A 72,089-nucleotide genomic window follows, 5' to 3' on the forward strand; every position below is an offset into this window, starting at 1 on the left:
CTATGGAGTCTTCCATAGAATAAGAAGAAAATTACTCTTCCTAAAGATCAAGCAATTTAACAAAGTATTATAATCACGTGGGAGCACAGTCTTAGAAAATGTCACTTCTCGTAAATTTAAAAGATTGGGGAAGATTGTCAATTGGTTTTCTTGGCTTCCTTCTCTCATTAAAAATAGCAGCAAAAATCTTCATATTTTATTTATCTATTTAATATTCAGAGTCTATATAAACTCTTTATAGGAATCATCAAACTAGTCTTCTCATTTATGCAGACAGCTGAGAAATCTAAATATGTATTTAAATGTAGTGAAAATTATTAATTTTTCCCTAAGTAAGCCTTCTATTATTCTTCTGGAATTTCTCTTATCCTTGTAATGGCTCTTTTGTTGGTAAGACTTTCCTGAGTTATTCATTGACAGCTGCAGAACTGCTTTGCCAAGTTAAAAATAAAATCTGTATTTTGAAAGATATTTGTTAAACATGGGTTGATTTATTTAGCTGCCTGTTTATAACAGTTCTCCAGAGATGTAACTTTAGGAATATATTTTTATCCAAAATCACTATTAAGAGTTTATTATACTTCTCAATGTTTAGGATTTTGGTCTTTCATTTTTGTAATACCCTCTGCAACTAAACACTGACAAAATAACTTTTTACTTTTATTTTCTCTGTATCCTGTATTATCAATGTCTTTCATAATTCTCCACTGTCATGTAGATGATCAAATGAAAATTATCTTTGACACCAATTATAACTCAAAACAGCAGTTATAGCCTTCAATCTAGTATTCACTTAGCTCTGTAGCACTGCTGTGTCTTTCCTGACTCACCCCATTTCTTATTTCTTCTGAAAACAAGTCATCTTACTATAGTATTCCTATTACCTGCTTGGGACTTAACTTATCATAGGGAGAACAAACAGAAATTTAGAAGTAGTCATTTAATATAGGTTTATTGTGAATGATCAAGTGAATGAAGGAAATGCTCAAAGGTTGGCCTCATTGCTTTATGCAGAGGAATTTGTCTCTTGAAAAGGCCTTTTGGTTGGTTTAAGCTACTTCCAAGATTTCTTACTGATTCTTACTTGCTCTCTTATCCTTCAGGTTAGCTTGATTTTTTTTTTTTTACAAAGTATAATATATGCAAATGAGCATGTTTAAGTTACTATTAAAATATTACCTTATTTTGTTCATTTTCTATATTTAAAAATTTTCAGATATAACACAATGAATATAACAGTGACATTTTTGAGAGGGCATCATATACTTGATATAAAAACAGATCAGAAAATATCTAAGATTTGGTCCAGTACCTGCTTCTGTGTCAGACTCAGAGGTCTATACAACCCTAAATAGTGTATAAAAATCTCAAAAGTAGTTAAAACTTCCTTATTATCTCTTATTGTCAAAATTTAGAGCAGTTTTTGTAAAATACATTTGTATTTGTTGAGAAAATACATTCCTAGAAGAACCATATCAAACTGAAATGTAGGGAGAGTTTGGCCCTGAACTAGAATCTGTGAGCAATCCCAGCCTTCCCTCGGCTCTACTTACAAGGGCAGCCAATATGGTATAGCAAATGGTTTCCTGGATGCTACTGAGGAAGACAGTAGGGGCATAAGGGTCAGCAGGTCCAAGATGGTGGTATAATTGTTTTATCTGTTTTGTGTCACTGATCTTAATTAGTCAGATCTGGGGTGATCAGTGACTCTACACTGTATAACCTGTACATTAAGATAAGTTGAGCTAGTTGGTCTTCTGAAACATTCTAAATATCTAGGCCATCATTGTAACCACAAAGACTAACTCTGTGAGGCATCGGTAGTCTCAGATTGTTTGTGTATCCTTGCTAACCTGTGTGTCTATACACAGAGTATGACTGGATTTGTTTGTCTATCTGTAATAGTTATTAGCCTGGACAGTCTTTCTGGATTGATTGGAGTATTGACATACCAAAATTTCCCTTCTTCTCAAAACCTGGCTGAAATCCTGCTCTTCTTGTCAGAATGAAACTTTAAGATAAACAAGACTTAGGTAGACGTAGAGGTTTTTATTAATTATGTATAAGAAATCCAGGCAGGTTTCATGTTGTGATCATGTACCTGGGCTCTTGGTCTACCCTCCTACAGAGACACTTGGCCTTTTCAATTAGCCCTTCCAGCAATGCAGTAGGGGTAAATTAGATGTTCATCCATCTCATTCCTTAAGGTTGGGGACAGGAAACAGGCCAAGTCAAAGGTGAAACCAGAGCATGTCTCAGGTTAACCGTATGACAGTGTCACTGAAAAAAATCCCATTAACAATTCCCAGACCATAAAAGTGAAATTTGGGTAATAAAGTGTAACCTTAGAAAAAATTGCACTTAGTCTAGTTTCATTTGTTCATTGGGTATTCTATGTAGAGGCCTTGCATCTGACACTTTAGACCAAAGTTTCTAGGGCAAGGTGGCTGCACCCAACATTTCAGGATGACAGGCCATATGCAGAGACACAGGACACAACCCCTCAATTCCAGGCTGTGTGCAGTTGCTGTGCCCTGCACTGATCTGGAGCTCTGAGCAGCATAGTTGTGCCTGACCTTCAAGAACTTCACCTGCTTCCCTGTTGATAAAAACCATATAAAGTAGTTCCACCAATGGCTTGTTACAAGAGTATGTACTCTAGAGTGCAAGCTTGTACCTCTTCATTCTTTGGTCAAAAATTAAACTTTCCTTTGCTTCTGAACTGAATGTACTCTTGTTCTGTTGGCTTGAATGACACCAGGAAGGGGGACCCTTGCTGGGCCCAACAAATTTCAGTGACCCAGATGATATAGACCATGCACTTCTTCACTAGGCTTTAAGATTGCCCAGCTCCAGTGAGAGAGTGGTGGAGGCTTTGGGAGGTTTGATGAAAATAACTGTAATCTTTGCGCTCACTCTGTTTGGGTGGATTCTGGGAGTTGGTGATGGACAGGGAGGCCTGGCGTGCTGTGGTTCATGGGGTTGCAAAGAGTTGGACATGACTGAGTGACTGAACTAAACTGAACTGAACTGATGGAGAGAATGACAGCAGCCTTCAACAGAATTCAGAGCAACTCTGCCCAGGAACTGAATACTGTGGGATTTGGTTCACACACAGCATAACCCCCAGAGTAATATGTACTGAACCCCTGTGAGGGGATTATACTACAACATTATTGGGAATCAGAAACTAAAACTCATATAGAATGTCTGCCCACTGCTTCTGGCTGGCCCGCCTGTGGTACCAACTGCCACAGGACAACGGGGGCCTGTGGATGAGAAGGAGCCATAGCAGTCTTGCTCTCTGTCTGGCTAGTAGTGCTGTCCTCCTGATCCCTGTAAAGGTCATAGGGGCTGTACCAGGACTTTTTATTCTCCTAGCTGACCCCACAGGGGTCAACAAGATTATTCTCCACAGTCACTTTTGGTTTGCTAAAGGAAAGTGGCTAGCCTTGTGAGCCAAGAGGCAAGGCCAGTATAGGGTCCAATAAATGAGGACTGCCTGACAAAATAGGATGATAATACTATATCTAAGCTCAGAAAAAAGCACAGGGGATGGCTGAGTCCAAAAGGGTCCCAAGATAAGTACATGATTGCTTATCTAACTTCTTCAGGTTGGCTCTAATTTCTCTGAAGTGGATCAAGAAACCCTGTGAGCCATTCTCAAGACCAGGAATCCCATTATTAGGAAACGCTGTAAACTGCAAGTGATAATAGAAAATATCACCACCCAACTCCTCCTTCCTTTGCTTTTGAGGGGGACCTTAATGGAGGTTCCACAGTATCTCTTCCTCTATCAACAGAGAGTAGCAGCTGCCCCAGTGATCTAGTGAGTACCCCATGGGAACTCTCTTGGTTTTAGCAGCAGAAATCTGAAAAATCCTCCCTTTCAGCCAAAAGGAGGAAGAGGAAACCCCAGCCTCAGACAGCTGTTCAGTTCAGTTCAGTCGCTCAGTCATGTCAATTCTTTGCGACCCCATGAATTGCAGCACACCAGGCCTCCCTGTCCATCACCAACTCCTGGAGTTCACCCAAACTCATGTCCATCGAGTCAGTGATGCCATCCAGCCATCTTATCCTCTGTCATCCCCTTCTCCTCCTGCCCCCAATTCCTCCCAGCGTCAGGGTCTTTTCCAATGAGTCAACTCTTCACATAAGGTGGCCAAAGTATTGGAGTTTCAGCTTTAGCATCAGTCCTTCCAATGAACACCCAGGACTGATCTCCTTTAGAAAGGACTGGTTGGATCTCCTTGCAGTCCAAGGAACTCTCAAGAGTCTTCTCCAACACCACAGTTCAAAAGCATCAATTCTTTGGCGCTCGGCTTTCTTCACAGTCCAACTCTCACATCCATACATGACCACTGGAAGAAACATAGCCTTGACTAGACAGACCTTTGTTGGCAAAGTAATGTCTCTGCTTTTCAATATGCTATCTAGGTTGGTCATAACTTTCCTTCCAAGAAGTAAGCATCTTTTAATTTCATGGCTGCAGTCACCATGATTAGAATTAATAATAAAAAGGTCTTACCAGATCCACTCCCACAACAAACCTCTTAAGATAACAAGATTAGTCAGAAGGTTCTTGTTAAGGAGAAACATGTTCTTGAGCAAGATACATTGTTATACTAAGGCAAAGCAATATAGAAAAAAAAAATGTCCTTATTGTCCCTTTGAGAACCACAGACCCCTTTCTCCTACTTGGAGACCCTGGACTCCTGGACTTCTTATCAACCTACCTAGGAATTGACTCTTTCAATTCCATGGACAGAGGAGCCTGGTGACCATAGTTAATGGGATTGCAAAAGAGTCAGACACAACTTGGTGACTAAATAACAACAGGAATCCTGGTAAAAGGAAGGAACTCTGCAGTTGGAACAAGATATCAATCAGGAGCCAATGGAAAACTCTCTAGCATTCCTTAAGTGCTTCAGTGCCTTGAATATTTCCAAATCTATCTTATCAATGACCCCCAGTAATTGGAAGGAAGTGCAATCCTGGTGAAAATTTTTTTTCCCAAAGTGCCCCTGACATTAAGTGTAAACTTTGGACTGACAGAATGCGGTCCACTGGAGAAAGTGAAAGTGAAAGAAAGTGAAAGTGAAGTCGCTCAGTCATGTCTGACTCTATGCGACCCCATGGACTGTAGCCTACCAGGCTCCTCTGTCCATGGGATTTTCCAAGCAATAGTACTGGAGTGGATTGCCTTTTCCCTCTCCAGGGGATCTTCCCAACCCAGGGACTGAACCCGGGTCTCCCACATTGTAGACAGATGGTTTACCATCTGAGCCACCAGGGAAGTCCCACTGGAGAAGGGAATGGCAAACCACTTCAGTATTCTTGCCTTGAGAACTCCATGAACAGTATGAAAAGGCAAAATGATAGGATACTGAAAGAGGAACACCCCAGGTCATAAGTGCCCAATATGCTACAGGAGGTCAGTGGAGAAATAACTCCAGAAAGAATGAAAGGATAGAGCCAAAGCAAAAACAATACCCAGTTGTGGATGGGACTGGTGATAGAAGCAAGATATGATGCTGTAAAGAGTGATATTACATAGGAACCTGGAATGTTAAGTCCATGAATCAAAGCAAATTGGAAGTGGTCAAACAGGAGATGGCAAGAGTGAAGGTAGACATTCTAGGAATCAGCGAACTAAAATGTACTGAAATGGGTGAATTTAACTCAGATGACCATTATATCTACTATTGTGGCCAGGAATCCCTTAGAAGAAATGGAGTAGCCATCATGGTCAACACAAGAGTCTGAAATGCAGTACTTGGATGCAATCTCAAAAACGACAAAATAATCTCTGTTCATTTCCAAGGTAAACCATTCAATATCATGCTAATCCAATCCTATGCCCCAACCAGTAACACTGAAGAGGCTGAAGTTGAATGGTTCTATGAAAACCTACAAGACCTTTTAGAACTAACACCCAAAAAAGATGTCCTTTTCATTATAGGGGACTGGAATGCAAAAGTAGGAGGTCAAGAAACACCTGGAGTAACAGGAAAATTTGGCCTTGGAATATGGAATGAAGCAGGGCAAAGGCTTATAGAGTTTTGCCAAGAGAATGCACTGGTCATATCAAACACCCTCTTCCAACAATAGAAGAGAAGATTCTACACATGGACATCACCAGATGGTCCACACTGAAATCAGACTGATGATATTCTTTGCAGCAAAAGATCGAGAAGCTCTTTACAGTCAGCAAAAACAAGACTGGGAGCTGACTGTGGCTCAGATCATGAATTCCTTATTGCCAAATTCAGACTTAAATTTAAGAAAGTAGGGGAAACCACTAGACCATTCAGGTATGACCTAAATCAAATCGCTTATGATTATACAGTGGAAGTGAGAAATAGATTTAAGGGCCTAGATCTGATAGATAGAGTGCCTGATGAACTATGGATGAAGGTTTGTGACACTATACAGGAGACAGAGATCAAGAGCATCCCCATGGAAAAGAAATGCAAAGAAGCAAAAATTGTTGTCTGAGGACGCCTTACAAATAGTTGTGAAAAGAAGAGAAGTGAAAAGTAAAGGAGAAAAGGAAAGATATTCCATCTGAATGCAGAGTTCCAAAGAATAGCAAGGAGAGAGAAGAAAGCCTTCCTAGGCAATCGATGCAAAGAAATAGAGGAAAACAACAGAATGGGAAAGACTAGAGATCTCTTCAAGAAAATTAGACACGAAGGGAACATTACATGCAAAGATGGGCTCGATAAAGGACAGAAATGGTGTGGACCTAACAGAAGCAGAAGATATTAAGAAAAGGTGGCAAGAATATGCAGAAGATCTGTACAAAAAAGATCTTCACAACCCAGATAATCACAATGGTGTGATCACTCACCTAGAGCCAGACATCCTGGAATGTGAAGTCAAATGGGCCTTAGAAAGCATCTCTATGAACAAAGCTAGTGGAGGTGATGGAATTTCAGTTGAGCTATTTCAAATCCTGAAGGATGATGCTGTGAAAGTTCTGCACTCAATATGCCAGCAAATTTGGAAAACTCAGCAGTGGCCACAGGACTGGAAAAGTCAGTTTTCATTCCATCCCTAAAAAAGGCAACGCCAAACAATGTTCAAACTACCACACAATTGCAGTCATCTCACAAGCTAGTAAAATAATTCTCAAAATTCTCCAAGCCAGGCTTCAGCAATACATGAACCATGAACTTCCAGATGTTCAAGCTGGTTTTAGAAAAGGCAGAGGAATCACAGATCAAATTGCCAACATCTGCTGTATCATGGAAAAAGCAAGAGAGTTCCAGAAATCATCTATTTCTGCTTTATTGACTATGCCAAAGCCTTTGACTCTGTGGATCACAACAAACTGTGGAAAATTCTGAGATAGATGGGAATACCAGACCACCTGATCTGCCTCTTGAGAACTTTGTATGCAGGTCAGGAAACAACAGTTAGAACTGGACATGGAACAACAGACTGCTTCCAAATAGGAAAAGGAGTACGTCAAGGCTGTATATTGTAACCCTGCTTTTTTAACTTATATGCAGAGTACATCATGAGAAACGTGGGGCTGGAAGGAGCACAAGCTGGAATCAAGATTGCCGGGAGAAATATCAATAACCTCAGATATGCAGATGACACCACCCTTAAGGCAGAAAGTGAAGAGGAACTAAAAAGCCTCTTGATGAAAGTGAAAGAGGTGAGTGAAAAAGTTGGCTTAAAGCTCAACATTCAGAAAACTAAGATCATGGCATCTGGTCCCATCACTTCATGGCAAATAGACAGGGAAACAGTGGAAACAGAGTTAGCCTTTATTGTTTTGGGCTCCAAAATCACTGCAGATGGTGATTGCAGCCTTGAAATTAAAGGATGCTTACTCCTTGGAAGGAAGGTTATGACCAACCTAGATAGCATATTCAAAAGCAGAGACATTACTTTGCCAACAAATATCTGTCTAGTCAAGGCTATGGTTTTTCTTGTGGTCATGAATGGATGTAAGAGTTGGACTGTGAAGAAAGCTGAGCACTGAAGAATTGATGCTTTTGAAGTGTGGTGTTGGAGAAGACTCCTGAGAGTCCCTTGGACTGCAAGGAGATCCAACCAGTCCATCCTAAAGGAAGTCAGTCCTGGGTGTTCATTGGAAGGACTGATGCTGAAGCTGAAACTCCAATACTTTGCCACCTCATGCGAAGAGTTGACTCATTGGAAAAGACCCTGATGCTGGGAGGGATTGGGGGCAGGAGGTGAAGGGGATGACAGAAGTTGAAATGGCTGGATGGCATCATTGACTCAATGGACATGAGTTTGGGTGAACTCTGGGAGTTGGTGATGGTCAGGGAGGCCTGGCGTGCTGTGATTCATATGGTCACAAAGAGTCCGACACGACTGAGTGACTGAACCAAACTGAATGGAAAACTCTCCAGCATTTCTTGAGTGCTTCAGTGCCTTGAATGTCTTGAAGTCTATCTTATCAATAACCCCAAGTAATTGGAAGGGAGTTCAATTGTGGTGAGAATTTCATTTCCCAATATCCCTGACATTAGGTGTAAACTTTGGAAACTATAAATAGATCCAGATACCACTACCTCTCGAATCTGGTGGAGGTTGCCTACTGGATTTTTAATAACCCAAATATAGAGGAGGAAAAATCAGAGGATGACAGGACCTGGTGCATGCCAACCTATTGGCTATGGCCTCCCAACATCAACTGATTAGCATGAAAATATGGACTATGTGTCCACAAGACTCTCTATTCTGATGGGACCCTCATTCCCCACTAAGGGATAGTAAGCTAGGGAAATAAGAACCCAATCACTGTGCCATGTATAAAAATGAGGGACACTAGAAAAGAGAATGCTATTGTCACCCCTGAAGGGCAACTAGGATGACAGAGCCTGGCCTTAACCCTTGAAGGAATATGGTCCAAACAGATGAAGAATGATAGGGCCAGCGGTGTCCTAAGCTGGCATTCCAATTGACCCACAAGGAACCCCAGCTGACATTGGACATAGGGGAAAAGCGTGTTAAATTCTTAGTTGACACTGATGCCATTGGTGTCACTTACTAATCTCTGAACACCAGGTCACAAGAATTATAAAATTATGGAATATGAGGGAAAGTTCAAGAATTGACATTCACAAAGCCATTAGAATGAACATTGGATGAATATGCATTCACCCATCCCTTCCTATATGTCCCCCAAAGACCTATAATATGCTAGAAAGAGATATATAAATTGGTGCCTATTGTCCCCCTAAAGGGAGAAAAACTATAGAGCAATGTACTCTTAGACAAAGGGCACAAAATCATGATGTTCATGCTAGAGGACAAGCATCTTCAGATAGAGTAAATTAATCTCCCTAGAGTAAATCCTGAGGTCTAAGCCCAGGCATGTGATGGGGAGGAAGAGCTGTAGGAGCCAGTCCCTTGATAATTCATCTAAATAAAACCCAGACATTTATGGTTCAATAGAATATAGTACCCTGTCTATCCAGAGGCTTTATTGGGCAGCCTTGCTGGGCACTGCCCCATTATACAGGGCCTAATTGTGAGAGTTGGACCATAAAGAAGGCTAAGCACTAAAGAACTGATGCTTTTGAACTGTAGTACTGGAAAAGACTCCTGAGAGTCCCTTGGACAGCAAGAAGATCAAACCAGTCAATCCTAAAGGAAATCAACCCTGAATATTAATTGGAAGAACTGATGCTGAAGCTGAAGCTCCAATCCTTTGGCCACCTGGTGCAAAGAGCTGACTCATTAGAGAAGACCCTGATGATGGGAAATATTGAAGGCAGGAGGAGAAGAGAGCAGGAGAGGATGAGATGGCTAGACAGCATCACTGACTCAACGGACATAAGTTTGATCAAACTCCAGGAGATAGAGAAGGACAGAGGAGCCTTGGCTTCCCTGATAGCTCAGTTGGTAAAGAATCCACCTGAAATGCAGGAGACCCCAGTTTTATTCCTGTGTTGGGAAGATCTGCTGGAGAAGGGAAAAGCTACCCACTCCAGTGTTCTGGCCTGGAGAATTCCATGGACGTATAGTCCACAGGGTCGCAAAGAGTCAGACATGACTGAGTGACTTTCACTTTCACTTTCAAAGGAGCCTGGCATGCTGCAGTCTATAGGATCTCATGGGGTCTCAAAGACTTGGATACAACTTAGGGACTGAACAAAAACCATTGAAAAGGACCTTGTTAGATCACACCAATCAGTCTGTAATACCCCCATTCTCTCTAGAAAGAAACCCAAGGAGGAATACTGGGTGGTACAGGGTCTCATAGCAGTCCATGAAGGCACCTAGGATATAAGTGTCCCTAATCCCTACATCCTGCTGGCCACAGAATCTAGTATTCTGTATTAAATTTAAAAGATGTCTTCCAGGGACTTCTCTGGAGGTCCTGTCTATAAGACTCTGTGCTTCCCCTGCAGTGGGGCACAGGTTTGATCCCTGGTTTGGGAACAAAGATCCTACATGCTACACAGTGTGGCCAAATTTTTTTAAATAAATAAAACCTCTTTACTATATTAGCCCAGAGTCACAAGAAAGTCTTGCTCTTAAGTGGCAGAACCCAAATATGCAACAAAAGCAACAATACTGCTGTACAGTACTGGCCCAAGTGTTCAAAAATTCCACCACCATCTTTGGGGAAACTAGCAAAAGATCTAAAAAATCCACATCTGAAGAAGAGACAACAGTCTGATCACCAAGCATAACTAAGGAGACCTCTGACTAAAATACTGTAACCACCGTGAAATACCTAATTTATAAAAGGATATATGATGTCTAGAAAAGGCTCAAATATCACAAAATAGGGTGACTTATCCGGGCTACATTCTCACAGAGGGTCAGAGAAGACTATCCCAGGAAAAGAAAAGAGCCATTTGCAAACTTTCCCCTCCTAAAACTAGAAGACAGCTTGGGGGTTTCCTGGGGATGGCTGGTTTTGCTGGATCTAGATCCCTCACTCTGATCCATTAGGTAGACCTCTATATGAAAAGTCCAAAGGAAAGGACGATGAGCCTTTGAGGTGGCACAGTGGTAAAGAATCCACCTGCCAAAAGAGACAGCAGATTTGATTCCTGGGTCAGGAAGATTTCCTGGAGCAGGAAATGGCAACCCACTCCAGTATTCTTGTCTGTAAAACTCCATGGACAGAGGAGCCTGGTGGGCTACAGTCCTGGCCTTGGACTGGCCCTTGCCCTGGCCCTGGCCCTCCCAGATTTAGCCAAACTCTTTGACCTTTACATTCCTGGCCCTTGCCCTGGCCCTCCCAGATTTAGCCAAACTCTTTGACCTTTACATTCCTGAAAGAAGAGGAATTGCCCCTAGGGTATTAGCTCAAGTGCTGAGACCTCTTTTCAGGTGGATGCTTATTTCTCTAAACTATAAGATCAAACCACTAAGAGATAGTCTCCTTGCAGTTTTAAGAACCCAGTCTGAAAAGTCAGTCAGTCAGGATATGGTCTAGGCTTTAGTAAGTTCTCAGGGAACACAATTGTTATCCCCCAGGAAGTCAATTAAAATTCAGGTTGTGCTTTTAGACAACCCAGTGGTCACCATAAAAACCTGTCATACATGAGAGGAACAAGATGGCAGAGGAGTAGATGTACATGGAATACATCTCTCTCCACAAATACATCAGAAATACACCTTCGGACTCAGGAGTGCATGCAGAACACCAGCTGAGAGTGGACAGGAGTAGCTGACCAGCAGAAAAGAATATATAGATCCACGCAAAACTCAGTAGGATGAAGGAACTAGGGGGGGAAATGGGAGTATTAACAGGACTGGACCTGCCCTCGGCGGGTTGGGAAACGGGAGCAGGGGTCCAATCTCCACATCAGTGCATCTAAGTCAGAGGAAAAACAGTTAAGGCTGCAAGGGAAACAGCTGATCTGTTGCAGCCTAAATGGAATGAGAATCCGACAGTCCTTGCCACAGCCATACATATCCTAGATGGTGCAGTGGCTAGGAGCTGGAATTTAGGGATTGTGGAGCAATTCCAGGGTGAGGGCTGCTGTTGACTGCAGAGAAATGGATGGAGGGGATGTGAGGGAGGAGATTGTGGTGGGAAATGTCTGTGGAGGAAAGTCGGGCAGCCATGGAAGCAAGGCGATACTGCTGAGTCGTGGGTAGGGGGTGTAGCCATCACTATAGCCTCTCTCCCTGCACAAGCCAACATTGGCAGCTGAACAATAGAGAGGCTGGCCCATCAAACTCCTGATGCACTGAACTACAGAGTAGGACCCCACCCAGGGTATGCCTCTAAGTACCTGACTTGCCAATCTACAGAGTAGGACCCCAGGCAGGGGGCCCCTTTATGTTCCTGATGAGCCGAACAACAGAGAAGGACCCCAGGTAAGGAAGCTCTCTAAGTGCCTGAATGGGTGGAGCTTTGGAGAAATACTGGCCGGCAAGGCCTTCTGATCACCAGCTACAAGAGGCTCAGAAAAAGTCTCTGAGAGGGCCATAACTCCTGTGGCAGAGGCAGTCCGTGTCCCTGCACACTTGGTGCCACCAGGGTCCCTGCAAGGCAAGCAGCTACCTTCACTCTCAACTGTCCCTGGGGCAGAGTTGCCACAGGCAAAAAACGCCTTGCACCTATGCATGCAGGGTCGCTGTTGTAGTGTCCGACTCTTTGTGACCCTGTGGACGGTGGACTGCCAGGCTTTTCTGTCTGGGAGGGGGTTCTCCAGGCAAGAATACTGGAGTATATTGGCCAATACTGGTTGCCATACCCTTCTAGAGCACTATATTTCCTGCTGTCCTAGCTGCCAACTCCTCTGAGTACCTGGTGCTGCCAGAACCCCTGTGACTCAAGCAGCTGTACCACCTCCACACCTGGCCCTCACAGGGGCAAACCCAAGTCCTCCAGGGCAGCCTCAGGAGCAAACCCCAGTGGACGACCCATATCCAGAGGTGGATATAAAACCACAGTTGAAACCCAGGGGCAGTGTGACTATTGAAGAAGACCCCAAAACCCTCCCACCTGCTGTACAAGCTGCAGATTAAATCTACACGGTCAACAGGCAGACTCTATGTCTGTAGAATATATAAAAGGTCATTGAGAGCTCCCTCAAAAGAAAACGCACTAGTTCTGATAGCAGTGGACATCGGAGGCAAGAACACAGAAGAGTAGGATCAGATTAGAATCTGAGCTGCCCTCACAGCAGATCCAGAGATCAGCACAGTGTTAGAGGCCATCCTGGGCTTCCCTTGTGGCTCAGCTGGTAAAAAATCCACCTGCAATGCAGGAGACCTGGGTTCGATCCCTGGATTGGGAAGATCCCCTGGAGAAGGGAAATGCTACCCATTCCAGTATTCCAGCCTGAAGAATTCCATGGACTCTATATACAGTCCATGGGGTCGCAAAGAGTCAGAAACAATGGAAAGACTTTCACTTTCACTAGGAAGGTGAAGTAGACTGTGACTCCCAGTGAGGGAAAGGACTCTGACAGCAGTGACCCAAGGAAAAAAAAAAATATTATTCTTATGTTTTGATTTGTTCTGTAGATTTTTTTTTTCTCTTTTATTCCCTCCCCACCATCAGTTGTAGTTGTCGATTTTATTGGCACTATGAAATCTAACTAAGCTTTTGGGCTTTTTTTTTTCCTTTCTTTTCTCAGTCACTTTTTTATTGTTATTATAAACCTTTGCCTCTATATTGGGCTTTTGCAGTTCTGGGGAGTTGGGTTTTTTTTTTTTTTCCTTTTTTTTTTAATTTTAATTTTTTTAAACCTATTATTACTTTTTCTACATTTATTCCTTTGTTTGCTTTCCCTACTGTTCTTTCCCCCTTGCAGTTAATCTTTAATATATATAAATCTTCTTTATCTACCTCTATTTGACTTTGCATATCTATTCTTTCTTTACCTTAGTCTCAACATATTTGTTAGTTCTATTTTCATTGCTTTATACTGCAATTGGCACCTTGCTTTAGTTTTCTTTTCCAGTTTGTGTTGTAGTTAGTTTTGTTCTGGTAGACATAATTTTTGGTTCCCTTTGTTCACCAGGTAAATCTATTGTACCTTACTTTTGTTGGACTGTTTTGATTTTGCTTTGGGGGTATATGTATATGTGTATATTCATCACACATTTTATTGTTGTTATAAACCTCTGTATCTACATTGGACTTTTGCAATTCTGTGGAGTTTTCTGGTTTTTCTTCCTTTTTTTCTTTCTTCTTTCTCGCCCTTCCCCCCCCTTTTTAAAAATCTTTTCTTTTTTTATAATTTTAACTTTTAATTTTTTTAAACCTATTATATTTTTTTCTACATTTATTCCTTTGTTTGCCTTTCCAATTGTTCTTTTCTCCTTGCAATTAATCTTTAATGTCTATAAATCTTCTTCATCTACTCTATTTAACTTTGCATATGTATTCTTTCTTTCCTTTCCTCTCAACATATTTGTTAGTTTTGTTTTCATTACTTTATTCCCCATTTGGCACCTTGCTTTAGTTTTGTTTTCCAGTTTGTGCTTTAGTTTCATTCTTAACTGGTAAATATAATTTCTAATTTCCTTTGTTTGCTGGGTCAATCTATTGCACATTATTTTCATTGGACTGTTTTGACTTTGCTCATGGGTGTTTAGGTATATGTGTATATTCCATTATCTTAATTATTATTTGCCTGATTTCGTAACTGCCATTTGTCTGGGGTTCAGCTTTGATATCTCATTTTTAGATATTTGTTTTAATCTCACTTAATGCCATAACAAACCACTTGTGGAATCTTTGTTCTTGATCAGAGATCAAGCCTTGAGCCTTTAGAGTGGGAGCACTGACTCCAAGACCCTAGACTACCAGAGAACCAACCCTAGGGGCTATCAAATAGTGAGAACTCACACAAAGGAAACCACTATAATGCAAGACCTGGGATCACCCAACCACCAATAGCACCCTATGCAGGATGCCTCATCAAAACAACAACAAAACAAAAATACAAACCCAATCATCAGCAGACATGATTACCACCTCACTCAGCCTTGCCCATCAGAGGAAAAACAAACAAACAAAAACTCAGCATAAATCTCACCCTATACAAAGCTTACACAAACCACTGGACCAACCTTAGACAGCAGAAACCAAAAGGAAGAAAGTATTCAAACTTGAAGCCTGGGAAAATGAGACATCAAACACAATAAGTTAAAAAAAAAAATAATGAAAAGGCAGAGAAATACTACACAAATGAAAGAACAAACTAGAAACACAGAAGTCCAAATAAATGAAGAGGAAATAGGCAAACTACCTGAAAAAGAATTCAGAATAATGATAGTAAAGATGATCAAAAACCTTGAAAGCAAAATGGAGAAAATGCAAGAATCAATTAACAAAGACCTAGAAGAATTAAAGAATAAACATGCAGAGACAAACAGCACAACTACTGAAATTCAAAATACTATAGAAGGAATCAATAGCAGAATATCTGAAGCAGAAGAATGAATCAGTGAGCTGGAAGATAAAATGGTAGAAATAACTTCTGAAGAGCAGAATAAAGTTAAAAGAATGAAAAGAACTGAGGATAGTCTCAGAGACCTCTGGGACAATATCAAATACACCAACATTCAAATAATAGGGGTCCCAGAAGAACAAGAGAAAAAGAAAGGGTATGAGAAAATTTTTGAAGACATTATAGTTGAAAATTCCCCCAACATGGAAAAAGAAATAGTCAGTCAAGTCCGAGAGGCACAAAGAGTCCCATACAAAATAAGCCCAAGGAAGAACACACCAACACACATACTAACCAAACTAGCAAATACTAAACACAAAGAAAGAATATTAAAAGCATCAAAGGAAAAGCAACAAGTAACATACAAGTGAAACCCCATACACTTCACAGATGATCTTTCAGTAGAAACTCTACAGGTCAGAAGGGAATGGCAGGATATATTTAAAGCAATGAAAGGGAAAAATCTACAACCAAGATTACCCAGCAAGGTAATCTTATACGTTGTACCTTGTATCCAGCAAGGATCTCATTCAAAATTGATTGAGAAATAAAAAAGCTTTTCAGACAAGCAAAAGCTAAGAGACTACAGTACCACCAAACTGGCTTTGCAACAAATGTTAAACTGATTTATATAGTCAAGAAATACAAGAGAAGAAAAAAGATATACAAAATCAATCCCAAACAATTAAGAAAATGGCAATAGGAACATATATATCAATAATTACTTTACATGTAAATGGATTAACTGCTTCAACCAAAAGACACAGACTGGCCAAATGGATACAAAAACTAGACCCATATATATGCTGTCTACAAGAATTCCACTTCAGACCTCAAGACACATATAGATTGAAAGTGAGAGGATGGAAACATATATTCCATGTAAATGGGAAGCAAAAGAATGTTGGAGTAGCAATCCTCATAACAGACAAAATAGACCTTAAAATAAAGTTACTAGAGATAAGGAAGGACACTATATAATGACCTAGGGAGGAAGAGGAAGACAATCCAAGAGAAAGACAACAATTGTAAATATCTATGTATCCAACATAAGAGCACCTCAATACATATGACAAACACTAACAGACATAAAAGGAGAAATTGACAGTAACACAATAATAGTAGGAGACTTTAATACCCCACTCACACCAATGGACAGATCACCAAAACAGAAAATTAATAAGGAAACACAAGTCTTAAATGATACATTAGATGAGATGGATCTCATTGATATCTTCAGGACATTCCATCCAAAGGCAGAAGAATACACCTTCTTCTCAAGTACACATGGAACATTCTCCAAGATAGACCACATCTTGGGTCACAAATCAAACCTCAGTAAATTTAAGAAAACTGAAATTATATCAAGCATCTTCTCTGACCACAAGCTATGAGACTAGATATCAATTACAAGAAAAAAACTGTAAGAAACACAAACACAAACACATGGAGAATAAACAACACATTTCTAAATAACCAACAGGTTATTGAAGAAATCAAAAGGGAAATAAAAAAATTTCTAGAAACAAATGACAATGAAAATACAAATACTCAAAACCTATGGGATGCGGCAAAAGCAGTCCTAAGAGTGAGGTGCATAGCAATACAATCCTACATCAAGAAACAAGAAAAACATTGGATAACAACCTAACTTTACACCTACAACAATTGGAAAAAGAATAATGAAAAGAAAAAACCCAAAATTAGTAGAAGGAAAGATATTATAAGAACTGAGCAGAAATAAATGAAAAAGAAATGAAAGAAACAATAGTAAAGATAATAAAACTAAAAACTGGTTCTTTGAGAAGATAAACAAAATTGACAAATCTTTAGCCAGACTCATCAATAAAAAAAGAGAAGAATCAAATCAACAAAATTAGAAATGAAAAAGGAGAGGTTACAACAGACAACGCAGAAATAGAAATGATTATAAGAGATGATTATGAACAACTATATTGCAATAAAATGTATAACCTGGAAGAAATGAACAAATTCTTAGAAAAGTTCAATCTTCCAAGACTGAACCAGTAAGAAATCGAAATTATGAATAACCTGATTACAAGCACTGACATTGAAGTTGTGATTAAAAAAAAAAAAAATCTCCCCAAAAACAAAAGCCCAGGAGCAGATGGCTTCACAAGAGTATTCTATCAAACATTTAGAGAAGAGATAATGCCTATCCTTCTAAAACTCTTTCAAAAAATTGCATAGGAAGGAACACTTCCAAACTCATTCTACAAGGCCACCATCATGCTGATACCAAAACCAAAGACAACACACACACACACACACAAACTACAGGCCAATATCACTGATGAACATAGATGCAAAAATCCTCAACAAAATTTTAGCAAACAGAATTCAGCAACACATTAAAAAGCTCATACACCATGATCAAGTTGGGTTTATTCCGGGAATGCAAGGATTCTTCAATATATGCAAATCAATCAATGTGATACACTATATTAACAAACTTAAAGATAAAAACCATAGGATCATTTCAAGGGATGCAGAAAAAGCCTTTGACAAAATTCAGCACCCATTTATGATTAAAACTCTTCAAAAAATGGGCATAAAGGAACCTACCTCAACATCATAAAGGACATAAATGATAAGCCTACAGCAAACATTATTCTTAATGATGGGAAACTGAAAGCAGTCCCCCTAAGATCAGGAACAAGACAAGACTGTCCATTTTCACAACTATTATTCAACATAGTTCTGCAAGTCCTAGCTACAGTAACCAGAGAAGAAAAAGAAATAAAAGGAATACAGATTGGAAAAGAAGAAAAGCTCTCACTGTTTACACATGACATGATACTGTACATAGAAAACCCTAAAGATAGTACCAGAAAATTACTAGAGCTGATCAGTGAATTTAGCAAAGTTGCGGGATACAAAATCAATACACAGAAATCACTTGCATTTCTATATACTAACAATGGAAAATAAGAAAGAGAAATTAAGGAATCAATCCCAATCACTATTGCAACAAAAAGAGTTAAATATCTAGGAATAAACTTACCTAAGGAGACAAGAGAACTGTACACAGAAATTATGACACTGATGAAAGAAATCAAAGATGACATAAACAGACATGGAGAGAGATTCCTTATTCTTGGGTAGGAAGAATCAATATTGTGAAAATGACTATACTACCAAATGCAGTCTTTAGATTCAATGTGATCCCTATCAAATTATCAACTGCATTTTTTCAGAGAACTAGAACAAAAAATTTCACAATTCATATGGAAACACAAAAGACCCTGAATAGCCAAATCAGTCTTGAGAAGAATTGAGCTGGAAGAATCAACCTTCCTGATTTCAGATTATACTACAAAGCTACAGTCATCAAGACAGTATTGTACTGGCAGAAAAACAGAAATATAGAACAACAGAACAAGATAGAAAGCCAAGAAATAAACCCATGCACCTATGGGTACCTTATTTTTGACAAAGGAGCCAAGAATATACAATGGGGCAAAGACAGCCTCTTCAATAAATGGTGCTGGGAAAACTAGACAGCTCCATGTAAAAGAATGAAATTAGAACACTTCCTAACACCATACACAAAGATAAACTCAAAATGGATTAAAGACCTGAATGTAAGACCAGGAACTATAAAACTCTTAGAGGAAAACATAGAACACTCGATGACATAAATCAAAGCAAGATCCTCTATGACCCACCTCCTAGAGTAACGGAAATAAGAACAAAAGTAAACAAGTGGGACCTGATTAAACTTAAAACTTTTGCACAGCAAAGGAAGCTATAAACAAGGTAAAAAGACAACCTTCAGAATGGGAGAAAATAATATCAAGTGAAACAACTGACAAAGGATTAATTTCCAAAATATACAAGCAGCTCATACAACTCAATACCAGGAAAACAAATGACCCCATCAAAAAGTGGGGAAAAGACCTAAACAGACATTTCTCCAAAGAAGACATACAGATGGCTAACAAACACATGAAAAGATGCTCAACATCACTCATTATCAGAGAAAAGTAAATTAAAACCACAGTGAGATATCACTTCACATCAGGGAGAATGGTCATCATCAAAAAGTCTACAAACAATAAATGCTGGAGAGGGTGTGGAGAAAAGGGAACTCTTGAACTTTCGGTGGAAAGGTGAATTGATATAGCCACTATGGAAGACAGTATGGAGATTCCTTAAAAAACTAGGAATAAAGCCACCATATGACCCAGCAATCCCACTCCTAGGCATATACCCTGAGGAAACCAAAATTGAAAAAGACACATGTATCCCATTGTTCACCAAAGCACTATTTACAATAGCTAGAACACGGAAGCAACCTAGATGCCCACTGACAGATAAATGGATAAAGAATTTGTGGTAAATATACACAATGGAATATTACTCAGCCATAAGAAGGACTACATTTGAGTCAGTTCTGATGAGGTGGATAAACCTAGAACCTATTATACACAGTAAAGTGAGTCAGAAAGAAAAAGATAAATATTGCATTCTAACAAATATATACAAAATCTAGAAAAATGGTTCTGAAGAATTTATTTACAGGGCAACAATGGAGAAAGAGACATGGAGAATAGAGTTATGGATGTGGAGAGACAGGGGAGGAGAGGGTGAGATTTATGGAAAGCATAACATGGAAACTTACATTACCATACGTAAAATAGATAGCCAATGGGAATTTGCTGTATGGCTCAGGAAACTCAAAGAGGGGCTCTGTATCAACCTAGAGGGATGAGATGGGGAGGGAGATGGGAGGGAGGTTCAAAAGGGAAGGGATATATGTATACCTATGGATGATTCATGTTGAGGTTTGACAGAAAACAACAAAATTCTGTAAAACAATTATCCTTCAATAAAAAAAAATAAAAACAAAACAAAATAAAAAACCTGTCACACATGAAATCCTGCCACCCACAGAAATGGGGCCTCTGAAGCATTATTATACAGAAACCATAGACACGATCTATTTCAGTTGCCCCAGCCTAGGAACAAGCCTCCTCCAAAGGCAGAAGAGGAATTGTTCACAGATGGTGTAGGGAAATAGTAATTAGCCAAGATGGTGGTGTTCAGGCTCTCTTGCCCCATGCTGTCTCACTCATACCCCATGTTCTGTAAACAATGACTCTGCATGGTTATGTAACAGGTGAGATCATTTATAGCACTGCACACACGCATCACAATGTACTCATATCTGCTGAACCGGTGCTGTACCAGCCAAGAGAGAATAAACATGTCTGCAGTTCCTCAGTTCAGTTCAGTCACTCAGTTGTGTCTGACTCCTTATGACCCCATGGACAGTAGCAAGCCAGGCTTCCCTGTCCATCACCAACTCATGGAGCTTGCTCAAACTCAAGTCCATGGAGTCGGTGATGCCATCCAACTGTCTCATCCTCTCTCATCCCCTGCTCTTGACTTGACTGCAGTTCCTCCAGCTCCTTGAGAGTTTCATCCAGCTTCCCTGCTCATGCCTTGTCCTAACCTGGGCCCAGTGAATAACAAGACAGATAGGCACAGTTATATGAGAGAAGGGAAAAAAGCCAACTGGATACACAGTGGGCTCTCAGATCTAAGTCATAAAATCACAAAGCTGACTTTTACCCCAAAGGCAGAACTGATAGCCCTCACCTGAGCCTTAGATCTTGGCTCAGGGAAGATACTAAATATTTGCACAGATTCTTGATGTGCATACACCATTCTACAAGCACATAGGGTTACTTGGAAGGAAACTGGTATGCTTACTGCAGAGAATAAACAGGTGAAACATAGCTTCCAAGCATATTGAAGCTCTTGGAAACAATACAGCTTCCAAAGAGGTGGCAGTGATTCACTGTAGGGTCACCAAAGAGGGACAGAGAGGTAATAAAGGGGAATAATGAGATGGAAGCAAATGCTGAAAGGGCAGCCCTAGAACCAGTAACTTGGCAACTATCCCTCATACCTCCAAGGGTAGATCTATCCAATACTCCCTAGCCTGTTCAAAGGAAGAATTAGACAAAGCTGAAAAAAAAGGGGGCTCTGGTAGAGGCCTAGGAGGCCACGTGTGGTTAGTTGGTGATCATGGACAATACTTACTTCCCCAACTGCAGTTTGTCAAGCCATCTGGGAGGCTCATCAAGGAACTCAGTCCAGGTGGGAATCCCTATATAATTGGTTACTTGCGATCATGGTAACTTCTGGCAAGAAAAGTTTAATCAATGGGATAGCTGAGACCTGCACCATCTGTACAATGAACAACCCCAAAACCAGCCTCCCCAAAGGCCCCCAGATAAGGCCCATTGAAAGCAGAGAGCTATATCCTGACCAAAATTTGAAGATTGGTTTCTCTGCCTGTCGGGACTACTGGGAAATTTCAGGTAGCCCTTGGTCCTAGTACACACATTTTCTAGATGGATAGAAGCATTTTCTGCTAGAACAGAAACAGCAGCTGAAGTGGCTAAGGTATTACTAAAAATAATAATCTTCAGGTTTGGGTTCCCAGGATCCCTGCAAAGTAATGATGATCCAGCATTTGTGTCTCGAGTGAAAGTAGAGAGATGCAATCAGACCTTGAAACGAGTGTTAACCAAGCTATGCCAGGACACTCAAGAAAACGATTAAGTTGCTTCTATTGCCCTGCTCCATGGGTGGTTAGCTCCAAGGAGTAAGTTAAAGTTAAGCCCATTTGAATTCCCATAAGGTAGACCCATTCCCCACAACCAAGAGAAGGGTAAACCAATCCCATATCTCCCCTTGAAATGGAACAACTCAAGTATGCCCTCCAGGTAGGAGAAATCTTTAAACCTCTCACAGAATATGGTAACCAGGTGCTGCTTGCATCCACTGTTCGGACCCTCCACCCCTCCCAGCCAGGAGGCTGGGTAAAGCTGAAAACCTGAAGAAACAGTAGCCCTCAAGATCAGCTCACTGCTAAGTGAAATAGACCTCACTTGGTGGTTCTAACCATCCGCTATGTCTGAAGTTACATGAGATCACTCCATAGGCATATCTCACTTGAGTGAAGAGGCTCCAGAGCCTCAACCCTGGGAGAATTAACCTGGGGCAACAGACCCCCTTGACTATGCTTGTGAACTCCACTCTAATTTGCAGCTTCTCTTCTGGAAAACAACAAAAGTGAGACCAGGGAGATTTAGGCCAAGGCAGTGAGCCTCAGCATCAGGGCATACTTTTGCCTACAGCAAAAAAAATTAATAAACCTGAATACCTTCATTTTCAGGAAAAAGCTGACATGTGACCATTATTTTCTTCTAATATTTGGGTCATGCATCTTAAACTGTCTGGTACCCTTTGTGTCCAAAACGTTAGACAAATGGTTGTCAGGGTAAATGCTCAGGGCTAAGGCCTGGGAACAATCAAAGACATCTAAAGGCAGCTGGGGAGAAGTACTGCTCCTCTCCCTGAGTTATGATGATGCCTCAAATCAGCAGAGATAGTTACAAAAGACAGACCTGAACCCAGAGCACCTCTCAAGAATGAGGAGCAGGACAAACAACACAAGAAGGATTTGTCAGCCAGCAAAGCCCATTAACAATACTCTGGGAAATAAAAATAAAATCTAACCTTTTCTTTTCCTCTGTGTTTCATCTAGTTTCACTTGCTTGTAGGGTGCAGGGACCTTGCCCCCTGGTACTGCAGACCAGGACTCTTAGTGCAAAGTGGATACACCCAACTGACTCTTCAATACAAAAATGTGGTGGTGAGCTGTCTGCAGAAATGCTGCACCTCTCACATTCCAATCTGGAATAAGAGCTGTGAGCAATGAGGCTGTACCAAACTTGCAAGAACTCCACTCCTTCCCCACTGACTAGATCCTTATGAAGCTGTTGTACCACAGCTGTACTTAAGATGCAAGGACTCCACGCCTTCCCTGCTGACAAGTCCCTGCTCATCGCCTTTCCAGGAGAGCTTGTACTCTTGAGTGCCAATGTGCACTTTTCCCATTCTATGATGACAAATAAAACTACTTCTGAACCAAACTTGGTCTTGTTCTATTGGCTCAAAGGACACCAGCCAGAAGGCCCTTTGTCGAGACCTGATTCTCAAACCCCACTTCCCCATCTCTGACCTTGAGGTAACTATATCCATGGATACATGTGTGTTCTCCTTGCTTTTGTGATTCCAGCATAGACTGTTTCCCATTTACCTGTCCTTGATACTGAAGCTGATGTGAGTAAATTGAACCTGTTCAATACAAATACCTTGGAAGCTGGAGCCACTAACCTTGGCTCTAATCTCTGCATTTTACTGCCTAATTGACTTAGTACAAAGAGTATAAAATATCTTAAGCTAAGTTTGTTTCCTATGAAATGAGAAAGTAAAAATTCTGGGTAAATTATAATTTAGGTGCACCCTAGTTCCCTCATATTACTGTATATCTTTATGGTGCTGAGCAGTGGCAGCAAGGCTTAACAGGCAGGTAATGCTAATGGGGCCAGTCTGTCCAGTTACTGGTAGAAAAAGCTGGCTCAGGAGTTTGTGTGTGTATGCTAAGTTGCTTCAGCCATGTCCAACTCTTTGTGATCCCATGGACTCCTCTGTCCATGGGATTCTCCAGGCAAAAATATAGCCATTCCCTTCTCCAGGGGATCTTCCCAACCCAGGGATCAATCCCAGGTTCCCCACATTGTGGGCAGATTCTTTACTATCTGAGACATCAGGGAAGCCCAGCTCAGGAGTTCATGTCTTCATGAAAGAAGAGCCTGGGGAGATAGCATCCAAGAATCCAAGGAGTGAGCATTGGTACCTAGAAGATTCTAGAAATAGCTTGGTCTACAGAGATCGCAAATTATCTTGGATGATGATGGGAAGTGGAATTTAATGTGTTTGTGTCCTTATGGTACATGAAGAACTAAAAGAAATTGCAAAGATGGGCTGAATTCAATTTTCCTTTGAGTCTGGGGGTCTGGGTGGAACTGAGAGCTTTCTGCTGGGTGACAACTGGAGACTGATATATTGATGACTTAGACATGTCAGTTCACAAGGGCAGAGGCATTTGCACTTTCATAATTCACTGGAGACCACATAAGATATCCCAGAAGCTGGACTTGAGCCCCAGTAAGCCTATAAAAACAAATAAACAAACAAACAAAAACACATATTCTAACAAGAATCCAATAGTAAGTGAGAGGAAAAATAAGCAGAATAACCAAAACAGATGGCCTTTAATGAATCTGAGCTGCTATAGAAGAAACATGAAAATGTGAACCAAAATTTTTAAATGATAATTATGAGAGCACATAGGGAGATTGCAGCAGCAGTCACTAACTATTCATGAACTTCACTATTTAACCAGTTCTGCCCAGTGTCTCATAAACAGGACTGATGTTTGTCATTTTTAGGCTAAGATAATAACAAGCTAGTGAGCCACTTTCATCTTTTCCTGCCACAGTGACTTTGGTGACCACTTGTTCCAAATGGCAACCCTATAAAGCAGAAGATCACTATTCCTATGCTGAGTTGCAACATGTGTGACAAAAAACAAAAATCCCCAATTACTATGGCATAAAGCCATTGAGATTTCTGAGTTTGTATATCGCCATGACATAAACTAGTGCTACTCTGAAAAATGTTGACATTGGTTTGCTTTTGGGTCGTGTTGCTACACAGTCTACTCTCTTTCTCCAAGTCGCTTAGGCACTAGGCAACCAAATGCATAGATGACCAAGAGCCTTTAATAGTTAAGATGATATGCAGGTTCTCTTGTTCTGGAATGCACATTTTAAAGCATTCTCAAACTTTAATGTATATATGAAATAACTAAGGATCTTGTTAAGATTCAGATTCTATTTTAATATTAATACCTCTGAGACCTCTGAGAGATTCTGAGTTTCTAGCAATCTCCCAGTGACGCTCATGCTGCTGATCAATGGGCAACACCTTCAGTAGCAAACTTTTGAGAGGCAGATAGAAAGCTGCTCTCACCTGACCTCTCAAAAGCTTAACTATTTAGTTAAGACTTTCTGCTGGTAGAAGTCTTCAGGTGACAAGGCTTAGGCTGATTCCACTGAAGTTATCTGTGTGTGACTGGCCTCATTGTGGAGGCAATCAATCAACTTTTTTCTCTTATCTTTCTTCTCCTTTCTCCCCACCCCCATCTTTCCCCCATCCGGCCCCAGCAGTTTTAGTAGCTGAGAGAATTTGGGAGCATGGTGGGGTGCAGTGTGACTGAGCTAGAAGCAGAGAATGCTACTTACATTGTCCTCCCACCTATTGGTCTTAATGTACCAGAGGTACATACTTCCATAGTATGAAGTTCTCCAGGGCAACACCATTGGGTCAAATATTTGATCTGAAGTATAAATGATGTAGATTTTACTAACTCCAGGAGCCTATTCTAATATATTCAGCTGTTCAGCTAGAGTCGGTGATCTATTGTTAGCTCTGTGACTATGAATGGCCACCAAGTCTGGGAAAATTAGACACTCTATCAGTTGTCACCATTGCTTAGCCCTGGAGAGTCACCATTGCTGCAGCAATGCCATTATGTGCCCCATTTAATGTTTAACTTACTCTTCTCCCATGGTAGCCATTTCATTCCTAAAACATATCTTGATTCAGGGGAAATTTGTCACTTTTTAAAATAGATAGAACAACTTTCTCTACCACCTATGCAAAACTTAGTGTTAAGTTCAGAATTAGGAAAACAAGCACTGTTTTTTTTTTTTTTCCACTAGAATGAGTCAAGACTAAGTATGTTGTGTATTTCTATTTTGGCTACAGGCTTCCCTAGTGGCTCAGTGGTAAAGAATCTGCCTGCCTATGCAGGAGCTGCAGGAGACATGGGTTTGATCCATGGGTTTGGAAGATACCCTGGAGAAGGAAATGGCAACCCACTCCAGTATACTTGCCTGGGAAATTTTATGGATAGAAGAGCCTGGTGGGCTACAAGTCCATGGGGTCACAAAGGGCCAGACACCAGAGTGACTGAGAAAACAGGAATTACACAGAAATTAGTATTGTGAAAAAAGTTCTGAAAAGGAAGCATTCATACTCTTTGCCATTTTGAAGAGAAAATTTCCCTTGTCATCTTGGTTGACATTTTGATGTATTTTTGCAGACTCAGAATCATTAAAGTCTTCTTTTATTCACCAAATCATTAGTGAGTTTTGGGAGCTCCATTCACCTTTACACAGTGGATCTCTCTCAGGTAATGGCTGTTGTTTTACATTAGTTAGCCCCCATGCTAGAGTTTTATTCTATCTGTGATGTCATTATGTGGTGAATGAAAATTTTCAGATCTAAATAGGAAAAGGAGTATGTCAAGGCTGTATATTGTCACCGTGCTTATTTAACTTCTATGCAGAGTACATCATGAAAAACGCTGGGCTGGAAGAAGCACAAGCTGGAATCAGGATTGCCGGGAGAAATATCAATTACCTCAGTATGCAGATGACACCACCCTTATGACAGAAAGTGAAGAAGAACTAAAGAGCCTCTTGATGAAAGTGAAAGAGGAGAGTGAAAAAGTTGGCTTAAAGCTCAACATGCAGAAAACTAAGATCATGGCATCTGGTCCCATCAGTTCATGGCAAATAGATGGGGAAACAGTGGAAACAGTGTCAGACTTTATTTTTGGGGGCTCCAAAATCACTGCAGATGGTGACTGAAACCATGAAATTAAAGATGCTTACTCCTTGGAAGAAAAGTTATGACCAACCTAGATAGCATATTGAAAAGCAGAGACATTACTTTGCCAACAAAGGTCCATCTAGTCAAGGCTATGGTTTATCCAGTGGTCATGTATGGATGTGAGAATTGGACTGTGAAGAAAGCTGAGTGCCAAAGAATTGATGCTTTTGAACTCTGGTGTTGGAGAAGACTTTTGAGAGTCCCTTGGACTGCAAGGAGATCCAACCAGTCCATTCTAAAGAAGATCAGTCCTGGGTGTTCTTTGGAAGGAATGATGCTAAAGCTGAAACTTCAGTACTTTGGCCACCTCATGTGAAGAGTTGACTCATTGGAAAAACTCTGATGCTGGGAGGGATTAGGGGCAGGAGGAGAAGGGGACGACAGAGGATGAGATGGCTGGATGGCATCACTGACTTGATGGATGTGAGTTTGAGTGAACTCTGGGAGTTGGTGATGGACAGGGTGGCCTGGCGTGCTGCAATTCATGGCGTTGCAAAGAGTCGGACACGACTGAGTGACTGAACTGAACTGAACTGAACTGAAGTATCATTCCATATATGTGCCAGGTATAAATTTTCCATCACTACATCTTAGTTCAAGAAATGTCAAATTGATTTTTTTCTAAATCAAATTAAATCTTTCTGTGAAATTCCACCAGTTTGAATGGTGAGAATATAAAACTTTTATTTGTGGTGGTCCTTCCTTCCACCTAGAGTTATATGAGAAGGAAAAAGACTTACATACAAGTTGACCAGAAAAAAAAAATCATTAATTTTCAGTTCTTAATAGTTGTTTCTGAGATTCATCTTTTCTATTTCTCTAAGGAAAAAACATCACAAAGTCCATACTAATCTTGGATCATGAAAATTCTTGAGGAATTTGGAGACTTGGTATAGCCACTACCAAGAAATTTCTCTCTGAAGTTATACAACCTTTTCAAAGTTCTCTGAGGAATGATCCTGGTAGAACTGATGTAGGAATTATTAAAAATGGGAAAGGAATTATTGGAGAAAAGAAGTTGTACATAATCATTCAAAGAATGATAAAGTAGATTAGCAATATGTGTAATATTTCCCTGGAGCATTGCAGTTTGTAATCTCATGTTCAAAATGAGACTGGTCATTGTGATGGCTATCTTTTTCCTTTCTACATTAAATTTCATGGAAGGAGTGCTAAGATGGCAGAATTCAGAGTATGATGGAGAGAGGAACAAATGACTCAAGGGAGTAGTTATGATAACTAATCATGAAATTTAAGATAGATGCAGTGAAAAGTATTAGAATTAATAGATTGAAGGTGATAAAGGATAGTTGGAGTCATAGTACCGGAGAGAGTGACCTGGGCAAAAAGAGATGATGGTCAGATTATGGCATAATATTGATATATGGAGGGTTGCAATTACTGGTACTGATAAGATACGGGAATGATAGTTTTTGACTAAGAAAAACTGTAAAAAGAATGAATGATCTAGTACTATGCTGTCTAATATGGTAAACATTAATAAGAAATAGCTACTTCAAATTAAAATTATGTTCATTACAAATTTTTTCCTGAATACAATTCTCTATTAAATGGAGCTAGAGATCCTGAAAGAAATGTCTGATTCTAGGGTTGGGACAGGAAAAACAAACAAAAAAAGAAAATGAGATTATCAACCAAAATTTCAGAGACAGAAATCTGATTGAAATAAAAAGATGTGTAATTGGGATTTGTTAGGACTGCAGTCTGGGACACATAGATTCAAGAAGCAGTTGAATTATGTTCTGCTGGACTACAAAATGAAAGAGGCTTATAAAGGCAAGCTCTAAGGATACAGTTAATTACAGGAACTATAGTTAGAGCTAGCCAGTAGTAAGGGTGCTTGCTAATTTAGGATTTACTGGGGTCTGAAATGAGTATATAGTTACAAAGGGAGACCTTGAGACAATAAAGGTGCAGCTGGCAGGTGTTGTTCTGAATGTGGCTGGGCTGGTGGTGTCCTTGCATCTGATGTAGTTCAAAGAAAGTTCAGGTTTTCAGTGGTGAGTATCTGGTCTTCAAGATCCACCTAAGATCAGACATTCAATGGCCATCTAACTCTGTTTTTGTATGTCTGAGCTGTATTTCAGCTGTTGTATAGTCATTAAGTCATGTCCAGTCCTTTCAACCTCATGGACTGTAGCCTGCCAGGTTCCCTTATCCATGGGATTTCCCAGGCAAGAATAGTGGAATGATATGTAGTGGGCTTTCTGACCCAGAGATCAAATCTGCATCTCCTGCTTGGCAGGCAGATTTTTTACCCTGAGCCAACTGGGAAGCCCACTGAACTATATTAACCCATTATAATTTCAATCTGTCATTAGTCTAGAACATTTTATAATGCCAGAAAGTTAAAAAAGAGCCTTCTATCTCTCTCTTGCTCTCTCGCTCTCCCTCCCTCTATCTTTCACACACACACAGATGGGGTATGTCAAATGACATGCAAGCTAACTTGGAAAAGCTCCTTCTGACCAAAACTAGAACAATGGAAACAAAATAAATAGTAATGCAGTACAAAAACAAAACAAATAAATACCCATGAGTCCATACTGTTATAGATAAGTGAGTGAACAAATGAATGAATGAATGAATAAATAAACATATGTGAAGGGACAACTCATTTTTACAGAAGCAATACAGTTAATAAATGCAGAAGGAGTAAGGAAAATTTTAAATCACCATTAGTATATCATAGTAATAACTGCTGCAGGACAGAACCACTGATTAATATTAACATTAGTAGGTGAAATTCTAAGGAATAACAGGATTGTTGCATACTCTGAATGTATTACTCACCTCCCCCAATTTATTAATTACTCTGATGGCTTTAACATATGTCCACAAATTCTTTGATGGACCTCTGTCCATGAGGTAGGACTTAACTCTTCCCCTTGTATTTGGTCTGTATTCTAACACAAAGCATGTGGAAAGATATAACTTTGCAGTGGATAAACATGACAGGCACGTCCTTAGCTATGCAATCAGTATCAACTTGCTTTATATGATGAGATGAGGAGGGTGTACCACCTGTGCAATATTATTCCCCAAAATTCATATTCACAATCCAATTACAAAAAGCATCCTACAAATAAAACATTCCACAAAATAGCTTGCCAGTTCTCTTTGAAAGTGCCCAGGTCATGGAGGACAAAGACATGTAAGAAATTCACAGACTGGAGATAAAGTAATTAAATGGAACATAGTATCCTGGATGAATTCTGGAATAGATAAAGGACATTAATGGAAAAAAATGGTGAAAATCAAGTAAAGATTGTAGCTTAGTTAATACTATTTTACTACTACTTAACATCTTAGTTTTGATCAATGTTTCATAGTTAACTTTAGTGAAAGCTGGATGAAACTTACTCAGAAAGTCCTTATACCAACTTTGCAACTCTTCTGTAAATCTAAAAGTATTTCAAACTAAAAATTTTATAAAATTATATTCAGGAAAAAATTATACTCTTCTGTTGTACTAGCAACATTTCAAGTGCTCCAGAGTCATGCATGTTTAGAGCTACTGTATTGGAAAATGCAAATAGAGAACATTTCAATCAATGCAGACAGTTTCTATTGCACTGCTGCTGCTGCTGCTGCTGCTGCTGCGTTGCTTCAGTCGTGTCCGACTCTGTGCGACCCCATAGATGGCAGCGCACCAGGCTCCCCCATGCCTGGGATTCTCCAGGCAAGAATACTGGAGTGGCTTTCCATTTCCTTCTCCTTCTGTTGCACAAAGCTGACCAAAAAAGACAGGAGGAGAAAAAAAAAAATTATCCACAGTGAATCACAGGCACAGATAAAGAGGGAAAACACAAAAAATAAAATCTTACAACAAACATGATCTAATATAGGTTTGATTGGAGATCCAGCTGAGAAGAGAGAAATAAAAGAATCCATAATCAAAGATATAATGGCTAAAAAATTCCTGGAACTAATTAAAGAATTAGAAAGCCCAAAGAATTCCTAGCAGAGAAAATAGACTGAAATCCATATTGATCCATATCAGTGAAAGTTCTGAATACCAAAGAAATAAAAATATCTAAAATGCAGCTGCTAGAAAAAAGAAAAAAAAAAAAAGCAGTCAATTGATTATTCCACATCAGCAAGGAAACAAGAAGCTAGTAAAAACGTTTATATGCTCTACACAGTGAAAGAAAATAAATATAAGCTTAAAAGTTAACAATCGGCAAAGATATCCATCAAAAATGAAGGCAAAATAAAGACTTTTTAGAATAACAAAAGTGAGAGTTAGAATTTATGGCCAGCACACCCCAGACTGGAAAATCCAACAGGAAACTCTAAAATATGTTTTTCAGTCAGAAGGAAAATTACTCCAGATGGAAAGGAAAGGAAAGGAACGAAAAAGAAGGAAAGAAGGAAAATTTAGGGAGGGAAGGAAAGGAAGAAATAAAATGATAAATGTGTGGGTTAAACTGAAAAGATGTTGATTGTACAGCAATAGCTATAGTCTTTTAGGGTTTAACGTATATAGAAAAATAAAGTTCATAGCACTAAAAGCGTAAGATGAAAAGGAAATAAGTGGAGTAAGAGATATGTGTTTCTTTCATAGTGTATGAAGAATAAGAAGAAAAAGGAACTACCAATCAACTCCAAATTTTTATAAGTCAAGGATACATTCTGTAGTATCTTAGGTTATCATGAGATGACTAAATAGAAAAAAAAAAAAAGAAGAAAGAAACAATTTTCAATAAGCTTGAAAGAAAAAAAAAAGGAAAAATAATATAAAAGCAATGAGATAAGGAGTAAGTAAACCATCAGATTTTTATTTAAAGTAAATATTATTACATTCCAGGCAGGTGGACAAACTTTCAGTTAAAGATTGCCAGACCTTTTCAAAAAATGCAATGAATTATTTACATATATATACATATACATGTATATAAATAATATACATTTTTAAACAAGTGACACGTTGAAAGCATAAGAATTCCCTAAAGTTGAGAGGAAAGAATTAAATTAAAAAGAATAGTATTTCTGTGGCAGTCCAGTGGTTAAGGCTTCAAAGGGGGATGGGTGTGGTCCCTGGTCAGAGATTTGATTCTGCATTCCAAGCGGCCACCCAGATGGCACTAATGCCAGAGACAAGAGATGTGAGTTTGATCCCTGGGTCAGGAAAATGTATGGGAGGAGGAATGGCAACCCACGTCAGTATTCTTGCTGGAAAAATCCCATGGACAGAAGAGCCTGGTGGGTACATGGGTACAGTATATGGGGTCACCAAGAGTCGGACACGACTGAGTATATGAGCACACACGCTGAGTGGAGTGGAATAGTGAGAAAAAAAAAAGAATTAGATATATACCATGCAAAAACTAATCAAGATAAAGTTGGTTATTATGTTAGATTACAACAAGCCTTTAAGGCAAATATGTTAAAGTCAGATCAAATCAAAATGATAGTAGGTCTGAATAATCAAAAAGATATAGTTATTCTCAATTTCAAATGCTTAAGCAAAAAATTGACAGATCCACAAGGGGAAGTATACAAATGTAAAGTCATAGTATGATATATTTTATTTTTCAGTTCAGTTCAATCAGTTGTGTCCAACTCTTTGCGACACTATGAACGGCAACTTGCCAGGCCTCACTGTCCATCACCAACTTCCAGAGTTCACTTAAACTCATGTTGATTGAGTCGGTGATGCCATTCAACCATCTAATCCTCTGTCATACCCTTCTACTCTCGCCTTCAATCTTTCCCACCATCAGGGTCTTTTTAAATGAGTCAGCTCTTCGCATCAGGTGGCCAAAGTATTGGAGTCTCAGCTTCAGCATCAGTCCTTCCAATGAATATTCAGGACTGATTTCCTTTAGGATGGACTGGTTGGATTTCCTTGCAGTCCAAGGGACTCTCAAGAGTCTTCTCCAACACCACAGTTCAGAAGCATCAATTCTTCGGTGCTCAACTTTCTTGATAGTCCAACTCTTGCATCCATACATGACCACTGGAAAAACCATAGCTTTGATTAGATGGACCTTTGTTGGCAAAATAATGTCTCTGCTTTTTTCATATGCTGTCCAGGTTGGTCATAATTTTCTTCCAAGGAGAAAGTGTCTTTTAATTTCATGGCTGCAGTCACCATCAGCAGTGATTTTAGAGCCCAAGAAAATAAAGTCTGACATTTTCTACTGTTTCTCCATCTATTTGCCATGAAGTGATGGGACCAGATGCCATGATCTTAGTTTTCTGAATGTTGAGTTTTAAGCCAACTGTTTCACTCTCCTCTTTCACTTTTATCAGGAGGCTCTTTAATTCTTCTTCACTTTCTGCCATAAGAGTGCTGTCATCTGCATATCTCAGGTTATTGATATTTCTCCCAGTAATCTTGATTCCAGCTTGTGCTTCATCCAGCCCAGCATTTCTCATGATGCACTCTGCATAGAAGTTAAATAAACACGGTGATAATATACAGCCTTGACATACTCCTTTTCCTATTTGGAACCAGTCTGTTGTTCCATGTCCAGTTCTAACTGTTGCTTCTTATCTTGCATACAGATTTCTCAAGAGTCAGGTCAGGTGGTTGGGTATTCCCACCTCTTTCAGAATTTTGCACAGTTTATTGTGATCCACACCGTCAAAGGCTTTGGCATAGTCAATAAAGCAGAAATAGATGTTTTTCTGGAATTCTCTTGCTTTTTTGATGATCCAGCAGATGTTAGCAATTTGATCTCTGGTTCCTCTACCTTTTTTAAAACCAACTTGAACATCTGGAATTTCACCATTCACATGTTGTGGTAGCCTGGCTTGGAGAATTCTGAGCATTACTTTACTAGCGTGTGAGATGAGTGCAATTGTGCAGTTAGTTTGAGCGTTCTTTGGCCTTGCCTTTCTTTGGGATTGGAATGAAAACTGACCTTTTCCAGTCCGGTGGCCACTGCTGAGTTTTCCAAATTTGCTGGCATATTGAGTGCAGCCCTTTCACAGCATCATCTTTCAGGATTTGAAATAGCTCAACTGGAATTCCATCACCTTCACTAGCTTTGTTCATAGTGATGCTTCCTAAGGCCCACTTGACTTCACATTCCAGGATATCTGGCTCTAGGTGAGTGATCACACCATCGTGATTATCTGGGTCATGAAGATCTTTTTTGTACATTTCTTCTGTGTACTCTTGCCACCTCTTTTAATATTTTCTCCTTCTTTAGGTTCATAACATTTCTGTCCTTTATTGTGTCCATCTTTGCATGAAATGTTCCCTTGGTATCTCTAATTTTCTTGAAGAGATCTCTAGTCTTTCCCATTCTATTTTTTTCCTCTATTTCATTTCACTGATCATTGAGAAAGACTTTCTTATCTCTCCTTGCTATTCTTTGGAACTCTGCAATCAAATGGGTATGTATTTCCTTTTCTCCTTTGCCTTTCACTTCTCTTTTTTTCATACCTATTTGTAAGACCTCCTCAGACAGCCATTTTGCTTTTTTTGCATTTCTTTTTCTTGGGGTTGGTCTTGCTCCCTGTCTCCTATACAATGTCTCAAATCTGTCTCCATAGTTCATCAGGCATTCTATCTGATCTATTCCCTTAAATCTATTTCTCACTTCCACTGTATAATCATTAAGGATTTGAATTAGGTTATACTGGAATGACCTAGTGGTTTTCCCTGCTGCTGCTACTGCTGCTAAGTCGCTTCGGTTGTGTCCAACTCTGTGCGACCCCATAGATTCAGCCTGCCAGGCTCCCCAGTCCCTGCGGTTCTCCAGGCAAGAACACTGGAGTGGGTTGCCATTTCCTTCTCCAATGCATGAAAGGGAAAAGTGAAAGTGGGGTCACGAAGAGTCGGACATGGACTGCAGCCTTCCAGGCTCCTCCATCCATGGAATTTTCCAGGCAAGAGTACTGGACTGGGTTGCTATTGCCTTCTCCGAGTGGTTTTCCCTACTTTCTTGAATTTAAGTCTGAATTTGGCAATAAGGAGTTCATGATCTGAGCCACAGTCAGCTCCTGGTCTTGTTTTTGCTGACTGTATAGAGCTTCTCCATCTTTGGCTGCAAAGAATATAATCAATCTGGTTTTGGTGTTGACCATCTGATGATGTCCATGTGTGGAGTCTTCTCTTGTGTTGCTGGAAGAAAGTGTTTGTTATGATCAGTGTGTTCTCTTGGCAAAAATCTATTAGCCTTTGCCCTGCTTCATTCTGTACTCCAAGGCCAAATTTGCCTGTTACTCCAGGTGTTTCTTGACTTTCTACTTTTGCATTCCAGTCCCCTATAATGAAAAGGACATTTTTTGGGGGTGTTAGTTCTAGAAGGTCTTGTAGGTCTTCGTAGAACCATATAACTTCAGCTTCTTCAGTATTACTGGTCGGGGCATAGACTTGGATTACCGTGATATTGAATGGTTTGCCTTGTAAAGGAACAGAGATCATTCTGTCCATTTTATTTTTAAACGTCTGTTTCAGTTGATACATACCAGATAAATACCAGATTTCAGTAGATAAATTTACCAATAGATAAATAATAAGGATACAGGAAATTTGAACAACAGAGTTAATGTGTGCTGTAGTTAAAGAACACTGGATAGTTAAAGAACACTCACTGAAAATCTGTGAAATACACCACCTATTAAAGCCTATTAAAGCACACATGAAACATTTTTTTAAAGGACAGTATGGAAGAAAATGAAATCTTAGGAATTCTTAGGAATCCACACATTTTCAAAGATTAAATTCATACAGAATATATTCTATACTAGAACTAAATAACAACAATGATCTAAAAAAAATTCTAAACATTTGAGAACTAAAAAATATACTTCAGATATTAAAAGAAAATACATTCATCAAAAAAATAAATAAATAAAAGAAAATACATTTTAACTTTGATTATAAATCAGTCCTGAATATTCACTGGAAGGACCGATGCTGAAGCTGAAGCTCCAGCTCCAATACTTTGGACACCTGATGCGAAGAACTGACTCATTTGAAAAGACCCTGATGTTGGGAAAGATTGATGGAAGGAGGAGAAGGGGATGACAGAGGATGAGATGGTTGGATGGTATCACCAACTAGATGGACCTGAGTTTGAGCAAGCTCTGGGAGTTGGTGATATACAGGGAAGCCTGTTGTGCTGCAGTCCATGGGTTTGCAGAGTCAGACATGACTGAGTGACTGAACTGAACTGATGCCTTTATTTATTTATTTTTTGAGTTACAGATGAGGAAAATAATGTTTATGGTGTTAAAAAATAAATAAGCTAATAAATATAGTTCATTAAAATTCAGTTAAAATTAATTAAATCTATAAATGCTTAGTATTCCAGCTGGGTAATATATCTTAAAGAGGATTTTGCTTAATCAGCTAGAATCCACCATTTAGTAATATTATAAAGTATGTATTTAATAGTCATTACCAAGTTCTGAGGCATACTATTTTTTCATGGTCTTTACTTTGATTAGGAAACACTGACTGGTATCTCTGAATGAGTAAAGCATAATAAATTTTTAGCATGAAAAAAGTCCAAATGTCTGTGCATGCACATATTTATACATATGTGTTGAAGGAAGACTCCAGAGGGTCTTCCATAAATTCCTAAGTTTTATAGTTTGTTATTGTTTGGTCACTAAGTCGTGTCTGACTCTTTTGTGACCATGTGGACTGTAGTCTGCCAGGCTCCTCTGTCCATGAAATTTTCCAGGCAAGAATACTGGAGTAGGTTGCCATTTCCTTCTCCTTCCCTGTGTTGGCAGACAGAGTCTTTACTGCTGACTCACCTGTTGCTGTTCAGTTGCTAAGTTGTGTCTGGCTCTTGAGACCCCACGGACTGCAGCATGCCAGGTTTCCCTGTGCTTCACTATCTCCCAGAGTTTGCTCATATCCATCTCCATTGACTTGGTGATACCATTCAATCATCCTATCTTTTGTTGCCCCCTTTTCCTATTGCCCTCAGTCTTTCTTAGCGTTAGTGTCTTTTCCAAAGAGTTGACTCTTCCCATCAGGTGGCCAAAGTATTGGAGGTTCAGCTTTAGCATTATTCTTTCCAATGAATATTCAGGACTGATTTCCTTTACGATTGATGAGTTTGATCTCCTTGATATCCAAGGGATTCTCAAGAGTCTTCTCTAATACCACAGTTCAAAAGAATCGATTCTTTGGCACTCAGCCTTCTTTATGGTTCAACTCTCACTCAGATCCATACATGATGACTGAAAAACCATGGCTTTGACTTACAGGCCTTTGTTAGCAAAGTGATGTCTCTACTTTTTCATCCTCTGTCTAGGTTGGTTATAGCTTTAGTTCCAAAGAGCAAGCATCTTTTAATTTCATGGCTGCAGTCACTGTCCACAGTGATTTTGGAGCCTGGGAAAATAAAATCTGTCACTGTTTCCACTTTTTCCTCATCTGTTTGTCATCTGGAAAGGCCCTCATGTTAACTTTTATTTGTATTTAAATAACACATGTGCATAATCAATAGTCAACTCTCCTCTCACAACTGCTTTTTTTTTTTTTTTGCCTTAAGTTTTCATTTTTTAACAATCTTCTTACTACTTTTCCCTAAATTCTCTGATTAAATTAGAAAACCCTTTTCTGTATAACCAGATGCCAGTTCTTTTCTTTTTTTTTGTAAGCTTCCATCTCCTGCTCCAACTTAAATGGGTTTCTTTCTTCCAAGATTGCTGGGCCCCTCTCCTGAACTAAGATGTCCCACTTTTTTGGGTTTAATTCTTTTGTTTTGGTGGAGCATCTCACCCAGAAAGGCAGCAAGAACATATTTCCAAGGCCTTGTGTGTCTTCAAGCAGAATTCTAGGCTGGAGAGTAGTTGACACAGTCTTCTGGGGCTGCTGCTGAGAATGCTCCTGCCTTCCTGATTTCTTTGTAAGTGTTCATGCTTTCCTGATCCCCAAGTTCAAATCCTAAACTCCAACCTCATGTTCTGGATTTCATGGTGATGCAACATGGTGGACCCTCAGCATCTTCCATCTGGAAATGTGTACCAAACTACCAGAACTTTATTGTTAAAAAGTTCTAATTTCTTTTTAGTATTCAAAATTTTGAGATTCATGGCTTAGTCTGTAATTTTATAAAATGAAATATTCACTTATTTTGGGGAACCACACTGTTTTTTTTACTTCTATGACTCAGCAGCATTTTAATCATTCTGTTTTAGCATAATCATAGGTTGACTGATATAAGTTTATAATATTTAATATTTAATGTAGGAAAATAATACATTTGGAATTTTATATGGTTTCAGATAAATTACAGTGACTTGTAATTAATTGTGAGTTTCATCTCCTTCTGTTAGTCTGTAATCTCTTCAGAGCAGGTTTTTTTTTTTTTTTCACATTGGAAATCACATCATCAAGCCTCATACCTGATGAAAACCAGCTCTAAAAATGTTAAAATTTGAAATTCTATAGTTTTTCTTTGATAGGGAAAAAGTTGGAGAAATGAAAAGCAGAATGGATAATTTTTGAATTAAAACAATCAGAGCCTATTCTTCCTTCTTTGTAGACCTCCTAGTTCACAGCCCTTAACATTTTTCAAAGTAGGCTTCCCGCATGGCTCAGACTATAGAGATTCTGTCTGCATTGCAGGAGACCCAGGTTCAATCCCTGGGTTGGGAAGATCTTTGGAGAAGGGAATGGCTACCCACTCCAGTATTCTTGCCTGGAGAATTCCATGGACAGAGGAGCTTATTTCATTTGAAATGATTTAAAGTGCATACATAAATAAGCATGTTGAACAAGCAAGTATTAAAATAGTGCTTTTTAACCTCTTAAATATTTTATTTTTAAATTGTACACTGAGTTAATTTAGAATAATGTTACAAGGACAGATTTTATTTTCTCTAAATGAAAAATATTTTTATCTGGTTACATGTCAGAAAAACTTTTGCAGTCAGGTAACACTGAAAGACTCACAAATTTACAGACCATTTAAGAGGGTGTCACAAAACTCAAGTTGAAAAAAAAAACACAACTGTACACTTCAAGTAAAGTGTTGTTTGCTACAGCAAAGGGAAAGAAAGATTAACTTTTCCTTATCATAGCCTGTTCAGAAATATATTTGTTTTTACTTTTTTAAGAAAAATGATGTTCATATTATTTCTATAATTTTAGATTGCATCTAAATGGATCAAGTTATTTATATCCTTGTCAAAATAACTTAATTTTGTTTATTTCTGGAAAATTAGAGCAGAAACATTGATCATCTCAACTTCGTCTTGTCATTCCTTTTAATTTACTAACTTAGTCATAAATTTTAAGCTGTATTTCACTGTAGATGATACATTTGAATATTATTGAAGATAAGTAACTAAACTTCTTTTAATTCCATATTTAATGATGACAGAGCAAATGCTTTGAAGATGGAAATACCTGACCTAGGAATGGATACAGAATGTTCAAAGAGGGTGGAGATATGAGTGTATTAAAATGTCAGGAGAGAATATTCAGTTTATAGGAAGACAAAAGGTGATTTTTAAAGAGGCAATTAAATCTCATCCTGCTTGAAAACTAATGTATATTTTATAGCCTTTTAATATATCCATTCAAAATATAGCTTCTCTCATCATCAAAGTCTCTCTTTTACTTATTTATATGGCTTAGTTCTAGAAACTATTATGTTACAAAATAAATACAACTTGCCAATCAGCTTATTTATTCATCTTGATCTCTTTGAAAGAGAATATAAAATAAAACATGCTATAGCATTCACACTACAGTAGGAAATGGCAACCCACTCCAGTATTCCAGCCTGGGAAATTTCATGGACAGAGGAGCCCGCCAAGCTACAGTCTGTGGGGTTGCATAGAAGTGGACAGAACTGAGCACACATATGCACACAGCACTCACGTATATGATGTAAGGTATATATAACTTTGTTTCTGTCTTCAGAGCATTGATTAATTTATGTAAAATAGCAGATGTATTATTTGGTACAAAATTGCCAGTTAACATTTCATAGTTTCCTATTCTTTGGGGCTCAATAGATCTGAGGGTCATTAACATACAAAGTGCAATTGTATGAGCATAGACATTACCTACAAAATTTTTCACATATGGATGATTCTGCCTCAGATTATAAGGTATGGAAATATCACTGATATGGTTAGTAATGCTAAAAAATTAAAGCGTATTTTGTTTTCTATGCTAGATTCTTTAAGCACTATTGTTTTATCATATTAGATTGGAAGAACTGTGAAAAATGAAACATGAAAAAAAAACTGTGGAAAATAGAAACGTTTTCTCTGATTTGGAAAACTTGGCTTCTGTATCATTCTAAGGGCTCAGTGTCTAACTGATGATTTGGCTTTGGTAAGTGAAATCTGAGATATTCCTAACTCTAAATTGTTTAACTATTTCAGAGGCAGCAACTCCTGCATCTCAGGCCACTCCATGGATCTTAGGATTTAATATGACTCAGAACCAGACTAGTTAGAGTTCAGGGATTTGTGCTGACCTTTATATTTGAACTATCAATTGATGAGGAAAGAAGATACATTTAACCTAAGTTGCACGTGCTTTGGGTTTAACTTTTCCAGGCTGTGGAAAATAAAAGCAGAAAAAAATGAAATCTAAACACTTAATTCCCCTGCATCAAATATATTTTCTTTTTGAAGTTTTTTGTAAACTTTTATTTTGTATTGGGGTGTAGCTGATTAACAATGTTGTGAAAATTTCAAGTGAACAGCAAACAGCTCAAGCTATATATATACTTTCTAATGTGTATACTATATATAGTGTGTGTATATGGATGTGAGAGTTGGACTGTGAAGAAGGCTGAGCGCCGAAGAATTGATGCTTTTGAACTGTGATGTTGGAGAGTCCCTTGGACTGCAAGGAGATCCACCCAGTCCATTCTGAAGGAGATCAGCCCTGGGATTTCTTTGGAAGGAATGATGCTAAAGCTGAAACTCCAGTACTTTGGCCACCTCATGCGAAGAGTTGACTCATTGGAAAAGACTCTGATGCTGGGAGGGATTGGGGGCAGGAGGAGAAGGGGACGACAAAGGATGAGATGGCTGGATGGCATCACTGACTCGATGGACGTGAGTCTGAGTGAAATTCGGGAGTTGGTGAGGGACAGGGAGGCCTGGCCTGCTGTGATTCATGGGGTCACAAAGAGTCGGACACGACTGAGCGACTGATCTGATCTGATATACACTTTCTAATGTGCACAGGCATCGTTGTGTGGTCTGGTTTAAATAGGCTTAGCATGTCTATTTTTGACCTTGCTTGAGGTCTTGTTTTTACTTTTTGGTATCATTCAACATCTTTTGTTCCAAGATTCTGGCAATTCTCCTTGTTACTTGGTATATAATTTCTATTGAAACTCTGTTTTTGGCCAAGAATCCCTCATTCTTCAACAGCTCTTTTCAATAGCATGTCTCCTGCTCCCTCAGTGATTTCTTACAGACAGTTCAGTTCAGTTCAGTCACTCGGTTGTGTCCTATTCTTTGCGATGCCATGAACTGCAGCATGCCAGGCTGCCTTGTCCATCACCAACTCCTGGAGTTTATGTCCATAACTCATGGAAACTCATGTCCATCTCATCCTCTGTCATCCCTTCTCCTCCTGCCTTCAATCTTTCCCAGCATCAGGATCTTATCAATTAAATCAGCTCTTCGCATCAGGTGGCCAAAGTATTGGAGTTTCAGTTTCAATATCAGTCCTGCCAATGAATGCTCAGGACTGATTTCCTTTAGGATGGACTGGTTGCATCTCCTTGCAATCCAAGGAACTCTCAAGAGTCTTCTCCAACACCATAGTTCAAAAGCATCAATTCTTTGGCACTCAGCTTTCTTTATAGTCCAACTCTCACATCCATACATGACTACTGGAAAAACCATAGCCTTGACTAGACAGACCTTTGTTGGTAAAGTAATGTCTCTGCTTTTTAATATGCTGTCTAGGTTGGTCATAACTTTTCTCCCAAGGAGTAAGGGTCTTTAATTTTGTGGCTGCAGTCACCATCTTCAGTCATTTTGGAGCCCCAAAAATAAAATCTGCCACTGTTTCCCCATCTCTTTGCAATGAAGTGATGGGACCGGATTCCATGATATTTGTTTTCTGAATGTTGAGCTTTAAGCCAACTTTCTCATTCTCCTCTTTTAATTTCATCAAGAGACTCTGTAGTTCTTCTTCACTTTCTACCATAAGGGTGGTGTCATCTGCATATCTGAGGTTATTGATATTTCTTCTGGCAATCTTGATTCCAGCTTATGCTTCATTCAGCCCAGAGTTTCTCATGATGTACTCTGCATATAAGTTAAGTAAGCAGGGTGACAATATACAGCCTTGACGAACTCCTTTTCCCTGTTTGGAACCAGTTTGTTGTTCCATGTCCAGTTCTAACTGTTGCTTCCTGACCTGTATACAGATTTCTCAGGATATAGGTCAGGTGGTCTGGTAGTCCCATCTATTTCAGAATTTTCCACAGTTTATTGTGATCCACACAGTCAAAGGCTTTGGCATAGTCAATAAAGCAGAAGTAGATGTTTTTTTTTGGAACTCTCTTGCTTTTTCAATGATCCAGTGGATGTTGGCAATTTGATCTCTGGTTCCTCTGCCTTTTCTAAATCCAGCTTGAGCATCTGGAAGTTCATAGTTCTCATACTGTTGAAGCCTGGCTTGGAGAATTTTGAGCATTACTTTACTAGCATGTGAGATAAGTGCAATTGTGCGGTAGTTTGAGCATTCTTTGGCATTGGCTTTCTTAGGGACTGGAATGAAAACTGACCTTTTCCAGGCAGGTCTCTTACACAGACTGGGGGATGGGTTAGAGATACCTTTATTTTTGGCCCAGAGAGAATATGGTGGCCTATGAATTTGGAAGAAGTTAGGAATCTGATTATGATAATCGACCTTCTATTTTATCCTCTCTTGACAACAACCAAGTACTGATCCTATCAATTCCTTTTCTTTGAAAATCTGGAGTACTGTCCTAATACGAGCACAATTACTTGGACTCAGATATGTTTTCCTTAAACTGACCATATGCTTTTCTATACAATTTTCTTGTCCTGGTTTCATACTCATACCCAGATCCTCACACTCTGTTGATCTGTGGGGAAATCTGCTATTTTCTGTCCTTTGGAACTACTTTCCCACATTACTATGTGGTGTTTGTCAGCTTTTACTTTTGATGAACTGTTCTGCATTCGCACTGAACTTTCCCACATGTTGTTTCTCAAGATCTGTCTCCTGGTGGTTCTAATTCATACTAAGCAGTGAGAAAGTTACTGAAACCTTCTCTGAGTCTGTATTGAAAAAATATATTGTTTTTAAGCAGAATGTAGTATTTTGTAATTAGTGCCTTGACAAATTACTTCCTAAGTCAAAACCCTGCAAAATTAAGTAAAACAGCAGTCTGATCTTTATTATGCTCTGCAAAATGCTGGAACCTAATCTGTTTTCAGTTACCACTATTTTTTAAAGGCTTTTTTTTTATTATTATTAAGACTTTAGTTTTTAGATAAATTTAAAGTTCACAATAAAATATAAGTAACATATAGAGATTCCCTACATACCCCCTGCTCACACACACACAGGGTCTCCCTCATTTTCAATACCAACACCAGAGTGGTACATTTGTTAAAATCAATGAACCTTCATGGATACATCATTAAAACCCAAAGTCTATCATTTATACTAGGGTTAACTCTTGGGTGTTATACATTTTATGAGTTTGGACAAATATAAAATGATGACATGTATCCATCATTAAAGTACCATATAGAGTATTTTCAAAATCCTAGAAAACCTCTGTGCTCTGGCTCTTCGTGCCTGCTTCCCCAACTTCTGGCAACCACTGATATTTTGACTGTCTATATAGGTATGCCTTTCTGGAATGTCACATAGTTAGAATCATACAATATGTAGTCTTTTAACCTTGTTTTTTTTTTTTTATTTAATTATATGCACTTAAGATTCCTTCAAATCTTTTCTTAGATTTATAGTTCATTTCTTTCTAGCACAGAATAAAATTCCATTGTCTGAATATAGCACAGTTTATCCATGCACTTCAGTTCAGTTCAGTTCAGTCATGTCCAGCTCTTTGCAACCCCATGAACCGCAGCATGCCAGGCTTCCCTGTCCATCACCAACTCCTGGAGTCCACCCAAACCCATGTCCATCGAGTCAGTGATGCCATCCAACCATCTCATTCTCTATTGTCCCCTTATCTTCCTGCCCTCCTTTCCCAGCATCAGGGTCTTTTCAAATGAGTCAGCTCTTGCATCAGATGGCCAAAGTACTGCGGTTTCAGCTTCAACATCAGTCCTTCCAATGAACACCCAGGACTGATCTCTTTTAGAATGGATGGTTGGAACTCCTTGCAGTTCAAAGGATTCTCAAGAGTCTTCTCCAACACCACAGTTCAAAAGCATCAATTCTTCAGCAGTCAGCTTTCTTTATAGTCCAACTCTCACATCCATACATGACCACTGGAAAAACCATAGCCTTGATGAGTAGGATCTTTGTTGGCAAAGTGATGTCTCTGCTTTTTAATACGCTGTCTAGGTTGGTCATAACTTCCCTTCCAAGGAGTAAGCATCTTTTAATTTCATGGCTGAAATCACCATCTGCACTGACTTTGGAGCCCAGAAAAAGAAAGTCTGCCACTGTTTTCACTGTTTCCCCATCTATTTTCCATGAAGTGATGGGACCAGATACATGATCTTAGTTTTCTGAATGTTGAGCTTTAAGCCAACTTTTTCACTCTCCTCTTTCACTTTCATCAAGAGGCTCTTTAATTCTTCTTCAGTTTCTGCCATAAGGGTGGTGTCATCTGCATATCTGAGGTGATTGCTATTTCTCCTGGCAACCTTGATTCCAGCTTGTGCTTCCTCCAGCTCAGCGTTTCTCATGATGTACTCTGCATATAAGTTAAATAAGCAGGATGACAATATACAGCCTTGATGTACTCCTTTTCCTATTTGGAACCAGTCTGTTGTTCCATGTCCAGTTCTAACTGTTGCTTCCTGACCTGCATATAGGTTTCTCAAGAGTCAGGTCAGGTGGTCTGGTATTCCCATCTCTTTCAGAATTTTCCACAGTTCATTGTGATCCATACAGTCAAAGGCTTTGGCATAGTCAAAAAGCAGAAGTAGATGATTTTCTGGAACTCTTTTGCTTTTTTGATGATCCAGCGGATGTTGGCAATTTGATCTCTGGTTCCTCTGCCTTTTCTAAAACCAGCTGGCATATCTGGAAGTTCAGGGTTCACATATTGCTGAAGCCTGGCTTGGAGAATTTTGAGCCTTACATTACTAGCGTGTGAGATGGATGTAATTGTGCAGTTAGTTTGAGCATTCTTTGACATTGCGTTTCTTTGGGATTGGAATGAAAACTGACCTTTTCCAGTCCTGTGGCCACTGCTGAGTTTTCCAAGTTTGCTGGCATATTGAGTGCAACACTTTCACAGCATCATCTTTCAGGATTTGAAATAGCTGAACTGGAATTCCATCACCTCCACTAGCTTTGTTCGTAGTGATGCTTCCTAAGGCCCACTTGACTTCACATTCCAGGATGTCTGGCTCTAGGTCAGTGATCACACCATCATGATTATCTGGGTCATGAAGAAATTTTTTTTGTACAGTTCTTCTGTGTATTCTTGCCACATCTTGTTAATATCTTCTTCTTCTGTTAGTTCCATAATATTTTTGTCCTTTATTGAGCCCATCTTTGCATGAAATATTCCCTTGATATATCTAATTTTCTTGAAGAGGTCTCTAGTCTTTCCTATTCTATTGTTTTCCTCTATTTCTTTGCATTGATCACTGAGGAAGGCTTTCTTATCTCTCCTTGCTATGCTTTGGAACTCTGCAATCAAATCGTTATATCTTTCCTTATCTCCTTTGCTTTTCACTTCCCTTCTTTTCACAGCTATTTGTAAGGCCTCCTCAGACAGCCATTTTGCTTTTTTGCATTTCTTTTTCTTGAGGATGGTCTTGATTCCTATCTCCTGTACAATGTCATGAACCTCCACCCATAGTTCATCAGGCACTCTGTCTATCAGATCTAGTCCCTTAAATCTCTTTCTCACTTCCACTGTATAGACATAAGGGATTTGATTTAGATTTTACCTGAATGGCTTAGTGATTTTCTCCACTTTCTTCAATTTAAGTCTGAATTTGGCAATAAGGAGTTCATGATCCAAGCCACAGTCAGCTCCTGATCTTGTTTTTGCTGACTATGTAGAGCTTCTCCATCTTTGGCTGCAAAGAATATAATCAGTCTGATTTCAGTGTTGACCATCTGGTGATGTCCATGTGTAGAGTCTTCTCTTGTGTTGTTGGAAGAGGGTGTTTGCTATGACCAGTGCGTTCTCTTGGCAGAACTCCATTAGCCTTTGCCCTGCTTCATTCTGTACTCCAAGGCCAAATTTGCCTGTTACTCCAGGTGTTTCTTGACTTCCTACTTTTGCATTCTAGTCCCCTATAATGAAAAGGACTGCAAGATATTAGTAGCTTCCAAGTGTGGATGATCATGAATAAATCTGCTAAAAATATCTATATGTGTTATATAGTTCTATGATTAGCTCTCCATCTTTAGTTTGTCTTGGAATATGAACTTCACAAGTTTTTTCAGGTTTTTTTTTTTTTTCTCCACTCTTAGATGCAACAAGAGGGTAGAGTGAGATGCATTTGATATATATATTTTTTTCTTTTATATGGAATGATAGAGCTGTCTAGAGTTGTTTATTTCTTTGTTGTTTATTTTAGAGTTTCTAAATAGTTCTCTCTGGAGTTTTTAGCTCTCAGATTTGTCTTCACTGACTCTTGAGTAGTTTGTTGATTACAAATCAAGTTTTCTTACCCCCATCACTGGTTCCCATGGTTATTTCTGCCCACGAGTCTCTGCTATAGTAAACTGTGACTCTCTTTATTCAACTGTCTCTGTCTCTAATCTTGCGGTCAGCATTTTGCATTGAGTCCTACCCTTTCTTATAAATTCAGGAAGAGTTGTTGATCTTTCAGTCTGTTCAGCTCTTGTTAGGATAGAGCTGGAAACTGAAGCTCCTTATATGCACTACTGGAAAAGTCATCACTATTGTATTTGATGTCTCTGAACTCTGTATACCCTAGTGACTTTATGTAGTATATTCTTTCTTCATATCCTTTTCCTAATAAGTGTACATCCAAACACAAGTGATCACTCATTATCCAAATCAAATGATACTTTATTTTTTTTTTAATTTTTGAGCGTATATTTGAGAAGGTATTTTCTCACCTGTAAATTCTAGCAAGAATGGCAAATATAACTGTCTGAATCATAATTACTTATGTACATATTGAGCCCCTGCTAGTAAATAATCTGTATCTAATTCATTAATATACCCTCTAGCTCATTGTATACTCACCACAATGCTTTCAATATTAGCCTGACAGAAGCTACATCAGACTTTACCTTGTGCCTTGTCCCGAACAACTTCAAATTAAAGAGATGCTGATATCAAATGATTTGTCATGAGTATTACTCAGCCATTAAAAAGAATACATTTGAATCAGTCCTAATGAGGTAGATGAAACTGGAGCCTATTATACAGAGTGAAGTAAGCCAGAAGGAAAAACACCAACACAGTATACTAACGCATATATATGGAATTTAGAAAGATGGTAACAATAACCCTGTGTACGAGATAGCAAAAGAGACACTGATGTATAGAACAGTCTTATGGACTCTGTGGGAGAGGGAGAGGGTGGGAAGATTTGGGAGAATAGCATTGAAACATGTAAAATATCATGTATGAAACGAGATGCCAGTCCAGGTTTCGATGCACAATACTGGATGCTTGGGGCTAGTGCACTGGGATGACCCAGAGGGATGGTATGGGGAGGGAGGAGGGAGGAGGGTTCAGGATGGGGAGCACATGTATACCTGTGGCGGATTCATTTTGATATTTGGCAAAACTAATACAATTATGTAAAGTTTAAAAATAAAATAAAATTAAAAAAAAAGAAATTATTCATATTAAAGCTGAAAAAAAAATTTTATGGTAATATTTAATTCACAGAAAAGTTGCAAAGATTATACAGAAAACTTCTGTATACACTCATCCCAGTTTGTTTACATTGCTATGCTGTATCTGTCAAAACTAATAACCCACTGTTAATATATTACCATGAATTAAGCTTCAGACTTTATATAAATTCCACAAATTCTTTCATTTATATCCTTTTTCTGTTCCAGTTTTGTCTCAAGGATAATTTGGAATTTTCAGTTTTCATTTAAACAAGAGGCAACATAGCAATGTTACCAGAAATATTATGGGTTTCAGGACTGGGAAATATGTGGAAGAAATGTTGGGTTAGCAATATTGTCTTCTTGGTTTCTATAGATAACTTAGTTGTACAATAGATTGATAAAACTCTAATAGTAAAGTAATTTTCATTTATGTATTTGCACATGAGTCTTCCCTAATCTCCTGTATGGAACTTGAGAATTTTGTGTGCTCCTTTCAGAGCATCATAGTTCCTTTTATTTTTATTTATTTATTTTAAAAAATTTAGAACAAAAAAAAGCTACAATTAAAAAAAAATTGTGCACTTACTAAATTCTGAGCACTGTGCTAGACACTCAGATCAAGTTAAAATCTCTGTCCACACCACATGCTGTGCAAGAAACATGGTATGTATTCAGCTCCTTCAAATTAACAGCTTGTTGCTTCTCAGTCTTCATTCAGTTGAATTGGCATGGAATTCTGAAGCTCTCATTCATATGCTTCCTCCTCCTCCTCCTTGGAGAATTGTGTCAAAGTTCTGATAGCTTATAGGCTGCCAAGCCTTTGATCAGTCAGCTGTCTCACTGCTTATTGCTGAGGCATCTATTGTCCCTGAGTACCTGCCCTTTTAGACCTGGGGACTCTCTACTATTTTCTGCAATGATTAGGGAAGAGATATCCTTTGTAATGCTGGATACCGATGGAGTGTAAGGGTCTGTTCCCTAAGAAAAGTCATGTAGTCTGTTTTCTCAGGATGTTGCAACCCCTTGAGTTTATCCAGGATTTACAGATCTCTCTCCGCTTGCAGTCCAGGGAAACAGTTTTACTGTTCAGCAGGGAAAATGTTTTCCTCTTGCTTACAGTTTTCCATGGCCTCTCTTTTCCCTCCTGTATTTTTTCTAAGTCCTAGTTCTTAAAAATCCTTAAGAACTGCTTACTACTCTCCCCTTCATCCTGCACATAACATCAGGTTCATGCAAGCGTCATGAGTGCTCAGTCGTGTCCACCCCTTTGTGAACCCATGAGGAATGTAGACCACTAGGCTCCTCTGTCTATGGAATTTTCCAGATGAGAATACTAGAGTAGGTTGCCATTTTTTTTTCCCAACCCAGGGGTCAAACCCGTGTCTCCTGTGTCTCCTGTATTGGCAGATGAATTCTTTATCATTGTGCCTCCTGGGAAGCACATAACTTCCCTCCTCTAGATAACAAAAGAGCACTACTTGAGAGGGAGGCAGTTGATACCTATACTCAAAACAAGACAACGATGTAGGTAATTTTTCTCATTTTACAAATGACAAAACTGATGAAAATCTGAACATTCTTACCCATTAAATAAGTGACACAATGAGAGTGGGTAGTCCCAGAACACTGAGTCACAGAGGGTCAACATACAAAATTATTAGATAGGTTAAGGTATGCTTGAAATAATGGGTGATATCACATGCAATATACATACTTAACAGTTAAAGTTTAGAGAAAAATGAGTTTCCAAAGCATGGTTGGAGACTACATTTGATTTTGAAATTCTGTGCAGAACACTTGTCTTCACTTGAACAGAATGTGGTAACAGATGCCTTTACTTACTTCTAGTGAGAATTGAGAACTTTGATTCATAAATACAAGGCAACTTGCCAGTATACCTAATGAGATTTCATATTCTCCCACTCTTATGCTTTTAGCAATCATACTGTATCATCTTGTATTATTACCTTGCACACCATGAAACACAGTATCTACTAAACTGGGAATGAGGATGTAAGTGAGTGGGTCTGCAGTCATTCCCTTCATAAAACATAAATAAAAAGGATATATATATATATATATATTTTATTGATAAATGAGAAGCAGACAATACAACTACAGTTAAAGACTGAACTTAGAATGATATCACAGAAAGGTAAATCAACTTTTAATTTTAGTTATTGATGTCTTTAAATACTATAATTATTACCTCTGGTAATATTTTAGATCCAAAGCCATCCTCCTCCATTTCAATTATAACTATTTATGAAGAATTGGAATTAGTTTGGCTTTTCTCAAAAGTATTAAACTGTATGGGTTAAACATTTTATTTTTGAATTTGTGTACATTTACTTGGACTTTGGCCAGACATTTTACCTTTGTAAGCCAAAAAACAATGTGTTTTTTAAAAAGATGATATAAGAAGAAATATTTTGCTATGAAAGGTGTGCTGTCCTGTGCTTAGTCACTCAGTTGTGTCCTACTCTTTGCGACGCTGTGGACTGTAGCCTGCCAGGCTCCTCTATCCATAGGATTCTCTAGGCAGGTTAAAGTTGAAGTGTTCTAAGTTTCACACTTAGGATTTACACTTAAGTATGAACAGTTCTTTCAATTTTACTGCCTTCATTTTGTTTCAAATTTTGTTGACCTTCAAGTGAGGTAAACCTAAAAGAAAAACAATGGTGAAAGAAACCTGATTAGTTAAAAACAGCAAATTGCAGCTATTTAGTAGTCAAGTAGAAAGATGAGTTACAGTTATGATCAGTAAGGAAATTATATTGTTTTTGACTTTGAAACTATATGGGGCTTCACAGGTGGCTCAGCGGTAAAGAATCTGCCTGCAGTGCAGGAGCCACAGGAGATGCAGTTTCGATCCCTGGGTTGGGAAGATCCGCTGGAGAAGGAAGTGGCAACACACTCCAGTATTCTTGCCTGGACAATCCCATAGACAGAGGATACAGTCTAAAGGGTTGTAAAGAGTTGGACATGACTGAAACAACTATGGAATGAGGTTCGTGACATTGTAAAGGAGACAAGGATCAAGACCATCCCCATGGAAAAGAAATGCAAAAAAGCAAAATGGCTGTCTGGGGAGGCCTTACAAATAGCTGTGAAAAGAAGAGAAGCAAAAAGCAAAGGAGAAAAGGAAAGATATAAGCATCTGAATGCAAAGTTCCAAAGAATAGCAAGAAGAGATAAGAAAGCCTTCCTCAGTGATCAATGTAAAGAAATAGAGGAAAACAACAGAATGGGAAAGACTAGAGATCTCTTCAAGAAAATTAGAGATATCAAGGGAACATTTCATGCAATGATGGGCTTGATAAAAGACAGAAATGGTATGGACCTAACAGAAGCAGAAGATATTAAGAAGAGGTGGCAAGAATACACAGAAGAACTGTACAAAAAGATCTTCACGACCCAGATAATAATGATGGTGTGATCACTGACCTAGAGCCAGACATCCTGGAATGTGAAGTCAAGTGGGTCTTAGAAAGCATCACTATGAACAAAGCTAGTGGAGGTGATGAAATTCCAGTTGAGCTCTTTCAAATCCTGAAAGATGATGCTGTGAAAGTGCTGCACTCAATATGCTAGCAAATTTGGAAAACTCAGCAGTGGCCACAGGACTGGAAAAGGTTAGTTTTCATTCCAATCCCAAAGAAACGCAATGCCAAAGAATGCTCAAACTACCGCACAATTGCACTCATCTCACATGCTAGTAGAGTAATGCTCAAAATTCTCCAAGCCAGGCTTCAGCAATATGTGAACCGTGAACTTCCTGATGTTCAAGCTGGTTTTAGAAAAGGCAGAGGAACCAGAGATCAAATTGCCAACATCCACTGGATCATGGAAAAAGCAAGTAGAATTCCAGAAAAACATCTATTTCTGCTTTATTGACTATGCCAAAGCCTTTGACTGTGTGGATCACAATAAACTGTGGAAAATTCTGAAAGAGATGGGAATACCAAACCACCTGATCTGCCTCTTGAGAAATCTGTATGCAGGTCAGGAAGCAACAGTTAGAACTGGACATGGAACAATAGACTGGTTCCAAATAGGAAAATGAATACGTCAAGGTTGTATACTGTCACCCTGCTTATTTAACTTCTATGCAGAGTACATCATGAGAAACACTGGACTGGAAGAAACACAAGCTGAAATCAAGATTGCCGGGAGAAATATCAATCACCTCAGATATGCAGATGACACCACCCTTATGGCAGAAAGTGAAGAGGGACTAAAAAGCCTCTTGATGAAAGTGAAAGTGGAGAGTGAAAAAGTTGGCTTAAAGCTCAACATTCTTAAAACTAAGATCATGGCATCTGGTCCCATCACTTCATGGCAAATAGATGGGGAAACAGTGGAAACAGCGTCAGACTTTATTTTTTGGTGCTCCAAAATCACTGCAGGTGGTGACTGCAGCCATGAAATTAATAGATGCTTACTCCTTGGAAGGAAAGTTATGGCCAACCTAGATAGCATATTCAAAAGTAGAGACATTACTTTGCCAACAAAGGTCTGTCTAGTCAAGGCTATGGTTTTTCCTGTGGTCATGTATGGATGTGAGAGTTGGGCTGTGAAGAAGGCTGAGCGCCGAAGAATTGATGCTTTTGAACTGTGGTGTTGAGAAGACTCTTGAGAGTCCCTTGGACTGCAAGGAGATCCAACCAGTCCATTCTGAAGGAGATCAGCCCTGGGATTTCTTTGGAAGGAATGATGCTGAAGCTGAAACTCTAGTACTTTGGCCACCTCATGCGAAGAGTTGACTCATTGGAAAAGACTCTGATGCTGGGAGGGATTGGGGGCAGGAGGAGAAGGGGACGACAGAGGATGAGATGGCTGGATGGCATCACTGACTCGATGGACGTGAGTCTGAGTGAACTCCGGGAGTTTGTGATTGACAGGGAGGCCTGGCGTGCTGCGATTCATGGGGTCGCAAAGATTCGGCCACGACTGAGCAACTGAACTAAACTGAACTGAACTGAAACAACTTAGAATGTATGCACCTCCAAATGTGTATCAAGTTGCAGGACACACTATGGGCCACTGAGGCATATTTCTACCCCCAACATTAAAAGAGTAAGAATTGTGCTATTGTTGCTGTTCAGTCGACTAGTTGTGTCCAACTCTTCACAACTACTTGAACTGCAGTGTGCCAGGTTTCCCTGTTCCTCGCCATCGAATTGGGCCATATGAAATTGCAAATATTCAATTATTATTTTACTTACTAAAACAGAAATTTCATATGATTCTAATTAATAATTCAGTTCATATGGTTGAGAGAAAGTTATCAGAATCATGATAGGAAAAGTATAAAGGACAAAGTTGGTGATGATGACAGAATGAAGACAAATATGTATAGAAGACAAGATATGTATAGAGAAAAGAACAAATTAAGGATAATAGCTGAATTTCTTGGGATTCCTTCAGAAATGATTCATAGTTTGTCAGACTGGGTATGTATCTAATTTCATTGTTTAATCTTAGACTGAATATTAACGAATGTTAATGAATAATTCTGTGATACACTCAGTTCATGTTCATATATATATAGAGATGTGTATACATATATGTATGTATACATATAACTGCATATATATATATATATATATATATATATATATATAGTTTCTGGAACAGAGGGAAGATGCTCCCTGAGAGTACAGTAATGTATGATGTTATTTGAACAAGCGAGCAAAAGTTATATATATCTGTTGTAAAAATATGAAGGCTTGTTTGTTAAACACAAATGAAACTCTAGAACTGAACTAATTGACACGAAAAAGTTTCCCAATAAATAAATGCAAAAAAGGTATAAAGCATTACATAGAACATTGTATTATTTATCCAAAAAAGAGATAATAAGTGGGTGTATTCGCAGAAGATTTATTTTTGGAAAGATAATAATCTCTGTGGTTACCTTTGGAGAATGAATTCAGAGATTAAGTTGATCAAAGTTTTTACTTTTCATCATGTGTTATATTTTTTTAAGGGATGAGCCTAATAGGATATTTATAATTTTATTCTATTTATTTTTTATTTTGGCCATGCTGGATCTTTATTGCTGTGCAGACTTTTCTTAGTTGCAGCAGGTGGAGAGTACTGTCTAGCTGCAACGTGCAAGGTTCTCAATTTGGCAGCTGCTCTTGTGGAGCACAGGCTCTAGGGCACGTGGGCTTCAGTAGCTGCGGCAGTGGGCTCAGTAGTCACAGCTCTTGGGCTCTAGAGTGCAGGCTCAATAGTTTTGGCACAGCGGGCTTAGTTGCTTTGTGGCATGTGGGATTTTCCTGAATCAGGGATAGAATTCATGTCTCCTGCATTGGCAAGTGGATTCTTTACCACTGAGCAACCAGAGAAGCCCTTATATGACACTTTTACAGCTAACTATTTTTGTCATGTGTGGATTTACTTTTGAAGTGGGGTATTAATTTAGTTTTTTAGAAATATAAAAATACATTGCATTTTAAATTATGTATGAATATACAAAGAACCACATATGTGGGCAATGTGTACATATATTACAGTATCCATATAAGTTGTGAAACATTATTGTGATTATTGATGCAGTTACAGCAAGACTATGCCTTAGAGTCTTTTCAACTCAAATAATAGGTATTTCTTCTAAATATTGATGTGAAGGAAGATCTAAATATAGATGTGTCAGGAAGACAGAATCTTGGCTTGGCAGCCAAATCCCACAGAAACAGTGCAACGACAACATAGCTGGGACTTTCACAGACTGGAAGGAGGTTAAGTTATGGAAATGTTGATCCAAATCCAAAACAGCTCTAGCAGTTGGATGCTGTGTATTGTCTACTTAGTAGCTGAAATGTATTACTTTCTATTGGCCACTACTGAGATTCATCTATTCACTCCACTACAGAGAAAATATGATTGATTTGGGTAATCCTGCTGTTAGTAACACCTTATAGGCCTTTGTATAACATGTAATTTGACACCTTCCCTTCCTTCCCTGTCCCCTGCCTGTGGTCCAGAGTTGCGCCAGGCTGGACAGATCACATCACACCAGACCAGCCTAGAGGCACGTATTATGGGAAGTTTGTTAAAAGGGTTTGGAGGTTTGGCAAATTCTATTTCTTGACTGTCCATGTAGTATATATTATACTTCAGGGAAAAAAAATTTAACTTTCCTATCTTTCAAGGCATTCAGTGAATGAAAACCTATCAGTTCTTAACATCTAATGCTGGTTATTCTATGAATTTTGAATGCTGGATTAATATTCTCCCATGTTTAGAACATACACAAGTCATCTACTTGTTAAAGCAAGCTACCATACTCTGTTTTTTAAAGTTATTATGTAATATTTGATATATACACATATGTATAAGAATGTTACATATATATATGTATATAGCTATAATATGGGCTTTCCGGGTGGTGAAGTGGTAAAGAGTCACCTGTCAATTTAGGAGACTCAGGTTTGATCCCTGGGTTTGCAATATCCCCTGGAGTAGGAAGTGGAAAACCACTCTAGTATTCTTGCCTGAAAACTTCCATGGACAGAGAAGCCTGGTGGGCTGCAGTCCATGGGATCACAAAGAGATGGACATGACTGAGTGCATGCACATACACACACACATATGAAATTGTAAATTATGAAGTATAATAATGAAAGCAGACATGGTTCTAGCTTTCTACTTAAGGAATAGATAAAGCCAATATTGTTTCAGTTTCTTATACATGCTTCCTTCAATGCATCTCTCTCATTCACACAAATAATTCTTATTCTGAATTTTTAGTTTATCATATACTTGTTTATAGACTTTAATTAAATATATAGACTATTACTAAGCTGTAGTTTTCAATACTGGCAACTTTTGAACTTCATCAAAATGATATCTCAGTATGTGAAGCCTTTGTTATGAACTCAACTTATTACCCTCAAAAATTCATCCATGTTGATGCATGAACCTATTATTCATTGATTCTCCATTTGCATGGATTAATTTATTGTATGAATCTACCTCAAATTATCCACTCAATTTCCTTTTGAAAGATATTTGGATTGGTTCTAGGATTTTGCTATTTTGAATAATACTATTAAAAACATTCTAGTGATTGTTTACTAATTAAAAATTCAAAAATTTCTCCAGAATATATCCACAGAAATGGAATCATTGCTTATAGCATATATCATAGTAAGAAATTATGCCAAATGTTTTTAACTGTCGTTTAGATAACTTATACTCTTAATACCAGCGGTCTTCTTCCTCCAGTCTTATGTGCTTAGTGGCTCAGTCGTGTCCAACTCTTTGAGACCCATGGACTGTAGACTGCCAGGCTCCTCTGTCCACGGGGATTCTCCAGGCAAGAATACTGGAGTGGGTAGCTTATCCCCTCTTCAGGGGAACTTTCTGACCCAGGAATTGCACTGGGGTCTGCATCGCAGGTAAATTCTTTATCAGCTGAGTTATCCGCGAAGCCTCTCCAGTCTTACAGCTACTTGATTTTCTCAAAACTGTTTACTGATCTGCTAAGTGTAAAAGGTATCTCATTGCAATCTTAACATTCATTTTCATGTTTCTCACAAGGTCCTTTTAAAGATTATTGTTTCATTAATGTTTCTTCTTATAGTAACTACCTATTTAGGTATTTTATCTACTTTAATTGTATTATTTAACATTTTTGTGAATCCTTAATACATAATAGATAATAATGCTTCATCAAGTTTTTCATGGTACAAATATCTCTTCCCAATCTTTGATTTATCTTATTATGAACAAATGTTAATAAAATGCTGTTAAAAATAATTTGTTTCAATGGAACACACCAACCTCTCTGAAATTCTAATATAGGTTTCCATATGATTTGTGCCATTATATTTTGCATTATAGATTCTAACTATTGAGCTGTGTATATTTGGAGTTATTTTTATGATACACAATAAAATTCAAAATTCAATTTTTAGTATAAGTAGCAAAAATTAAAGAGAGTCGCCAAAGTGGAGCTTACTTTAGGGTCACAGTTAAATATTTTAGACTATAGAGATTTTGAAGGAATGAATCATTTAACATAGCATTACAAAATAAAGGCTTATCATTATCTTTTTATATGGGCTTTATCACATCAATCAAACCATTTCCACTTATTATTTGTAGAAATTAAAATGGTATCTCTTATCTGTGGAAATCAGTATGTCTGTCATTACTATTTGGTGAGCAAAAAAGCAACAGAATTAAGCCAAACAGAAATAATGTATCAGTTCATTACTCTATGTGGTTAAAATAAAAATAGTCACCCTGAAAATATCCCAGAAACTCATCAAAATATACATTTACATGAGAGTGAAAAGACAGTTTCTCCTCATTGCATAAAATAGAGTAATAGGCATGCTTTTTTTAAAGAGGATGTTTTACAAGATGATGTCAAGAGGAAATATGTATCTCTAAGGAGAGGACAGTAAAGCATGGTGGAAAAGAGTAGAAAAGTGCTTTAAAAATCAATTCATGATGTTTCCCCAAATTGAAGAGCTGAGAACCTGCAAGGATAGGACAGTTGAAAAATGGTGAATACACTTTGAAGCTATGTTCATTCCCTTCACTGCTGAAAAATAGCATTCCCAAAACTAGCGCTGGAAGAGATGTCCAGCAATGCCTTTGTTTCTTAAGCCCAGAGAAGGGTGCTGGAGGTAGGAATAATCTCCTCTGAGCAATTACGTTGGCCAAAAATGAGTGCAAGCAAAGGCAGCCAGATAGGAAAACAGAAATTCAGGGCCTTAGAATATCAGTGCAATCTAGCAACCATGAGAACATATCACTAAAATTGCAAGCTTTCTTCCAAATAGGCACAATAGTGAAAAAGTGAAAGCGTTAGTCACTCAGTTGTGTCCGACTCCTTTCAACCTCATGGACTGTAGCCTGCAAGGCTCCTCCGTCCATGGGATTCTCCAGGAAAGAATACTGGAGTGGGTTGCCATTTTCTTCTCCACGGATTTTTATGCTAAGGTTCTGCATTTTTGTTTTCCTATCTGGCTGCTTTTTGCAGTGCAGTAGACCTGGACTCCATCCCTGAATCAGGAAGATCCCCTGGAGAAGGGAATGGTTGCCCACTCCAGTATTCTTGCCTGGAGAATCCCATGGACAGAGGAGCCTAGCAGGCTACAGTCCTTGAGGTCACCAAGAGTCGGACACGACTGAGAGACTAAGCACAGCACAGAATAGCACAGCATAAAAATATGATCTAACGACCATGAGAGCATGTCATTAAAATTGCAAACTTGCTTTCAAATAAGTACAAGTCCCTTAGAATCCCCAGGGGATGGGTTCTAGGACCCCTGCAGATACTGAAATCTGCAAAGGTTCAAGTCTTTTATGTGAAATGGTGTCGAATTTATATATAACCTATGAATATCCTCCCATATACCTTAAATCATCTCTAGATTACTTATAATAACCTAATACAATGTAATGTTACATAAATAGTTTTTATACTGTGTTGTTTAGGGAATAATGACCAAAAAGATGTTTATGTGTTTAATACAGATACAAGGATCTTTTTAAAATAATTTCTTTATTTATTAATTTACTTATTTTGGTTGGGCTGGGTCTTTGTTGCTGCATGCGGGCCTTCTCTAGGTGCAGTGAGCAGGGGCTGCTCTTTGTTGCAGTGTTAGATCTTCTCATTGTGGTGGCTTCTTTTGTTGTGGAGCGTATGCTCTAGGCACATGGCTTCAGTGGTTGCAGCATGTGGACTCGGTAATTTCAGTTTGGGGACTCTAGAGTATGGGCTTAGTAGTTGTGGCACATGGGTTTAATTGCCTTGCAGCAAGTGGAATATTCTGGAGCAGGGATTGAACCTATGTAACTGCATTGGCAGGCAGATTCTTATCCACTGTGCTATACTGTGCTTAGTCACTCAGTCGTGTCTGACTCTCTCTGACCCGCATGGACTATAGCCTGCCAGGCTCCTCTGTCCATGGGGATTCTCCAAGCAAGAATACTGGAGTGGGTTGCCATGCCCTCCTCCAGGGGATCGTCCCAACCCAGAAATCAAACCCCGATCTCCTGCATTGCAGGTGGATTCTTTACCATCTGAGTCACCAGGCAAGCACAAGAATACTGGAGTGGGTAGACTCTCCCTTCTCCAGGGGAACTTCCTGACCCAGGAATAGAACTGGGGTCTCCTGCATTGCAGGTTGATTCTTTCCCAGCTGTGCTACCTGGGAAGCCCCATCACGGTACCACTGGGGAAGTCCAAAGATGCAAGGATCTTGTAGGCCTAACTACAGAGAGCATGTCAGCAACAGCATAATGTTTCAATTCTTTCAACACTTACAATTAACTTTCCTTTAATAATTGGAAGGGGAAATAAATAGAATAAAACATGGAATACTTAAAATACAAGTACATATAAAAACATAAATGAAGAAAATATGAATTAATTATCTATCTCTCTCACATACACATATACACACACACACAAACTGCTAACACCAAAACTCTGGCTCTTCTCTCTTGATACCTCTCAGACAATGATGTTGATGGCAATGATGACTGTCATATGGTAGCTACAGTGATGATATGGTGTGTGGCACTAAAGGGAAGTGTGAGACACCAGGCTAACCTAAACCTCCTGACAGGATGTCAGAGGAATTACCTATGTTTGAAGAACTGGGTTTCGACTGCAAACACTGATGCTTTGGAGAAGGATCAATAATACTAATGTCGGGATCTGTGGAGGTTGAAGGCTGAGGATCTTCAAGGTTGAAAAGCAAGGCCTAACAACTGCAGATGCATTAGTGAGAAACATCTCAGGGATGCTTCTCTGAGGGAGAAAGAGGGAGCTCTTTCTTTTTCTTTGCATCCTCAGACATATTTTGCATTGAGATTTTATTATCTCTCAGGTGACACAGAGGATTATTTCCATAGAAGGATCATACTCAAGAAAACATCCTTTAATTTTTGCACTAATTTAAAAACTGCTGAAAATTTTTCAGGAGCCCACATTGATGGCTCTGCCTCTTGTAAGCCTTAATCATCATCATCATCATCTGCAAAGGACTTCAGTAGATCTTCAAGCTCCTCTTTGGTAAGCGTTCCTCTATGCTCTCCTGTGTGTTCCTTGACATTGTCCTCAGTTGCGTCAGAGAAGCCTTCCTCAGCAACTTCCCTTGCAACTTTCAAGATCTTCTTGACTTCTGCATTCATAGTGGGGAAGGCCCTGAAGTCAATGACCACTTAGCTCTGTAAGACTTCCAACGTACATTGACTGTCTTGGGCTTGACAGCATCTATAACCTATGCCATAAGAAAATTGTACCTGCAATTGTAAAGTTTTTTCATAAATCCATGATGCTGCCACCAAGGTTAACATGAAGGACAGGACGAACCCTCCCAAAGGTGAGGTAGATGTAAGTTGCCTTAAGGCACTTGATGAAGTGTCTGCAGCAGTTACATAGTGCTTAGATGCAGGAACATCATTTCCATGTTCTCTTTGGTGAAGCAGAGAGATTGGGAATGGCCAGGAACATTATCAATTATGAGGAGAAACTTGAATGTCAGTCCCTTTTCTCCAAGGCATTTCTTTACTTTGGGAACAAAGCACTGGTAGAACCGTTCTAAGAATAAGACATCCATCACCCAAGTCTTCTGATTGTGGTGCCAGAACATGGGCAGGCAGTTTTTGGTCTTGATTTTAAGGGCCTGGGGATTGTTTGCTTGCTAATGGAGGCCTGGCTTGATCATGTGACCTGCTATGTTGACACACAACACCAGAGTAAGGAAACTTTTTCAGGCCTTGCATGCTGAGGTCTGTTTGGCACTCTTATGAATGCGCAACCATGCATCTTCTTCTAGTACAAGCCCTTTTCATTACAACTGAAGGTTTGCTCTGGACGGTAGCCTTTCTTATGAGTTTCTGGAGCTTTTCTGGGAACACTGATTCTGCCTCAGCATCAGTCAATGCTGCCTCACCTGTGATATGTAAATTCTTGGGGCTGTACAGAGCTAGCCAGTCATACTTCATAGTACTAGCCTTAAAGGCATCCCTCTGGTTCTCCTCAAGACTTTCACAGTAGTGCTTATAGTGCTTTCTCAGGCATAATTTTGTCATCAACAGAGATATACTTCTGTGATATGTCCTCTAGCCACACATTTAATGCTTTCTCAGTCTTTGTAAGCACTTTATCACAAACCAGAGAGACCATTTTTGCCATTGTAAGGGAAGCACTAACACTTCCATGAATTTCAACTTCCTTCTTTCTGCCTTCTCACATACATGCTCAATACATTCTTACCTCACAACCTACTTTGGCAAGCTGCGTGCCACTTCCCAAAAAACTTAAGATCTTTATTTCCTTGTTGAGACATAGCAATTTACTGGGTTCCCTTTGCCTTTGAGGGATTGTATTTTAGGATTCTTTTTTTTTCTCCCACAAAAACAAAGGGTGCCCACAACACAAGTAGCTCAAATAACAAATGCAGGAGAGAGACTGAGAATGTGTGGAATATTAGAAGGCTACAGGCAGGGCGTGCCTGCCTATGACATCATCTGCATGGACTCATTGTGCTGGGCATGTAGCAAATTCAAGTTTAGAGTTTGGGAAGTTTCTGGATTTTTTTCAAATATTTTTAAAATATAAAAATATGGTTAAATCTATGGATACAGAGGGCCAATTATTACTTTTACTGGTAAAAATAATCCTCTTTTATAACAGCAGATTTGCATGCTGAACAAATTTTTCAACAAATGTATATAGAAAGACAATAAATTTAAGCCTTCTCTGCTATCTATCCCCAGGTAGGTTGATGGCAAGCGATTGTCTCATTAGTTGAGTACGAGTGGGGAGCAGCAAGTCAAAAGTGGTGAGCAGAAGGGTGCTCTATGTGCTACCCTATGGAGATGTGTTTTAATGTTTTCTCTGATGATTTTGCAGGTAATCCTGTTCTCATTCCAGGTCCTTTAAGGACAGCCCCATGTTATCGTAAGGGCTGTTTTTTTTTTATGACTTATTCCATATGTTCCTGAAACCTGTATGCAGATCAGAAAGCAACAGAACTGGACATGGAACAACAGACTGGTTCCAAGTAGGAAAAGGAGTACATCAAGGCTGCATATTGTCACCCTGCTTATTTAACTTATATACACAATACATCATGAGAAATGCTGGGCTGGAGGAAGTACAAGCTGGAATCAAGATTGCTGGGAGAAATATCAATAACCTCAGATATGCAGATGACACCACCCTTATGGCAGAAAGTGAAGAAGAACTAAAGAGCCTCTTGATGAAAGTGAAAGAGGAGAGTGAAAAAGTTGGCTTAAAGCTCAACATTCAGAAAACTAAGATCATGGCATCTGGTCCCATCACTTCATGGCAAATAGATGGGGAAACAGTGGAAACATTGGCAGACTTTATTTTCTTGGGCTCCAAAATGACTTCAGATGGTGACTACAGCCATGAAATTAAAAGATGCTTACTCCTTGGAAGGAAAGTTGTGACCAACCTAGATAGCATATTGAAAAGCAGAGACATTACTTTGCCACCAAAGGTCTGTCTAGTCAAGGCTATGGTTTTTCCAGTAGTCATATATGGGTGTGAGAGTTGGACTATAAAGAAAGCTGACTGCTGAAGAATTGATGCTTTTGAACTGTGATGTTGGAGAAGACTCTTGAGAGTCCCTTGGACTGCAAGAAGATCAAACCAATCAATCCTAAAGGAAATCAGTCCTGACTATTCATTGGAAGGACTAATGTTGAAGCTGAAATTCCAATACTTTGGCCATCTGATGCGAAGATCTGACTTATTTGAAAAGACCCTGATGCTGGGAAAGATTGAGGGCAGGAAGAGAAGGGGACGACAGAGGATGAGATGGTTGGATGGTATCACTGACTCAATGGACATGGGTTTGGGTGGACCTCGGGAGTTGGTGATGGACAGGGAGGCCTAGCGTGCTGCGATTCATGGGGTCGCAAAGAGTCGGACAGGACTGAGCGACTGAACTGAACTGAACTATATGTTCCAGCCATTGAATAAAATCTTCATTGAAACTGAGCTCATTGTTAACAATCGGATACCAACTCTCAAACTGAGCTTTGTTAGAAACCTGCTCTACTATGAGGTTTGCAGTTCCTGGTTACCAAGACACTCAGTGCTTCTAGAATCTATGTGAGTTTTCCAGCCCTCTTTAGAAAATGTTTATTTTCTAAATTTTATCCAACAACTCTGAGTCAGTTTGTTTTCCAAACTTATTATCCATAACTTCTACCTTCTTCATGAATAAATAATAATTTTAACCAATACTTAAGAGCACTTACTAATTTCTAGGTACTGTCATGTACATTTTACATTTGTTAATTCATGTATTTCTACAAAAAAAAAAAAAACCTATTGACAGTGCTTATTGGATGTTTTGTCAAAATAATCTGTTTATTCCTTCATTTATTTCTTATATTCTCCCTCATTCATTCATTTAAGAAGAATTTACTGAACACTTTTATATGCCAAGTGTACATGTAATGCTAACATATATCAGTGGTCAAAAGGACCTGAAAACTTCCTTTGGTGAATTTTATTTGGAGAGTTTTAGAATATCTGAAGTCCTGTCATGTCTCACCTGGGTGTGCTAGTATTTCATCAAGTTATTTATGATAGACAGATGTTGTTTTAACTATTTGAATCATAAATGGTATATATGAAAGTTTAGAGGAAAGGCTGAGCCAAACAAAACTTAAGCTGTTTCCTAGGTATAAGACTTTCTGAAGTCTTTTATATTCTATTTACTATATTGACTATACCAGGAATCTCTCGAGTAATGACAACCTCAGCATGTCAATAAACCCTTGATAAACCAAAATTAAACAAAGTCTGGTTCATTTAAATATCTCATTCTCTGTTTCATGATGTACATGCTCAGCCTCCCAGTCGTGTCCAACTTTTTGTGACTCCACAGATTGTAGCCCACTGGGCTCCTCTATCATGAAGTTTTCCCAGCAAGAATACTGGCGTGGGTTGCCATTTCCTTCTCCAGGGGATCTCCCTGACCCAGAGATAGAACCTGCATAGCTTCTGTCTCCTGCATTGGCAGGTGGATTCTTTACCACTGAGACGCATGGGAGTCTCTGTCCTATGTTTCTTTCTATTTTTCAATCAAAATCTAACCCTTTTCTGCTCCCTTCTTTATGCTGTTATCCTCAATGCATTTTTATCTTACTATTTTTCTAATAATTCTTTCTCTCCCAATGCAAAACCATTGAGTTTCTTGGTTGATCCTTCTATTGCATACTATTTTAGGGATTTCTTCATATACCTATTCTTCTGCATAAAGAAGCATTATATACATTTGATTAAAGTCCCTTCTTTTTAGGGGATGCAATGAACCTAATAGTTTTGTCCCTTATCACTCCCCTCTGTTTATAAGCTTGTTCTAAAAGTTTGGTATTTTAACTTGATCCCAATTTTAAAATTCCAAATTCATTGTCCTTAGGCAAAGTGTAAAGTTTCCTCCTTATCAGAGATTTATACTCAAACTAATCTGAAAATTTATCATGTTAACATAATAATACATATAAAATGTCATAAATTAATGTATCTAAAGTGAACTGAACTGAAAGAGCACATGCACAGACATCAGTGAAATGGAGAAAAATAGGGAGAATTGCAATGGCTTGGACATTTCTTGTGTATAAAATGAATAATTACAATACTTTTATCTCTCCAGATAAGAGCTAATAAAGAGTAAACGTCAACATTATTTTGGAAAAAAGTGATTTGCCTTGGTTCTTATCTTTAAGTACATTGTTACCATCTAGGTTTTTCACAAACTTTCCCAGAATGCACAAAATTATAGATTAAATTGCAACGTAATAAATCACAATCGATTCACATGGATTCCTTGCTCCTCAGCACTGTGTGTTTAAGATGGAGTGTGCCCTTTGCCAAGATGAAAATATGCCTAGAATTGCAGCTCTGCAGCTCTACATTGGACCGCTGTCTCTTTGTGCAAATCCTTTTGAAATAGGGCCCTTGTGATCTCATTCTAATTTAAATGCAAGTGAACTGGCAATCTATGTATTTAATGCCTCTTTAAAAAATGAACACATTTTCAAATTGAGCAAAATAGAAATACAGAAGTTTACATTTGAAAAGTAAAGTACATGACAAAATGAGTCATAGAACTTTTATGTCATTGCATAATAATTCCACTCCAGTATTCTTGCCTGGAGAATCCCGTGGACGGAGAAGCCTGGTAGGCTACAGTCCATGGGGTCGCAAAGAGTCAGGCACGACTGACCACCTTAAATTCATAGAATGCTTTTGTCTGATAAACTCAAACTATCCTACATCTATTCATTTATTTCTGTACTAATAGTTTATGTTCATTTATTTCATTGTATTATTTTAGCATTAGTGAAGGGAAATAACAGAGCATATTGAGAGAAATTAGTTAGAAAATGAGATTATTAAATAAAGAGACTTTGGCTTATTTATTCACAATACCTAATTAAGTTTCTAGCATTATTAAGCACTTAAAAATATGCGTTTTGTTAAAGAAGATATTTTGGAAAAAAGTTACTAGAAAACATTGTGATTTAATATAAAGAGTATGGAGTTTGATGCTAGACAGATCTGGGTTTGAACATTTATCTAACTGCTTACTGTGTCTTGGTTGGTTTATCTAAACTCTCTGAGCTCCAATTTACTTGCTTGTAAAGTGAGAGAGTACTGATTATATTAAAAAATACAAGGAAAGATCCTAGCTCCTTTCCTGGTGTAGCACAAGTGACTATTATTCATTATTATAAAAATATGCCATTTCTTTCAAAATAATAATCAGTTTCTTTTGCCCAAGTATGCTTTGCTCAATTTCTTTTTGTTACCCTCATTTTGAGATTGTTTTATCTCTTTATCAATAATTTTGGGCTGCTTCTTGAATGGGAACCATAATCTCCATTTTCCTCTTTAGAGATTTGAAACAACTAAAAATTAAGACAAAGTACAGGACTGATGTGGGAAGAATTATCACTCTTATTATTGATATAAGTTGGGAGACACAGGATACGGTGGAAACCAATGAATTGCACCAGTCACACTTTTAATGTGGGGGTGGTGGGGAGGTGGGGGTGGTGGTGGGGTGGGGGTGTGTGTGTTTAGGGTGTGGTGGTGAGACTGTGAACAGTCTTGCTCCCAAAAAGTTAACAAAAGTGCCGAACTCAGCATTCTTATTACATAGCCCACCCAAACAGATAAGATCCTCTGGAGCTTACTTATATTATTGTGTATATTTTTATGTATTGTCCTCCTTTCTATACCCATTTGTCTTCCCTTTGAGATCCTTGAGGTCAGAAAATCTATTTTACATTTCATGTTTCTAGGACTCACCAACAAATGATAAAAACTGAGAACTCAGCACTTTTCAGTGACATGAATAAGTGAATGTTAAGGATTCTAACTGAAAATCAACAGTCTTCTCTCCTGTGAATTCAGGTAGCATATATAACTTGTACCTCTTGTCTTATTATTAGCAATGGTTTGCATTGGTTTAATAGTTTAAAATACATCTATTCTTGTCTCAATGAGAATGGTTGCTCCGAAAGACAAAAAGAACATTTCAGACACCACACAAGTAGGTACAGTGCTAAGTACGGAAAAGAGAACTAAGCGTATTCAACATTTGAATGATAACACGTAGTCACTTTCTAAAAAAAATGAGAGTAGCTTTGTAATTTTCTGATTTCAAAGTAGTTTTCCCATCCAGAGATAGTATGATATCATTTTTCTCTGTCTTTCATTCTGTGCCCACACACAGGCACATACACATGTTTATGGGTGAATGCATGCATAGCTATTACAAAACAGAAAATTATTATGTGACACATGGTCTGTTGAAACCCATGTTTTCTATTAGATATGCATCATTAACATCTTCCTATGTCAATATATGTAATTAAGCCATATAATTTCTTTTTAAAACATTTATTTTATTGAAGTATAGTTGATTTACAAGCTATATAATTTCTAATGGCTGTATAAAAGTATAGAGTTAGCAATTTTTAATTATGACACTCTTGATGAAAGTGAGAGGAGAGTGAAAAAGTTGGCTTAAAGCTCAACATTCAGAAAACGAAGATCATGGCATCTGGTCCCATCACTTCATGGCAAATAGATGGGGAAACAGTGGAAACAGTGTCAGACTTGATTTTTTGGGCTCCAAAATCACTGTAGATGGTGATTGCAGCCATGAAATTAAAAGACACTTACTCCTTGGAAGGAAAGTTATGACCAACCTTGATAGCATATTCAAAAGCAAAGATATTACTTTGCCAACAAAGGTCCATCTAGTTAAGGCTATGGTTTTTCCTATGGTCATGTATGGATGTGAGAGTTGGACTGTGAAGAAGGCTGAGCGCTGAAGAATTGATGCTTTTGAACTGTGGTGTTGGAGAAAACTCTTGAGAGTCCCTTGGACTGCAAGGAGATCCAACCAGTCCATTCTGAAGGAGATCAACCCTGGGTGTTCTTTGGAAGGAATGATGCTAAAGCTGAAACTCCAGTACTTTGGCCACCTCATGCGAAGAGTTGACTCATTGGAAAAGACTCTGATTCTGGGAGGGATTTGGGGGCAGGAGGAGAAGGGGACGACAGAGGATGGGATGGCTGGATGGCATCACAGACTCAATGGACATGAGTTTGAGTGAACTCTGGGAGTTGGTAATGGACAGGGAGTCCTGGCGTGCTGCGGTTCATGGGGTCACAAAGAGTCGGACATGACTGAGTGACTGAACTGAACTGAACTGAACTGATGGGTAAAAAATAATGTATGGATGAAAAATAATGTTTTATTGGGACTTCCCTAGTAGACCAGTTTTTAAGACTCCATGCTCCCAATGCAGGGGTCACAGGTTCTATCTCTGGTCAAGGAACTAAGATCTTGCATGCCATGTGGCATGGCCAAAAAATAATAAAGTTTTATTGATACTCAAATTTTAATCATTGTATTTAGTAAACTAAATTTGTAATTGCTTTTTTGAATTGACTGTTTATATATCTTTTGCCCGTAATTCAATTGGAATATTTATTTTCAAAAATAAATTTATAAGAACTTTTTATATAATGGATTCATTAAATCTGTGTCTTTAACAAATATTCTAAATATTCTCCAGATCTCATTTGTCTTGGCAAAATGTAGCTTATGCCAACCCTCCCAAAATAAACTTTTCAGTAGTTTATCATTACTCTAGACCTATAGATTTATACCTGAAAGCATGATTATTTCCTTGTCTCTAGTTCCTCCTGCACATATTTCAGGCCTCAGGGTTCCAGCTGCAGTTATCATACCATGCCTAATCAGTCACTGCACTTCCATCGGATTTCTTTCCATTTTTGTCTTCTTTGCCATCCTCTTTGATATTGTGGATTTATATTTTTATTATTCTTTTACATCATCATAAAATTGTCATGATACAGAGAGGAGATTATTTGGCTCTTTAGAGTCAGAAGCCTAGAGCATATTTTGGAAAGTAATTTAGTAGAAATATGATAAAGAGCCTATGACAAGATCATGTGAGATCTTATAATATCTCTCTTTTTTGTTCTTAGTGTAAGGTAGGGATGAAATCATTTATCATACTCAGTATTTGATCATCTACTATGTGACATGGATTTAAAGGGGAAAAGACAGGATCCTTCTTCTCAAAATTTCATGTCAAGAGAGGAAGTTTCTGCCATTTTAGTAACAGTGGGAAATCTTAAGGAAGGTGGTAGCATTTGGTTTATTTTTAAACATCTCTCTCTCTTTCTCTCTTTAGTCACTAAGTTGTGTCCAACTCTTACGACCCCATGGACTGTAGCCTGCCAGGCAACTCTGTCCATGGGATTCTTCAGGCAAGAATACTGTAGTGGGTTGCCATTTCCTTCTCCAGGGGATCTTCCTGAGCCAGGTATTGAACCTGGGTCTCCTACATTGAAGACAGATTCTTTACCAACTGAGCTATGAGGGAAGCCCAGGATTTCAATTGTGGAAATAGGAGGAAATGATATTCTGAGTTGGATCAGCATTAGCAATAGCAACAAATAAGTGGAATCAAGTAGTCTGTTGTCATATACAAAGGGATTCAATGATCTACTATCTATCATCTATTTTTGTATCATGTTTTTTCCCTTAAGAGGCAGTGATGAATTTGGACCAAGTGATATAATATACATTTTAATTCTTTATCAGAACAATCACAAGTGTATGGCTTCAGATGAATGTCATTGTAAGTATATTCGCTTTCTAAAGTACAAAATATGGTCTCCATGGTCTCCTTTAGATGTATCCTTGCTTGCTTGCTCACTTAGTGGTTCAGTCCTGTCCGACTCTTTGCGACCCTGTGACAGACCCCTTGGACTGTCGATGTATCATGGCCAACATTTAATGCCATGGCCAGCGAATTGAGGGTCAATCTCAAGAAGGTGTCATTTGAACCAGCTGCAATAACAATGCTGCGTTTCTTACAAAACTCTTAAAGTGATCCTATTTTATAAACGCTGTCTTTGTTTTTCATTTATATACATGAAAGATGTTTTTAAAAAATCTGTTATTTAAAACCTAAAACCTTCAAGTACTTCAAAATGGTGTTCGCTAGGATATTTTTCTTAAAAAGGAGAATGAATACTATGATCCCCTGTAGATTCTTACACAGTATTGTAGAAAAGATATGTTTAAACAACCGTTTCTGCCCACCTGTGAATTTCCTGATATTTCTTTAATATAATTGCATGACAGAACAAACACAAATGAATGCTCCTGGGCCCCAGTGGAATCCATTTGGAAGTGTTTATATGCACTGCTGAACTAAAAACAAAAAATAAGGTTGCAAATGCCCCTATCAAAGAAGTAGCAGCAACGCATTGTTCTGTTTCTGTGAGCACGCACATAGAGAAAGTGCTTGTCAGTCACGGAAAGGCTTGGACTTCAATGAGAGAGCTATAAGCCGCTTCTAAAACTACAGATCCAAATAGTACAGCTGGAGAACAAGTGTTTGACGCTTAAAAATATTGTGCCTCTAGGACTAATTATGCTTTTGCAAACTTAGTAAAACATTGCTGTTTATTTAAACTTCGGCTGCAGAAGATCTCCCTCAAATGAATGGTAGCTATTCTGAAGCTTGCACATAAACATCTATTTTGTGGAGAAACTGGCAATTAAGGACTTGTAATGAATTCTAGTCTTTTTCAATCTCTTTAAAAGAACACTATCAAATGAAAGAAAACAAGATATGAAGCATTCTTTAAAAATCTGCCCTGTGTTTCAGATGACTTAAAATACCAGGAAAATAGCTTGTTTTCCTATGTTGTACATTTATATGTTCATTTTTTGTGACAAATCCAAAATAAGTTAAAATTCATGATTCCCAGCAGGACTTCACATATAATTTTAAAAATTTAAAGCTCTTTTAAACTATTCCGGGTAGGTGCAATTCCAGATATATTTCCTTGACATGCTAGCTACATGATAGAGTTTTGTTATATAGGGTCATCGGTTTTAAGATTACTTATGTCCTTTACAATATTCATTGCATATCATAAGGGTGTGTGAAGGTATTTCATAAATACTGAATTTATTTTACTGTATATAAGTATAAATTCATGTCTATGGTTTTTAGGAACATAGCAGATGATACAACTTTGTTGAGATTATAGATCTGCTATTTCTCTGTGTTAAACTGGGCCAAGGTTAAAGAATATATAATTACTTGGATTTCAATTTTCATATTTCATTAGTAACAAAAATTGTAGCCTAATATACAAAGTAAAAAGAAAAATATTTTAGATTGATGGCTACTTGATCATTACATCAAAATTTTACTCTGAGAGAGCCAGATATTTCAGAGATGTAGACCTTTGTGATGATACTGAAACCACTCCTATAAATTCCTTCTTTCTACGTGGAATGAATATGTTGGGAAAGGTCACGGTGCTCCCTTGGTCTCCAATGGTGTTCTCCCCATGGATTGCACATGGTGGAGGATCTTTTATGTACTGCGACTGTTGGTGCATTTTTGATATTCTGAATCATAAAGAATTCATAGAGCAAAGAAAAACAATTACAAAACTAGAAAGGGCTAAACCCAAGTATTGCCTCATGCTAGATTATCCTCCTTTGAATTTCATGGGTGTTTGAAGTTGAATTGGAATGCCATGCAAGTTTCAAGGCAACTATTTGGATTTTACCTGTATCAACCCATGTCCACAGTGTTTCTCTTTCTATAAAAAGAAGCCAGACAAACAAATGAACAAAACAACGATAAAAGGAAGATACTAATATCTTGTAGAAATCAACACTAACAACAACACAACAAACACACACTGTTTATGTAAGCCCCACAATGGAATCATTCCATAGAGAATGTGTGTTATCATTAGTGACTACATGTGACTTTTTATATTTGTCTAAGATATCAATGAATTAATGGCATTCCATTCTTTTCTTCTTACATAAATAGGACACATATTCATGTTATTATTTCCCATTTGTCATGGTTAAGGTCTTAGAAATTATAGTTTTAATTTATTAGATAACTTTGTTCTCTCACCTGGAAAATAAGAGGTTGTAGGGAGGATTAAATGTCATTTGGAAAATCCTTGTTCTAGTACCTGTCTTGTAGTAAATGCTCCATAAATGTTTGTTGAATCCAAATATGATTCCTTTTGGTGTATTGTCAATCCAGACAGTCTCTTATCCCATCTCTGTTTTTAGCACTCAGAAGTGATACCACAGATGCATTAATAAAAGAAATATAATGGCTAAAAAAAATAGCACTTAAAATTTTTTATTTTGGTGGTAGAATTAAGGCACTGTTGCAATTTAGTGGCTGGTAAGATTGTTCCTAGTAGAAGCAGACCAGTGGGTACACGTGCTACGACATTTGAGGATCAGCAGAAACCAAGTTTACTCACTCTCCTTTCAAAACAATTTCCTCTGTTCTAGCATTTACATGATGACAATTATCTCCTCAGTTTTTGTATTTCCAAAAGGTACTATCTAGGTCTCAGAGTATTTCCCAGGTATGTTTATCCTTGTATCACTAGCACACATTTTAGCATCTGGCACATGACAATCACTGCATAAATTTCCCTAAGAGGGTGCTCCTACTGATTA

The sequence above is a fragment of the Bos javanicus genome, chromosome 3 (assembly GCF_032452875.1).
Source record: "Bos javanicus breed banteng chromosome 3, ARS-OSU_banteng_1.0, whole genome shotgun sequence".
Classification (NCBI taxonomy): Eukaryota; Metazoa; Chordata; class Mammalia; order Artiodactyla; family Bovidae; genus Bos; species Bos javanicus.